Source organism: Pinus tabuliformis, chromosome J (genome assembly GCF_031772625.1).
Source record: "Pinus tabuliformis cultivar Carrire ecotype Pingquan chromosome J, CPIR1, whole genome shotgun sequence".
NCBI lineage: Eukaryota > Viridiplantae > Streptophyta > Pinopsida > Pinales > Pinaceae > Pinus > Pinus tabuliformis.
Window position 1 is genome coordinate 175458270 of NC_142295.1, and position 72089 is coordinate 175530358.

Below are 72089 nucleotides of genomic sequence, written 5' to 3' on the forward strand. Positions count from 1 at the left end.
TGAGATGAGATACACTGCAATACATCCTTGACCATGCTTGTTATGGTACTCTGTTCATGACACTCTTTGTAAGAGATTTTTTCATCACATAAATAACACATGCAACTGCTTCTGCCTAATACTCATTAGACAAGTTTCTGCTTTTCAACATGCTTCTTACCATGTTCATAATTGTCCTGCTCTTTCTCTCTGCTACACCATTCTAATTCGGTGTGTACCTGGTTGTAAATTTTCTTTAGATCCCATGTTGTTTGCAATAATCATGGAATGCCTTTGAGTCATATTATCCACCATGATCTGACCTCAACACCTTGATCTGTCAATCACTTTGGTTCTCTAGTAAGGCTTTGAATTCTTTGAACTTTGCAAAAGTTTTAGACTTCTCCTTCAAGAAGTAAACCCAAGTCTTTCTACTATAGTCATCAGTGAAAGTGAGGAAGTAACAACTTCCATCAATCGACTATCTCCTCATAGGTCCACACAAGTCTGTATGCACTAGCTCAAGAGGTTTCTTTGCTCTATATGCAACTCCCTTTGGAAAACTTTCATGATGTTGCTTGCGCAAGATGCAACACTCACAAGTACTAGCAGGCTCTTTGATGGGAGGTAATCCTCTGACCATCTGTTTCTGTTGCAACAATCTTAAACTAGAAGTGTGCAAGTGTCCAAATCGAAATTTCCATAACCATTAATCATCAGAATATGAAACTATAAAAGAACTCACCTGACCACTGTAATTCAAAATTAGAGGAAAGAGACTGTTCCTCATCATCTGCACCTTTCCTATCAGTTGCTTTCTTGGGGGCTTGTCATATATAACACATTCTTGACCTTAAAAGATAACTATGTATCCTTTCGATGTCAACTGACCAACACTTAACAAATTATGTTTGAGACTAGGAACATAATATACCTCTGAGATTGTCTTCGGCTCCCCCTGCTTGGTCAAAATGTTGACCACTCCTTTTCCATCTACTTCCATAGTCTTGTCAGTCCCCAACTTCACCTTTGTTTTCACAGATTGATCAAAATTTGCAGCCAAATCCTTGTTTCCTATCATGTGATTACTGCAACCACTGTCTAATAGCCACACACTAGCAGAAGGTTCATACATGGTATGGCAAGCTAGGAACATGGAGTTAGTACTCTCTGTAATGACATTAGCTTTATAGTTCCCTTGATCAACTATCTTCTTCCTGTAATCACGAGCATAGTGACAAAATTTATTGCAATAATAACATCTCACCTTTGATTTGTCAACTCTTTGACTATTGTTGAATCTTCTGTAGTTGCTTCCACTTGCATGTTCATGCTCTTCTCAACCATCTCTTTGACCACCATATCTTCCAATTCGTCCTCTGCCTCTTGATCTACTTCTGTCTCGTCCTCTGTCTCTTGAAATAGAAACCTGACTTTTGAAAGCGTTCTCTAAAGTGGAATCCTTATTTATGTCTATCCTTGCCTCATATGATAGAAGTGATCCCATCAGCTCATCAACTATCAATGATGCCAAATCCTTGGCTTCTTCTATGGTTGCTACCACAACATCAAATCTAGTAGACAAAGATCGAAAGACCTTCTCAACCACTCTTTGATCTTTTATATCTTCACCATAAATGTTTAACTGATTTACGATAGTTATGACCCGATTCATGAAAGAATTGATGTCCTCTATGTGTATTCTGCAACTTAACAATATTGAATTTGGCCATACCTTTCTAGTTTGTCGCCAAAGTATTCCATGCTACTTTTGTTGAAGACATGATCATAATCTTATGGAACACTACTCTGTCCACTCCCTGTTGAATAAGCTACAATGCATGTGCATTCTTATTTGTGTCTTTCTTCCATTGTTCCCTCTCTGTATTACTGAGAGCTTGTTCTTCTTCTTCGTCATTAGGTTCTGAAAACCCAAACTTGACATAATCCCAAACATCATGTGCCTGCAACGTGGTCGAAATCTTAATGGCTCACACATCATAATCTTTCCCTGTAAACGGTGGGAACCAGGGCTGGAAATTTGAGAAAGCCATCTTTCTCTAAAAAAAATTCTCTTAAAAAAAACCTTAAGTTTCTCCTTTAATAAGCTTTGCAAAACTCCTTTTTATAAAAAATTACCCCTTTTAATAAAACACCTTATGTTTTTCATCTTAAAAAAAAACTTTCTATAAAGTCCTTTCCCAAGTTTTGTTTTCTTATTAAAAAATAACTTTAAAAAAAAATCCTTTTCAACATATAAACCATCTATGGGAAGCTTTTCACCATATAAACCAACCTCGTACCTTTAAAAAAAATACGCTCTTTTCGTTGACTTTGAATGCTTTTGAACACACTAAGTGTCTATCGTGATCTGGGCATGCGTCTATCATGATGAGGGCATGCGACTAAGGAATTTCCCAATGACAAACTCTAGTGTTAGTCTTTTAACGCAACGAACAATAAGTTTAACCTGTGTTTCTGAAACTGCGTAAGTTTGAGACTGTTAACACAAATTTCTGTTGAGCCTTTGTGCATTAATCATGAGTCTCTCCTCTCACACAGATTGTCGCTGATCTGTTTTCCTTCGCTCTAATACCAATTTGTATGAAAGGTGGAGGAGACAAAGCATGAATTCACACAAAACACGAGTTGCTGCTCTTCTATTGATCACACAAAACATGATGATTACAATGAACCCAGTGAAGGGTATTTAAACCTTTTCCAACTAGCTAATTGCCTAAAATATCTTGACATGCAACCACATGCAATCACACACTCAAAGTCATCTATCACTTAACTCGACTTGACTCAACACTCAAACACTCAACCGCTCAATCACTCAGTTGACTGACTCTCTATATTTAGCTAACTCCTCATGTAGGAGTAATTATCTTATTCTAACAATTATCCTTGATCATATATTTGTGAAGTTCATGAAATTTATGAGGTGTGCGTGACCTTCTAAAAAGCCTCATGTAATTTAAAAAATATAAGGGGGCATGTAATTCCTTAAAAGAGTTTTGTATTGTATTTTAAAAAGAACTCATTCATAGTTATCTTGTAAATAAAGTGGTGTTATTTATATCAATAATTTTTAAAGAAGGGTTTGTAAATGTTTTTGTAAAATCTTTGTTGTTGTAGAGAAATTGTAAGCTCATATATTTGTAGAAACTGAGCAACAGAGAAGGCAATACAAAAACATTTTTATTGCAGGGAGATGTTATGTCAAAAAAGGAAGCTTGGGATATCTTTGAAAGGAGTTTTGGTGTAAGGGGGAGTAATTCAGTTGAAGATGTAAAGTTTGTTGAATCCCATTGTGCTCAACCACAAGTGTATGATTTCTGTGAAGAAGAAGCCAAGAAGGAACACATAGATGCTCATGAATCCCACTATGTACAGTTGTAAGTGGATGCAAATTTGGTGATTCCATCAACAGAGTTTGTTGATCACGGTTGGTGAATCTAGCAACAGAGTTTGCTGATGAAAATTTGGTGAATCCAACCAAAAAGCTTGCTAATGACAATTTGTTGAATCTAACAATAGAGCTTGTTGATGACAATAAAGCTGCGATTAGAGCAACCAATGTTGTGGTCAATCCAACAATTCAATTTTTTGATGTTAAATTTGATGAAGACTTGTTATCTCATGATGTATGGTTGAAGATGATGTAGCAAAAACATGATATTGACATGATGTTATTCCATGAGAAAATCCCACTTGAATCTGAAAACCAAGTGCAAGACAACCTGCCTGCATAAGCACATGTTAAGAAATAAGTTTGAAGAGATAGATATAGAGACAGAGAAGGAAACAAAGATAGAGGAGAAACCAAAGAAGGAAGACCATAAGGAGAAAACAAAGACAGAAGCAAAGGAAAAGAAGGAAGCACAAAAGGAGAAAGCTCTCATTGTAGAGTAGAAGGAACAAAACCAATATGTTTTTGCATATGTTTTTACACTTACCATTGATTTTCAATGTGCAGGTAAATAGGATGATTATGAAGAAGAGTTAAATTTTTTTGAAACATGGCTTGTAACACCATGTCTTGATGGAGTCCGTGTAGAGTTTGCACCAATGAACCTTGAAGACAACTTTGATGATGAAAATATTAATGAAATTTTTAGGTATTGGAGTCCTGAAGAGATGAAATTGTATTATGGACTTATGTTGCAACAAAAGATGGATGATGAAAAGAACACTATAAAAGATGACATGTGGTAGCACTCCACATGCAAACCAATTTTTGAAGTCCAAGATATACCTGGAACAATGGAAGACCTGCACTAGCAAATGAAGAAACTAAGGCTTGAAGGATACAACAAAAAGAAAAAGTTTAAACAATTTAGAGGCTATAGAATTTGGAAGAAAAGAAAAAGAAAAGGAAGTCCAAATGATCTCAATTTTTTTGCCTAGCTGAGACATAGACTAGCAAGCATTTTAGTTTAAATTTTTTATGTGGTTGTAATTAATGGGGAGTGTTCAAGAATCTAATTCCAACCATCTTCTATGTGTCAAAACCATCCATTCAAGTTTCCTAATTTAGTTTTAGTTAGTCAAGTTTAGTTCAGTCTCATTGCAGTCATTTATTACTGATGTCTCAAATGTATTCTATTTAACTATTTTCATTATTGAGAAGAGCAATCCTTTGCTACAGTGTTCAATTTTTGTCATACAAGGGGGGTGGTATTCTATTTTTAAATAATTAATATATGTTCTTGTTATAATGAATAATATTAAATATATTGCATTGTGCTTAAGTTTCTATTTGTAAAAAAATATATGCTATTGAATAATGTGGTTATATATATATATATATATATATATATATATATATATGGGGTGCATTTAATTAATTTTGTTAAAAAAGGCGAAATAAACACATACCAATGATAGCTTATTGATATATGTAATGTAAATCAATCAGATTTATTAATGTAATTGTGATAGTTATAGAATTTTAATTTGGAATATATCAATTTTTTTTTTATAAATTTCTGGTAAAAATTTGAAAAACTCCCAACAAAAATTGTGAAGATCAATTTTATAATGATGCCACATTCCAGGTATCTAGCCAATATAGATTAAAATCAAAGTCAAAAGTAAAACAAACAGTTAACTCTACTTCAATCTGTAATCAAATGAATGCAGGTCGTCGATACTTTAAATAAAGTTAAATATTTTCCGCACCACTGGCTTTTCCACAATTTCGCACGTATATTTGGAGAATTATATGAACGCAAGTTTATTCTACTTCGTGCCTCTCTCATACGCATTACTGGTGAACAAGATTGGAATTCAAAACAAAAATTTTGAATATTTTCACATCTAGAGTGCCCATTCTGACTATTTTAACAAAGAACGTTTAGATTCTGAAGAATTTTTAGTTTCTTCAAATTCCATCCCCGCTCACCTGCACAACAAACATATATTAATCATTGCGGGATTGTTAATGTTAATATTATTCACAACGATGGGATAGAGCCCAATATATACGTTGACTTTGAACAGTAAAGTGTCAATTTTGAGTATTCGTCGGCAGTATCCTATTGGTCCACGGAAGGTCCGGGCTCTAATAATGATTCCAATTGAATGTGAACGGTATTCACCGACCTTATCCCTGCAATCAAAATAATGTCTCTGTATACGATGAAAAAAAAATTTATCTCCGCGTTTTAGTGTCCTAAATAATGAAAACATGATTTCCATCAAAGTTACAAGGGTTCGGATCCAGCAATTTTTTATGGATCCAATTATTTTTCGATGGTGCTCAATCTACTTCCTTATAAAAAAAAACAAATTAATGGAAAGCAACAATATTCATAGCTATAGCGATCACATCAAAACAACAAAAGTGCAGTATGGGCGGTGTCCTCAGAAACATATCTTATATTATCCTCTACTTTATCATTATCATCAATAATAAAAAAATTGAAAACAAATTAATGGAAAGCAACAATATTCATAGCTATAGCGATCACATCAAAACAACAAAAGTGCAGTATGGGCGGTGTCCTCAGAAACATATCTTATATTATCCTCTACTTTATCATTATCATCAATAATAAAAAATTGAGCTATGGAACTTTCAAGAGTAGGCGAGGCTGGTATTGCTGGGGACATGAGGATAGATTGAACAATGAAGTCAGGTGTGATGGTAGTAGGGAACACTGGGGCGTGAAGGATGAAGGGGAACGACGACTGGTGTTCCACACTACTAACCGGATGAAATCAATATTCGAATACAAATTTTATCGGGTCTAGTAATGGTGGTTCTTGATTTCGGTGGGATGGAGTACAACCACACGGGTGGGCAAATCGGTTCCAAACAACTGCTTAAAGAATGAGTTTTAGCCCTCAGAGCAGAGCTCCCATAAAAAACGAGCGTTACAAAGATGACTATGATGGTAAGCACTGCACCGGAACTGAGAATTCGCCGAATTTGAGAAAAATAACATAGAATTAGTTCAATCAGAGGATCTAGGTAGGCTCTTAGAATTGGGCTATTTAAATTTCGGGAAAACTTTGTGTAGACTTTCTAGGGGGAGCAGGAAAGGCTAATCTTGGCTCAATCTGTAGATCTTGAAGAAAACTCTTGGGTAGCTATGGATGGGAGTAATTCTATGTTGGGGAGGTCCAAACCTAACGAGAATTATCATATTTACAAGCTCCTCGAGCCTCCGCAATCCGAAAGTATTTCTGATCATTGCGAGAGAATGGAAGCGTTTAATGAAGAGGATATATGGGGTGGTGTTGATGATGCCGAGACCAAGCAGATTGGCTTACAGGAGGAGGGTTGTATTATAGTTACAGGATGCCGATCTAAGGGGATTAAGGAGGGGAATAGTAGTTCTGGCACTAATTCATCGAAAATTTCTAGGAAGGGTTCATGCCATGAGGAGAAAAATAAGGGGAGAACAACGTATCAGTCTTCTGCTCCTGTGAATATCCCTGACTGGTCTCAGATAGCATGGAAGGAGAAGAGGACAAGTCTTGGAATAGTTGATAAACATAACAGTGATGATGATGAAGCTGGTAGTGATTTTGAGAGGATCCCGCCTCATCAAGTCATTGCCAAGCAGCTTGCCCAGAGAGAAACAACTTCCTCGGTGTGTGAAGGTGTTGGGAGGACTCTCAAAGGCAGATATCTCAGCCAGGTACGAAATGCAGTTTGGAGGAGGACTGGTTTTATTGAATGAAATTCATTATCAAAGAAACTTTTCTATGTATTCCAATTTCCTAAATATCCCTTGAATTACATATTCATGGGTGTTAGCCTTATGGATCAGTCTATAATTGAAATCATAAGGGTTTCATTGTACGCCATGCTTTTTGATCTTTTGGTTCTTAATATCTGAAAATCGAAGTGTGATAACAATATTTATAACATAGGTTGTAGAAACAATAGCCAACTTTGTACATATTAACTGCTTTCTTTTATCCTATTATCTTGCAATTAATTTCCAGAAAGGTCTGAATGGATTTTAAAACAAAATTTCTGAGTAGATCTTAAAACAAACACACGAAAAGAATATTGATCTTAAAACAAACACACGAAAAGAATATTCTAGATCAGAGATGATGAAAGGCTGATGTATTCAGTACGTGAAATACACAAAGTAGTAGTTGAAAACCACTGATGGGGCTATGCTCGAACGATATACCAGAGTGAGCATGTCAGAGCTAGTTCTCGACCCTTTTTGTCTAGCTTTGTCGTGAAAATTGCTATAGGGACATGTCTCCCGAGATTGATGACTACTATACCTGTTAAATATATATAAATTTATATTATTTATTGCATGAGGATAAAATAATATTTAATGGAGATTTATTATGTATAAAGAGTAGTGTAAGAGCTTCAATTTTGTCCATAAAATAATTAAAATTTTGGGCCATTTTGATAAAAAATGGTTGAAATGTTTTGGAAATCCAACTTATAGCTGTCAATGTTTAAGAGTTTGGGTGGCTGTGGGGTTGTTGAAGGTTAATCAAAAAAGTGATTCAAACATTCAATTGTCAATTTTTTTAAACTTTTCTAAAGACATTTTTTTCAAAAATGATATTCAATGAAGACTGGTTATATATAAATTGTCTATTGGATGAGAATAAAATGATTTTTAACAGAGACTTACTATATCTAAAGAGTAGTCTAATGAAGCCACAATTTCACCTGTAAAATCATGGATATTCTTGTAAAATTTTGCTAAAATCCCGCTGAATTTTTGGAAATCCAACTTATAGCTGTAAAGCTTTTGGATTTTGGGTGCCTGAAGTGTTGTTGATGGTGCTCAATCCATTTCCACCATCAAAAAATCTATTCAAATAGTCCAGCAGTGATTTTTTTTGAAAATTTTATAGGTGCATTCAGATGGTCCCTCACAAATTGTTGCATTGTCTATTGGATGAGAAAACAATGATATTAATTGAAGACTTACTACATATAAATTGTGTATTACATGAGAAAAAAATAATATTCAATGGAGACTTTCTATATATAAAGAGTAGCCTAAAAGACCACAATTTGGCCTGGAAAATAATGGAAATTCTAGCAAGATTTTGACAAAATCCAATTTTTTCTTTTTTTTGAAATCTAGCTTACAATGATCAAGCTTCATGATTTTGAGTGTCCCAAGGGTTTTTAATGGTTCTGAATCTATTTCCACAGTAAACAAAATCATTCAAACACTCTATCAGTCAAATTTATTGAAAATTTTCTAGAAATTTGCCCTATGAGTGAAATTGTAACCACTTTAAACAACTCCATATATATAATGTTTGTGCTTAATATTTACTGCCATTACAATGTTTGTGCGAACAGGATGCAATAGAATGTGTGAATATTCAAGTGGTCATAAGAAGGCTAGTGTCAGTAATTGGTGAGGTTTGCATTGATAAGAAGTTTCCATACCATCAGTCAAATTTCTTGAAATTTTTCTAACTGCCACGAAATTTGCCCTATGAGTGAAATTGTAGCCACGGTAAACAAGTCCATATATATAATGTTTGTGCGAACTGGATGCCATAGAATGTGTGAATATTCAAGTGGTCGGATTCTTGCAAATAAGAACGCTAGTGTCAGTAATTGATGAGGTTTCCATTGATAAGCAGTTTCCATATCCATCTGTAACCTCCAAGTAAAATTATCTGTCACATTTCTATTGTCCAGTACGTCGTTGTTCCTATTCTCTAGCAGTTACCTGCGTTCATGCTGTAACACGTACCTCCACTCCTCGGCCATTTCAGTTTCCAACCATGAAAAGATAATTTGAGTTTGGAAGTATGAACCTCCATGAGAGAAGTAAAATGAAGTTTCAAATATGAAGCGAGCAGGAACAGGTTTCTGCCATCGGAACTGAGGGCGCTCTTCGTCGAAAAGTTAGTCCTTGCCTTCCATATTTTTTATTCTACTATTTTGTTTGGAGATACTTACCATGTTTATCGCTGTCATATGAAACAGTATATAGAAGTAAACGTACATAAAATGTCAAATAACATTATAAAAAACAACAATATGATTAGACAAATGAACTATAGCGAGTGCAATCTCCTCTTCATCCATGGATGATTCGAAACTATAGTCGATTAATCTATAATATTTGTTATGAGACGAAATCATATCAAATCAGGCGTTGTATTGGTATCCTTATAAACCAAGCCAAAGAAGAAAATCGTTTCGAAAAAAATGTTCTTTTAAATTGTGATAAATAAATTCTAAAAGTGTCAACTATTGAAAATTTCACATTACCTCTTTTATAATGTAAGGTATAAATTTTATGGTTGAATGAGTGAATTACATCTTATACAACTAAGTTATGATTATTCAGGCCATGGTCTATCACTTAGTAACCAAAATAATGGCTAAGAGAAATATTTTTGTCCATAAATTAATATAACATAGGTAATATTAGTGATGTTTTTTAAACATAAAGACAAGAGACCATTGAAAATAGAGAAATGCACCATGAAGAGATACGAAGATCTAAAACTATAAACATGAGAGCAATCACGTAGTGGTTGAAACGTCTATGGGAGTGGTTGGATTGCCAAGACAGCCAAGTCATTTTCCTTTAGTAAGTAGTGCTTCAATTTTAGTAGGCATAATGACCATTATCATGGTGCTCCTCCTTTTCTTTATGACCCATCTCATGACATAATACCTCTTTAGCTCCATTCCATTCCAAGAGGAGCTTACCCATAAGAGTTTTCATATGCCAGTAGATCTCTACTAAGTATATGGATAACATTTTCTTCCCCTGGTTATATTTCCAATTAGGTAGCCAATGAGTTACATATTCATGTATTCCAAAATCATAATGGCCCTCCCTTTCAACCATAGCTTCCAAAGAGGCTTGGCAATTTTCCAACTCTATACGGTTTTGTGTTGTGCCATGATATCTTTGACCAATTCCTTCAACTCTCTGATAAGCTTGAAAATTCCCTTCTCCTTGTGAGGAAGACTCACATCAACACCTTGCCCACTAGCATGGATATTGACATGGAAGGAAAAAGGAGATGATGATTATAGGGAAGGTCAACAAAAAGCTTAGGGTGTTTGCAAAGAAAAACAAGTAGTGAGAACCTATGTCGTAACCTTCGAGTAGATATGACTTAAGGGGACCAAAAGGAATAGGGTAAGACATAAAAAGGTACCTAGTTAGAATACACCATTCTGATGAACAAGATGATTTCTTGACTAATAACAACAATTTAACAACTCTAATATAACGATTCTCTCTCCCTCTCTCTCTCTCTCTCTCCATATATATGTTTATGTGTGTTTGCGTGTGTAGACACAAACACACACACACATGGAATTGTAGCTTAATCCAATTAAAAATGTTGATCATCCAATAACTTGATGACAAAGTTGAAAATCGATTTTGTGAGTGAACCAGTTAATCAATCTAATCCAATTAGAACCAAACTGCATAAATTATTGCGAAAAAAATATATCAACACAATGTAGTTAGCATGTACCCAAATACCATAGACAAGACCATGTGTTACCAAATCATACAACTCATAAAATAAGAATGGTAAACCTATTAATGATAATATGAAATTTACTCTATAACCATGTCTATTTTACCCTAACTACCCTAACATTGCCCCTTGACTTGGGGAGAATAGCTTAGTCCAAATATTTATATCCAGGTCCATATAAAAATGTTTCCGTTCACAAGAATATAAAGCAACCAATCATTGTATCAGCCACCTTTCTAGGACACTTTTTCGCATACATGGTTCATCAACCATTTCACATAATTATATTTCAAATCTCACATGAAGCCAGAATACAAGAACCCCTACCACCCTTGTATCTATTTATGTGGTCCATTTCACAACTTGATCATACAAAACTCTTACAACATGTATGTCTGAATAATACGCCTTATAGAAAACTAAGCTCAAGTTACGATACAAATATACCTACTACTCTTGTACCTAATCTAAAGGTTCATTCTATAATTTGATCCTCCATCCTTTCTATCCATGAGAGGATGACATCATGTGCTACCACATTGCAACATGTATACCTAAATAATAGGTCTTACAACAAACTTGTAAAATACAACTTGTTGATGGCTAGGTTTTACAAGTTAAACCAAAAACTCAATGATGTTCATGAAATTTTGTAGCTTTTCATAACATGATGACCCCTTCATTAGGCCTTAGCACGGTTGAACTCATCTATGCTCTCTTATCCGTACAAGTACATGAGCTATCTATTGTTATATTTCTAACAAGTGTCAATCCATAATTTGTATATACTCCTTAACCTCCACCAACCATCTACTATTCTCTTCTCACATTGGAAACCACTCTCACTTTCCAAATCCATGTGATTTATCAATGACACATCTTTCAAATACAATCTTAAACAAATCCATCATAGGAGCCACTTAACAACTTTTTTTATTTCTTAGTTTCCCAGCAACAAAACTTCATTAGGTTCTAAATCTTTGGATCCAAGGTTCATTGACACACCATTGTTCATTGTTCCTCCAATGCATGTTTTGGTATCCTTTCTTCGACCTTGGCCACCATGATCACAATAGTTCCCTCAACATGGGCATTAGTCATCACTACTGTCATTTTCATCCATCTTATTTAGATGACATTTCGTCAACAAACATCTGTGTTTTAGATCTACATGTTCAAGTATCAATTGAGTCTCAATCATCTCCATATCCACAAGCACTCGGTTGTTGACAGTTTAATACAGTTGTGATAAAAGAAGGAATATATAAAAATAATAACAAAAACACATGGGCACCATAAATTTTCCTAGAAATCATTTTGGAAAAACCAACTACTAATAGTAGATCTATTATTCTTTCGCCCAAAGATATTTTATAGTCTAGTTATCATTCCCTTAAATAAGTTACCGTACATGAAAATGTCATGAGTTACAAAAATTTAGAACTTGTAAGCTACCAATGGTAAACCTATTAACAACAGTATCAGATTCACTTTATGACGGAGTCAAATTTAAGACAACTACCCTTACAAAATAAAATTGTAAACTACATTTAATAAAATTTATAATAATGTATAAGAATTTTTCGGAAGAAATCACATTGAAGATTTTGGTGGACGTGTTTCAAACCAATGAGTGTGGTTCATCTTCAGGACAAGATTTAATCCTGCATATTATTTAGTTTTTTTTATGAGCTCAAACAAATCTCTAACATCTCTTTCATATATGAATTATTTTTTTTTATACATGTTTTTCTCTTTAATTAATGTACAATAATAATTATATAATATAATTATGAATTTTTAAAAATGAATTTATAACGATGTAAATTTGCTTCTACCATTTTGGATGGTAGAAACACCTTTTCTAAACAAAGATATACAAAACGCTTCGTTTATTGGGTATTGCTTCACTATACCTGAAATTTAATGTGCCTCGTGGATGTTAATATTTGGCCTGTGTAGACGTGCAAGAACCACGCTGCAAACGATACTGCGGAAAAATAAACTTATCAAACTACATCAAATCAAATATTGCACGTTATTGCTTGAAGCTTTCCCTCTCGATTGAAACATCCCAGAAGCGAAATTGATCATTATTTCCCAAAAATATTGTCATAGATAAAAAAAGCTTTAAAGACAATTCCCCAAACTAATTCCCCAAATATATTGTCATAGATAAAAGGCTTGCAACATGACCTCCCAATGAATTTGTTTGGAACATCGTGCTAATCTGTGAACAGTTCCATGATTTATATCCCTTCCTTGCTTTAGATAGGATTCCTGTCTCCATTGAAATTACTAAGTATTACCTACAAACGGTGCAGCACTAGATAGTGCATTGTTAATTCCTTGCAATTCACTTAAATGAAGGGATCTAATGAGGAGAGGAGAGTTGTATGAGGATAGTAAATTTATTTTAAATTTGAGTGGGTTTATTAAAATGGAAGGTTGAGGAGAGTTGTATGAGGATAGTAAATTTATTTTAAATTTGAGTGGGTTTATTAAAATGGAAGGTTGAAATTTTTTAAGAAAAAATGTATCATTTAATTGTAATTGAAAAAACAAAATATAAAAATCAACTTAATACATTTATAAATATATGGTTAGATAAATTGCTAAATAAAACTTACAAACAATAACACTAATGTCTTTTATTTTACTTATATAAGAAAATATAAATATATTTTAATGAAAATTGTAAAAAACAAAAATTAATTAAAATTTTAAGAATATTGGATATAAGTATATAGCCTCAGCTTACTTCTAGGCCCTCATATATTACTACCATGTTCACACCTGGATAGATAGCATAGACCAGCAACAATGTAAAGGAGATGAAATAGATTGCTCTTGTACTAAAATCTATATTAGGGAAATAAGATACTACTTAAAAAAAAAAAGATGAAAACAACATAGAAAAGAGCAGAGAGTTGATGATAAGTATTTGAATATTTGCTGAACTCTCCTCAAAAACAAAGTATTATGGCTAGAGAATGTCGAGATCAACTAAGGAGAAAAACATTACGAGAGTAGGCCACTTAAGGAAGCTCTTGACCTAATAAAACATTACCAGAATCTTTATAGGAATCGTGGTATTGAAATAAGTGGTAATTGAGTCTTTTTGATTCCGAAAATAGTTCCATATCCTTTTATTCGACTCTCCTACCTTGTGGTTATTTTTAATTTTCTCCATGGTTCTTTTAATTTTTTATTCTCTTTCTTTAATCCTAAAAATAATTCCACATCCTTTTAGATTTGACATTTAAATTTGACTTTCTCACCTTCCCACCTCAAATTATTTTAAATTTGACTCCCACACCCTCACACCCTCACACCTTATAGTTATTTTACGTTTCTCTCTACCATAGCTTTTTTTTTTTTTTTTTTCCCGAAGAAATAGAATATTTTCTCCCTACCATAGCTCTTCTATCTTTCATTCCCTTTTCCTTTTGATATTTTCTTGGTGTGTAATTGTATTATAAATATAGGCCTTCATGTATAATATGCTAAGTAAATGTATTACCATGTTATACTATAGTAGTTGTATAGTATATTCTTATACTGTTTTACCGATTTCTTATTTTATGACATTTTTTAAGTTAAAATAATAATAATAATTATTAATTTATATGTATTACACGTATCATGATCATATTAATATCTATGGTTTAAATGATTTATAACAATTATAATTAATTGCACATTTATAAATATATTATATTAACTCTTAACATCATTATTAAATTATTACTATTCTATTTTTTAGGTTTTCCACCCTTCTTATTGGTTACTTTTTTGTTATCTTTAAGGTTTTTTTATCACCTAACTAGATTTTGTTTATTGGTTTAGTTTTTTCCTTTTTCCTTTGTATATTTATGGGTTCTTTCAACTTTTTTTTTCTTTCAATTATTATCTCAAAATTGATTTTTCTTTCACATTAAAAACATATACAAATTTCAAATAACACTAAATTATTTAAATTATTTTTATACAAATTAAATTTTATGAATATTTTTATATGAATATTCTAGATTTATATCTCAGATCTACCTATTTCAACTTATGTAGAGTAATATTATGTTTTAATAAATAAATAGACAAAATTTATTTTAAGGGAATATTCTTCATCTTATACATCATCACACAAATAATAATGAAAATATGAAAATAAATTTTCAGTTTCAAACCAATAAATAATAGATTAAATTTACATATACCACTTGTGTTACAGATTAAGGCATTAGGCCATTGGAATTGAATTGTTTTGTTTGGTTTGGTTTCCAATAGCTTTTGTTTTGTTTTGTTCCTAGCCTTCTAACCACAATCCATACCATTGAAAACCGTCCACGACTGCTCTTCTAGTTCTCCAAGTGAGGCCATTCATGTTAAGATCAACATTAGCACGAGCCATGTCCAATATTCAACCATGACCTAAAACTGTTATGAGGGTTATCAGGATTTTTTTACTGTTAATTAAATGTTGAGAGACTTTTTTTTAATGTGGTCCTGGTATTGGAACTTGAAACAAATTCTCTCAAAGTCTGACACATATAGTATTGGATAAGATGCACTATCTCCATGAAAAATTATGAGATACCTTACACTTATACCCAATTGTTCCTCTTGTAAGACACTAGCATATATGCATATAGTTAACATCAATATTGTTTTAATTGTTGATTGTGCATAAAGTACTTGCATCTTGATAACCATGTTTCTATTCTTGTTACATGTATTTGAATCCCTGTAAGGATATGGTAAAGTAGTATAGCGTATTGTCGTTGCACTTGTATGCTTTCCAAAAACCTATTTATCTTATGATTTATCTTTCGTTAAAAGATGGATAAGGTCATTTGAAGTTGGATTCCTATCCTTAGGTTCGAACATTGAAGAATTTGTGAATTTTATGAGTCAAATGTGTGATAATAAATATAAAAAAAAATTAAATGTAGGATGCAAATCATGTAGTTTTTGAGTTTATCTCTTTGAAGGAATTCAAAGTCAAGAATGGTGATATTGTTGCTAATGTACTATACTTTATAGGAAGAATGACATACCTATGGAGAAGTGATGCAGAGCATCATTGTAATAGTTGATTAAAAGTGAGATTGTTAGCTTTGAAGTATAATGTTGGAGAATCTAATTCCAACCACCCACTAGGTGTCAAAATCGTCCATCCAAGTCTCCTAGTTCAGTTTCAGTTAGTCTGGTTTAGTTCAATCTCATTGCAATCATTTATTATTAATGTCTCCAATGTATTTTATTTAACTATTTTCAATATTGAGAAGAGAAATCCTCTGCTCCACAATGTTCAAGTTTTGTCATGGTATCAGAGCTAGTTTGCATAAGACTCCCATAAAGCAACAATGTGAATGAAGTGAAAGCAATGGGGAGAAGAGGTGAGTCTACATAATACTCTTTGAGAGAGAAGCAGAAGTTTGAAGAAGCCTCCTGTGAAGCAGCAGAGAGAAATCCAATTCTAAAAATCTAAATTGTGGAAAAGCGAACAAATTAAAAAATAGATAAATCAAGTGACCAACATAGTTGATCACTCTGCTTAAGTGCATTGGTTGACAAAAAGTTATGAGAGTGAAATTTGGCGACCCAATGTATCATCAACGTGTTGAAGGATGCATTGACTGTGCCAAAAAAAATAAAGTCAAATGATCTCACCGTGCAAAAAAGATGAGGGAAGATTGGGATACCCTTGAAATGATATTTGGTGTAAGGGGGGATTAATTTAGTTGAAGATTATAATTATGTTGAATCCCACTATGCTTAGACACAAGTGGATGATGTTTGTGAAGAAAAAGCAGAGAAGGAACACATAGATGCTCGTGAATCCCACTAGGCATAGTTGTAAGTGGATGAAAATTTGGTGATTCCAACAAAAGAGCTTGTTGATCATGATTTGTTCATCACGATTTGGTGAATCGAGCAATACAGTTTGTTGATGACAATTTGATGAATCCAACAATAGAGCTTGCTAATGACAATTTGGTGAACCCAACAACAGACCTTGTTGATGACAATGAAGCTACCGTTGGAGCATCCAATGTTGTGGTCAATCCAATAATTCAATTTGCTGATGTTAAATTTGATGAAGACTTGTTATCTCATTACGTATGGTTGCATATGATGTAACAAAAACATGATATCAAAATGATGTTATTCCATGCGAAAATCCCACTTGAATCTGAAAACCAAATGCAAGACAACCTGTGTGCAAAATTGTAGGGTAGTAAGGAAGTTTGAAGAGACAAATATAGAGACAAAGAAAGAAATAAAAATAGAGTAAAAGCCAAAGGAGGAAGCCCATAATGAGAAAACAAAGACAAAAACAAAGGCAAAGAAGGAAATGAAACAGGAGAAAGCTCTCATTGCAGACAGAAGGAACAAAACCAATATGGTTTTGCAGATGTTTTTACACTTAGCATTGATTTCCAATGTGCAGGTAAACAAGATGATTATGACGAAGGGTTAAATTTTCTTGAAACATTACTTGCAACACCATGTCTTGACAAAGTCTGTTTAGAGTTTGTAGCAATGAACCTTGAAGGCAACTTTGATGATGAAAATATTAATGAAATTTTCAGGTATTAGAGTCTCGAAGAGATGAAATTGTATTATAGATTTATGTTGCAGCGAAAGATGGATGATGAAAAGAACACTACAGAAGATGACATGTGGTAGCACTCCACATGTAAGCCGATTTTTGAAGAATTCCAAGACATGCTTAGACAACCTCGAACAATGGAGAACATGCACTAGCAAATGAAAAGAAAAAGTTTAAGCAATTTAGTGGCTATAGAATGTGGAAGAAAAGAAAAAGAAAAGGAGGTCCAAATGATCTGAATTTTTTTCCCTAGCTGAGACATAGACTAGAATCTTAGTTTAATTTTTTTATGTGGTTGTAATTAAGGGTGAGTGTTGAAGAATCTAATTCCAACCATTTTCTAGGTGTCAAAACCATCCATCCAAATTTCCTAATTCAATTTCAGTTAGTCACGTTTAGTTCAGTCTCACTCGAGTCATTTGTTAATAATGTCTCGAATGTAATCTATTTAACTATTTTCAATATTGAGAAAAACAATTATGTGCTCCACAATTTTCAATTTTTGCCATACAAAAAGGTGGTATTCTCTTTTTAAATAATTAATATATGTTCCTATAATCAATAATATTAAATATATTACATTGTTGTTAAGTTTCTGTTCGTAAAAAAAGTATATGCTGCATAAATTATTATTGGTGTGGTTATATATGTTGCAGTTAATTAAGTTAATTAATTATGTTAAGAAACAAGCAGAATAATCACATAGCAATGGTAGCTTATTGGTATATGTCGTGTATCAATCACATTTAACAATTTTATAATGATGGCAGATTCCATATATCTAACCAATATAGATTAAACTGAAAGTCAAAAGTAAGACAAATAGTTAACTGTACTTGAATTTATTCTACTTCGTGCCTCTCTCATACGCATTACTGGTAAACAAGATTGGAATTCAAAACAAAAATTTTGAATATTTTCACATCTAGAGTGCCCATTCTAACCATTTTAACAAAGAATGTTTAGATTTTGAAGAATTTTTAGTTTCTTCAAATTCCATCCCTGGTCACCTGCACAACAAACATACATTAATCATTGCGGGATTGTTAAGGTCGATATTATTGAATATTCACAACGATGGGATAGGGCCTAATATGTACGTTGACTTTGAACAGTAAAGTGTCAATTTTGAGTATTCGTCGGCAATATTCTATTGGTCCACGGAAGGTCCGGGCGCTAAAAGTGATTCCAATTGAATGTGAACGGTATTCACCGACCTTATGCCTGCAATCAAAACAATGTCTGTGTGTACGATGAAAAAAAAATTCCTGTACACGTTTTAGTCTCCAAAATAATGAAAACATGATTTCCATCAAAGTTACCAGGCTTCCGATGAAGTAATTTTTTAGGGATCTAATTATTTTTTGATGGTGATAAATCTAATTCATTATAAAAAACCAAATTAATGGAAAGCAACAATATTCATAGGTATAGCGATCACATCAAAACAACAAAAGTGCAGTATGGCCGGTGTCCTCGGAAACACATCTTATATTATCCTCTACTTTATCATTGTCATCAATAATAAAAAACTTGAGCTATGGAACTTTCAAGAGTACGGGATGCTGGTATTGCCGGGGGCATGAGGGTAGATTGAACAATGAAGTGAGTTGTGGTGGTAGTAGGGAGCATTGGGGTGTGAAGGGTGGACGGGAACGACGACTGATGTTCCTCACTACTAACCGGATACAATCGATATTCGAATTCCGCTCCTCCAGGAATACAAATTTTATCGGGTTTAGATTGAACAATGTATAGGGTAGATTGAACAATGAAGTGAGTTGTGGTGGTAGTAGGGAGCATTGGGGTGTGAAGGGTGGACGGGAACGACGACTGATGTTCCTCACTACTAACCGGATACAATCGATATTCGAATTCCGCTCCTCCAGGAATACAAATTTTATCGGGTTTAGATTGAACAATGTATTAGAAACTTGAAGACTCATAGAGTGAGTTTGATATTTCATTACTAAACATAATTATCTATAGATACATATGAAGGAAAGTCAATAATGACTTCGGCCGATCTTCGCAGTGTTGAAATGATGTGCTGACGTGTGAACAGTGGGCGGCACCGTTTGTGCAGTCGTGATTAATGTTCTAACATTTTCTCTTAATCACGACGACTTTAAATTTAACTTTCATGCTCGTCTAAACCTTAGCTAGGCTTACAACAAAACATTACATTTTTGCCTTCTTATTAAAGGGTCCATGCTTGTTCCTTTTCCTTTGCTGGTGCAGTTTCATCTTTCCCTTTATTGTCATAAGATAGTGATTGAGTTTCTCTTTTCTTGATTGCAGGGTAACATTCTTTGTATTCAACGCAGCTTTAAGTTCTTGGGACTTATACTTGTCCTTAATGTTTGCAATTTTTTCAAGTTTTGTTGCTTCTTTCTGATTTTCAATATCTACACACTCAAAATCAATGTTAGATTCATTAAAAAAACCATATTGATTTTTGGCATCGTGCTCTTTGTAAAGAGCTTTGCTTCCTTCATTTTTCTTTGCTGACATAGTTGATTGATTCATGTCTTCAACCTCTTTCGTCAATTCTGTTGCTGCAAACATGTTGTACTACATTTGATTTGTGTATGGAGGTAGGCAACTCTTTTCTCCAAACAACAACTCATCAATAAAATGCTCTTCATGCATCATATTGAACCACTCTTCATGGGATACATAATTGTCATCAAATTTGACTTCATAAATCTCTGCATCACAGGGAGTTTCCTTAATATCACATACTACTCTATTGTCAGCTAAAGACATACTTTCAGCCTTAATCCCAACTATGATGCTTTCAATACAATCACCTTTAGCAACAACACCTTCATTAACTTCAGCTTTCTCACTACCCTCTGTACTGTATTTCATTTCAAGAATATCCCCAAATATTTTTGCATCACATATTTCACCAAATTCATACAAAAGACTAGACAAAATATTTTCATCTAAAGCTGATATGATGAGAAGCAATGCCACTGCACCTCTACTTTTATCAGTGGCATTTATGGAAATTCCTTGAACAAATTGCCATAAATTTACTGAACCAAACAATCCCTCCATTTTTATTGCCCAAAGTTTAAATTTTGAGAAAATTTGCAAAAGCAACATTAATCGTTCCAGTGTTGCATCGGTGTCTTCAAAGTCTTCTATTGGATTCAGATCTACTTTTGGTTGAACCATTTCATATTCTTCTACAACTATTGCCATTTCATTCTTTCTCCTCACCTATTTCAATTCTCTCCGACACTGTCTCCTCTTTTGACCATGCTTCTGAATATTCTATGATAATCCTTCATAGGCTAGCTGACAACTCACTGGCAAGTCGATTGCAGTGACTTCTAAAGCTCCATTACCTTCTCCAGGCAGCTCCTCATCACTCCAGCACTTAACACAATCTTCTCACACATAGTCCTTCAACAACAATAGTTGTTCACGGCATCTACAGCTCTCGGTGCCCCTCTACGCTCTTCCTCGGCCCTCCAGGCTCCTCCACGCTACGGTCTTTCAACACTCACATATTTGATCCACACAGACAGCAAATCCACACTTAGCCCACTAGCAATGCAACGTCCTCCAAACGCTTGTCGACGAGCAGCGGATTTTGCAGGCCGCTTCTCCTCACAGCCTTTGCTTGCTGCTTCTCAAGGCGGCTCCTCCTCGCCACTGCTCCTCCACTTACTAAATTTGCGGTGGCTGGTTCAAAACAGTCCTTTAAACACAACTCGGTGCAAACACATCTCAGAAGCTTCACTCAGCAGATTTCTGCTAAATCCTAGCAGCCACACCGTCATACCACATCTTTTTCTCGCACAGTTTCTAGCTGAATTTGGGGTTACCCACATACAAGAAACCGAGTATGAACAACGCCCCTCACGGCTCCAACGCTTAATCAGTTGTTTCTTTGCAGCACACTTGCCCACCGCTCTCGCTGCATCCAACAACAAACCGCTCCATAGGCAGATTCACTAACAGTGGTGCTTCTGCGGCTCTCAGGCTGTCAACGCACAACACCCTCTTCAAACAGTTCTCACGGCTTCATTGTCTACAATTATAACCTGTTGGATATTTTTTAAATGGGAAATACCAAAACCAGACATTCTAACACCACAGAGCCAATGCTCTGTTTCCATTGTTCCAGGACCTTTGTGCACAGGGAAGCTTTTAAAACAAATCTACTCATAATAGAGTATTACACAGCCATAAAAATATTTCTATTGATTAAAATACAAAGCCTGATACAAACTTCATCCTCTTTCACTCAGAGGGATTTTCAAAGAAAACTTACATTCAGCAAAAACTCTGTTTTCACCTGAGAAATTACTGTGCTGAGTTTACTGCAGTAAAACCCCTTTTACATTCACTGGTGTAAAAACCTTCTTTTACATGCTGCTGTAAAAAAAAAACTTACAGAGTTACAAAAACTCGCTCCACCATTATCTTTATGCACTGCTGTGCTAAACCACACATGGTTTTTCCCTACACCAAAAATTACATCATCTGGTTCTATCTTTTTACACACTGCTGTGCGTTATCATTCACATTTTTTAATTTTATGTGCAATTCACTCATATATAAAATGAGCACACACAAGAACGTATATCAAAAACATTAAAGATAGGGCGATGACTTGCCCATACCATTCATTAAATTTGCCCATACTCCCGCTGAAATAAAATTAAAAACTTCACCAGAACTTACCAACCCACAGTAAATTGCATTTACTGTTTTACTGACATTTACTGGCGGTAAAGGAACTTTTACTTCACGTCAAATTTATTTGCTGCTGACCTGTACTTTAACCATTGACTTTATTTGCATCGCATCGCAACTTTTCTCATGTCAAAGACCCCGACTCTATGACATTGCCGATAGCGATGTGCCGATGCGATATCGGTGATCGCTCATCGGCGATGTTTTACATTGCTGCCACTGCCTGCCTCCGATGCTCCAACCTGCCGATATGCCGATTTGCCGATATGCGATATCGGCGATCGCTCGTCGGAAGCACAAAAGCTTCTTTATGATTCCTTCACTTCGACTTTGCCGATGCGATATCGGCAATCGCTTATCGCAAACACAAAGGCTCCTTTATAATTCCTTCACTTCATTTTGCCGATGCGATATCGGCGATCGCAGTTGAAATTATATTTTCAACACTCCCCTTTAATTTCAACTGTCGGGCATTCAATCATACCCAAACACTTCCTCACATAGAGGGATTCACCAACTGTTGTTACAAGAATATCTTCCTCACATAGAGGGGTTCACCAATCTTCCTCGAATAGAGGGATTCACCAACTGCTTCTGCTGCAGTTCATAAACAAACAAAGTTGTCTTCCTCTTAATAGAGGGATTCACCTGAAACTGTGCTTAAGAGCACCTTCCTCATGTCAGAGGGATCTACCAAACTATGCTAGAGAGCATCTTCCTCTGAACAGAGGGATTCACCAATGTAACTGTGCTTAAGAGCACCTTCCTCATTACAGAGGGATTCACTAATGACAATGTGCTTAAAAGCACCTTCCTCTTCAATAGAGGGTTTCACCAAATGACTGCTTCAAATGCAGTTCCAAAACAAACAACCATTGCACTGCTGTGTGTGCAAACTCATTACAATGTTCTTTTATGCTGCTGTATATTCTCTGCTGCGCTGTTATGCCATCTTCTTTACTGTGTCTACCTCACACTGCTGTGTCTAGACTTGTTGTTGTGTTGCTGCACTTCTCTTACATTTCTTTGCAAACTCTGCATTGTTGTGCATTCTTCAAAGACAAAATACTCTGTCTTTTCTGGAACAATTACACTGTCCCAATTTACGAATTTACACAGCTGTGTGTAAACATTTTTTACACTCACTGCTTTCATTTTTTCAACAAAACTTTATGCTGCTGCATTTTCTTATTTGCATTGCTGTGTGCTTCTCCTTCTTGCCATCATGCTGTTGTCCATTACATCTCATTCCTTCAACAAAACTTTAATGTTGCTGCATCTTTCTTTTATATTCACTGCTGTCCATACCCATAACCATAGACTGTCATCCCTGGGTTTTTATTTGCTGCTGCGTTGCCTCTGCAATTTGCACAGTTGCTGCCTTTTGTTTCAACATACTGCTGTGTGCCCGTACTCTTGGCACTTCATTCTCCACAAAAAATAACACAGGCTGCTACCTTTTCTTATGCACCCTTGCTTCACACAATCTTAGTCTTCAATTTTTTTTTTTACACAATGCACTACTGTGCAATTCCTTTGGCTTTCTGCTGCCACACACATTCTTATACATCCAGTGTGCATTAAAAATCTGCTGTCCCTGTTTTTCTTTACGCATTTCTTTGCATGCTGCATTGCATATGAAGAAAAACATTACAATTTTTTTTACTGCTGTGTGAGAAATTTCATTGCATTCTCAGCCACTGGGCATTTACGCTCTGCTGCGTTTTGCCTTCTCATTTTCTTCTCACTGCTTTGCATTTTCATCCCCACTACAAAACATTTCATCTGTTGTGCATTAAACTCAATCTGCTGTGAGTGTATTCTCTCATACTACATAAAAGGAAACTACCTTCCATTGCTATGCATTTCAATGCATGTGCACCACAAAAAAAATTTCAAACTGCTGTTCATTCTAATCCATGTGCTCCATAAACAAATTTCAAACTGCTGTTTTATGTTCTGTCTTCCCACTGCTGTGAGGGTCTCCATGCTTTGCATTTTTCTCTTATCTCGCTGCTGCTCTTTATATTTCAGCGCTGCCTTCTTTTCTTCTTTATGCATTTCTGTGCATATTGCATAAAAACAAAGCAAAAACATTGCTGATTTCATCACTGCTGCATATTACCTTCTAGAGGAATTAACAAAAATTTCATTTGCAACTGCTGCGCTGCAATACATCCTCCATAAACAAATGACTGTTAATACAGTTCAGCAAACAAAAATTACAAGCTCCCCTTTAATGTATACTTGTCTTCTTTTGGCAAGTTTTCTCAAAACAAACTTAGATCAGCTGCGTTGCTTAAGGGGCTTTCACACTGTATTTCTTTTCTTCTCCATACTTGTGTAACCTTCTTCTTTTGCATGGGTCTAGCTTGCATAGGAGCCCATGTTAAGTTACATTCACGTGCCATATGCCCAATGTTATGACACTTGAAACATTCAACATTCTTCATGAATAAAGATTCATGATTTCTTCTTGTGAAATTATTTCTTGAAGATTGTCGGAGACCACAACATCTATCTCCATGAAATGCTCTACAATCTTTTGCCATATGACCAAAGTTTGAACATGAATAACAATAACCATAAAATGAACTTTGGTACCTGGGAGATGGAGGTTTCCTTGATGCACTTCTGAAGCCTTGCTGCCTTGAGATCCTTTGTTGATGACCATTGCCTCTTGCCTCTTTGCCATCAGCTACATTTCCTCTTGAAGCTGGTTTTCTGCTTGGAGCATGATTCCTTCTATTGCAGCCTTCATTTTTCTCCTTGCCTTTGCTGGAACTAGGAGCATCACCATCTCTTTCTGGCTTCTTCACATCTCCTTTGCTTAAAGCATCCTCATCCTTGTTTGAGGATTCAGCTACATATCCAAGTCCTGATTTATCAGATGGAGATCTATGATAGCTGAGCATGTCATCCAGAGCTTGAGAGCTCTTCATGATCTTGTTCATCCCTTCAACCTTCTTCCTGAGGAGGACAATCTCTTCTCCTAACTTTTCACATTCATTACTTTTCTTTGCTAGTTGTCCCTCAGTTTCTTCCTTGCTACGAGTAGCTTCAGCTGCTACTACTTTGAAGGAGATAATCTCTGTCTTCATTTTGGAGATTTCTTCATCTTTTGCTTGACTGCTCTTCATTTTCTTTTCAGCTCCTTGTGCCTGCTTCTTGGCTTCTTGTAGTTCGGACTTAAGGGAGGAGACCTCTACCTTGTACTGTCCAATCTCTTCTACAAGCTTATTCACTCTCTTGTGCCTTTGTTCAAGTTGACTTGTCAAGGCATCTGCCTGCTTCTTTGCTTCATTCAGCTGATTTGTCATGGATATGACTTCTTCATGATGTTTCCTCTTGCATTCTTCAAGTTCCTTCTTGAGCTTGGTAACCTCTTCATCCCTTTCTTTTACTTGAAGTTTAATGAGGTCAAGCTTTTCATTCTCAGCTTCTATGATGAGTTCTTCTTGACTCATTGTCATGGTCAGTGCTCCCTTTGCATGAAGGTCATGCAGTCTGTCCCATATATCTTTTGCTGATGTATATTTTCCTAGATTCCTCTTCACAGAGTCAGGGAGTCCATCCAAGATTAGTTTTACTGCTTGTGCATCATACTCCATGGATTCTTTATCCATCTTGCTGTCATCAATCACTGACTCCCAGACTTCAATCCCCTCAGACATTAGGAAAGCCCTCATCATTATTTCCCATACATCAAAGTTTCCATCAAGCTTTGGGGTTTCAAATAAAATGTATTCTAATGGATTGCCTTCTAGTTTAGTAGAGGGGGGAGACACATTTTTAGCAGGCTTGGAGGCTTTCTTCTTTGACCTTGCCATTCTTATCTGGGCTTCAAATACTTGACTGTGTTTTTTAAATCACTGACTGTTCCTTCAATAATAACTCAAAAAACTTGAGAAATACCTGAATCCCTTTGGCTGAAACTTCACACTGCTGGAGAAGCTTTCTGTGCTGCAACCACACCTTCCTTCAGCTTCTTTGAGTCTTCAAAGAGCATGAACCTGCTCTGTCACCATCAAAGAGCCTGGACTAGCTCTGATACCACTGTTGGATATTTTTTAAATGGGAAATACCAAAACCAGACATTCTAACACCACAGAGCCAATGCTCTGTTTCCACTGTTCCAGGACCTTTGTGCACAGGGAAGCTTTTAAAACAAATCTACTCATAATAGAGTATTACACAGCCATAAAAATATTTCTATTGATTAAAATACAAAGCTTGATACAAACTTCATCCTCTTTCACTCAGAGGGATTTTCAAAGAAAACTTACATTCAGCAAAAACTCTGTTTTCACCTGAGAAATTACTGTGCTGAGTTTACTGCAGTAAAACCCCTTTTACATTCACTGGTGTAAAAACCTTCTTTTACATGCTGCTGTAAAAACAAAACTTACAGAGTTACAAAAACTCGCTCCACCATTATCTTTATGCACTGCTGTGCAAAACCACACATGGTTTTTCCCTACACCAAAAATTACATCATCTGGTTCTATCTTTTTACACACTGCTGTGCGTTATCATTCACATTTTTTAATTTCATGTGCAATTCACTCATATACAAAATGAGCACACACAAGAAACATATATCAAAAACATTAAAGATAGGGCGATGACTTGCCCATACCATTCTTTAAATTTGCCCATACTCCCGCTGAAATAAAATTAAAAACTTCACCAAAACTTACCAACCCACAGTAAATTGCATTTACTGTTTTACTGACATTTACTGGCGGTAAAGGAACTTTTACTTCACGTCAAATTTATTTGCTGCAGACTTGTACTTTAACCATTGACTTTATTTGCATCGCATCGCAACTTTACTCATGTCAAAGACGCCGACCCTATGACATTGCCGATAGCGATGTGCCGATGCGATATCGGCGATCGCTCATCGGCGATGTTTTACATTGCTGCCACTGCCTGCCTCCGATGCTCCAACCTGCCGATATGCCGATTTGCCGATATGCGATATCGGCGATCGCTCGTCGGAAGCACAAAAGCTTCTTTATGATTCCTTCACTTCGACTTTGCCGATGCGATATCGGCAATCGCTTATCGCAAACACAAAGGCTCCTTTATAATTCCTTCACTTCATTTTGCCGATGCGATATCGGCGATCGCAGTTGAAATTATATTTTCAACATAACCAGACTACAGGCAGTTTTACTGTTTTCACTCATCACGACTGCAACCTCTACACCAAGGAGCCCTCCAGCCTTTAATCCACCGAGCTTAGTGGAATCTGATACCATGACCGAAAACAAGCATCTTCTACACAACAAGCAGCTTCACGTTCAGTCAACAGAGAACACACTTTACTCTCACAGAACACAACTTTCATGCACAACAGAAGCCACACGGCTTCGCCTCACCTCACAGCTCACTTGATGAAGAATCATAGAATGAGCTTGATATTTCATTACTAAACATAATTATTTATAGATGCATATGAAGGAGGTCCCTCCGCCGATCTCCGCTGTCTTGAAATGATGCGCTGACGTGTGAACAGTGGGCGGCGCCGTTTGTGCAGTCATGATTAATGTTCTAACACAATGAAATCAGTTGTGGTGCAGTCATGATTAATGTTCTAACACAATGAAATCAGTTGTGGTGGTAGTAGGGAACATAGGGGCGTACAGGATGGAGGGGAACGACGACTGATGTTCCACACTACTAACCGGATGAAATCAATATTCGAATGCAAATTTTATCAGGTCTAATGGTGGTTCTTGATTTCAGTGGGATCGAGTACAACCAGACGGGTGGGCAAATCGGTTCCAAACAACTGCTTAACGAATAAGTTTTGCCCTCAGCGCAGAGCTCCCATAAAAATCGAGTCTTACAAAGAGGACTATGATGGTAAGCACTGCACCGGAACTGAGAATTAGCCGAATTTGAGAAAAATAACCTAGAATTAGTTCAATCAGAGGATCTAGGTAGGCTCTTAGAGTTGGGCTATTTAAATTTCGGGAAAACTTTGTGTAGAATTTCTAGGTGGAGCAGGAAAGCCTAAAATTGGCTCAATCTGTGTAGCTTGATAGAGAATTTTATGAGTAGGATCTTGAAGAAATCTCTTGGGTAGCTATGGATCGGAGTAATTCTATGTTGGGGAGGTCGAAACCGAACGAGAATTATCATACTTACAAGCTCCTCGGGCCGCCGCAATCCGAGAGTATTTCTGATCATTGGGAGAGAATGGAAGCGTTTAATGAAGAGGATATATGGGGTGGTGTTGATGATGCCGAGACCAAGCAGATTGGCTCACAGGAGAAGGGTTGTATTATAGTTACAGGATGCCGATCTAAGGGGATTAAGGAGGAGAATAGTAGTTGTGGCACTAATTCAGCGAAGATTCCTAGGAAGGGTTCATGTGACGACGAGAAAAATAAGGGGAGAACAACGTATCAGTCTTCTGCTCCTGTGAATATCCCTGACTGGTCTCACATAGCATGGAAGGAAAAGAAAAATGAGAATTACAAGAGTACAAGAATTACAATAGTTGATAAACATAACAGTGATGATGATGAAGATGGTAGTGATTTTGAGAGGATCCCACCTCATGAAGTCATTGCCAAGCAGCTTTCACAGAGACAAACCACTTCCTTGGTGTATGAAGGTGTTGGCAGGACTCTCAAAGGCAGAGATCTCAGTCAGGTACGAAATGCATTTTGGAGGAGGACTGGTTTTATTGAATGAAATTCATTCTCAAAGAAACATTTCTATGTATTCCAATGTCCTAAATATCCCTTGAATTACATACTCATGGGTGTTAGCCTTATGGATGAGTGTTTAATTGAAATCATATGTGTTTCATTGTACGCCATGCTTTGCGATCGTTTACTTCTTAATGTCTGAAAATCGAAGTGTGATAATCATATTGATAACATAAGTTGTAGAGACAATGGCCAACCTTGTACATATTAACTGCTTTCTTTTATCCTATGATCTTGCAGTTAACTTCCAGAAAGGTCTGAATGGATATTAAAATAAAATTTCTGAGTAGATCTTAAACCAAGCACAAGAAAATAATAATCTAGATCACAGATGATGAAAGGCTGATGTATTCAGTACGTGAAATACAGAAAGTAGTAGTTGAAAACCGCTGATGGGGCTATGCTCGAACGATATACCAGAGTGAGCATGCCAGAGCTAGTTCTCGACCATCTTTGTCTAGCTTTTTCGTGAAAATTGTCATAGGGACATGTCTCCTGAGATTGATGACTACTATACCCGTCTATTGCAGGAGAATAAAATGACATTCAATGAATACTTTTTATATATAAATTTCGTGAAAATTGCCATAGGGAACATGTCTCCTGAGATTGATGACTACTATACTATAACCGTCTATTGCAGGAGAATAAAATGATATTCAATGAATACTTTTTATATATAAATTTATATTATTTATGGCATGAGGATAAAATAATATTTAATGGAAATTTATTATGTATAAAGAGCAGTGTAAAAGCTTCAATTTTGTCCATAAATAATGAAAATTTTGGGGCTATTTTGATAACAGATGGCTGAAATGTTTTGCAAATCCAATTTATAGCCGTCCATGTTTAAAATTTTGGGTGGCTTTGGGGTCGTTGAAGGTTAATCAAAAAAGTACTTTTTTAATGACCTTCTTTTAAAAATGATATTCAGTGAAGACTTGCTATATATAAATTGTTTATTGGATGAGAATAAAATGATTTTTAATAGAGACTTACTATATTTAAAGAGTAGTTTACTGAGGCCACGATTTCACTTGTAAAATCGTGGAAATTCAGGTAAAATTTTGCTAAAATTTGGCTGAATTTTTGGAAATCCAACTTATAGCTGTAATGCTTTTGGATTTTGGGTGCTCGAAGGGTTTTTTATGGTGCTCAATCCATTTTCCACCATCAAAAAATCTATTCAAAAACTCCAACAGTGAATTTTTTTGAAAATTTTCTAGGTGCATTCGGATGGTCCCTCACAAATTGTGCATTGTCTATTGCATGAGAAAACAATGATATTAATTCAAGACTTACTACATATAAATTGTCTATTACATGAGAATAAAATAATATTCAGCGGAGACTTTCTATATAAAAAGAGTAGTCTAAGAGACCACAATTTGGCCTAGAAAATAATCGAAATTCTACCAAGATTTTGACAAAATTCAAGTTCTTTTTTGAAATCTAACTTACAATGCTCAAGCTTCATGATTTTGAGTGTCCAAAGATTTTTAATGGTACTGAATCTATTTCCACGATAAACAAAATCATTCAAGCACTCTATCAGTCAAATTTCTTGAAAATTTTCTAACTACCTAGAAATTTTCACTGGGAATGAAATTGTAACCACCTTAAACAACTCCATATATAATGTTTGTGCTTAATATTTACTGCCATTACAATGTTTGTGCGAAGTGTGAATATTCAAGTGGTGGTAAGAAGGCTAGTGTCAGTAATTGGCGAGGTTGGCGAGGTTTGCATTGATAAGAAGTTTCCATACCATCAGTCAAATTTCTTGAAAATTTTCTAACTGCCTCGAAATTTGCCCAATGAGTGAAATTGTGGCCACGATAAACAAATCCATATATATAATGCTTGTGCGAACAGGATGCCATAGAATGTGTGAATATTCAAGTGGTCGGATCCTTGCAAATAAGAAGGGTAGTGTCGGTAATTGATGAGGTTTGCATTGATAAGCAGTTTCCATGATCTGTCACATTTCTATTGTCCAGTATGTCGTTGTTCCTATTCGCTAGTAGTTAGCTGCGTTCATGCTCTAACACGTACCTCCACTGCCTGGCCATTTCAGTTTACAACCATGAAAACATAATTTGAGTTTGCAAGTATGAACCTCCATGAGAGAAGTAAAAGGAATTTTCAAATATGAAACGAAACAATGTCAAAGTTTTTTTGTGGGTAGAAGGTAGGAGACGGGCCAAATAGCGAGCAGGAACAGGTTGTTGCCATCGGTACTGAGGGTGCTCTTCGTCGAAAAGTTAGTCCTTGCCTTCCATATTTTTTATTCTACTATTTTGTTTGGAGATACTTACCATGTTTATCGCTTTCATATGAAACAGTATATAGAAGTAAACGTATATAAGATGTCAAATAACATTATAAAAATCAAAATGAACTATAGCTAGTGCAGTCTACTCTTCATCCATGGATGATTCGAAACTATAGTCGATTAATCTATAATATTTGTTATGAGACGAAATCATATCAAAGCAGGCGTTGTATTGGTATCCCTAGAAACCAAGCCAAAGAAGAAAATCGTTTCGAAAAAAATGTTCTTTTAAATTGTGATAAATAAATTCTAAAAGTGTCAGCTTTGGAAAAATTCACATTACCTTTTTTATAATGTAAGGTATAAATTTTATGTTTGAATGAGTGAATTACATCTTATACAACTGAGTTATGATTATTGAGGCCATGGTTTGGCCATGGTCTATCACTTGGTAACCAAAATAATGGCTAAAGAGAAATATTTTTGTCCATAAATTAATATAAAATAGACAATATTAGTGATGTTTTTTAAACATAAAGACGAGACATAATTGAAAACAGAGAAATGCACCATGAAGAGATACGAAGATCTAAAACTATAACCATGAGAGCAATCACGTAGTGGTTGAGACGTAGTGGTTGAGACGTCTATGGTAGTGGTTGGATTGCCAAGACAGCCCAGTCATTTTCCTTTAGTAAGTAGTGCTTCAATTTTAGTAGGCCTAATGACCATTATCATGGTGCTCCTCCTTTTGTTTATGACCTATCTCATGACATAATACCTCTTTATCTCCATTCCATTCCAAGAGGACCTTGCCCATAAGAGTTTTCATATGCCAGTAGATCTCTACTAAGCATATGGATAACATTTTCCTCCCTTGGTTATATCTCTGATCAAGTAGCCAGTGAGTTACGTATTCATGTAATCCAAAATCATAATGGCCCTCCCTTTCAACCATAGCTTCCGAAGACGCTTGGAAATTTTCCAACTCTATACGGTTTTGTGTTGTGCCATGATATCTTTGACCAATTTCTTCAACTCTCTGATAAGCACGAAAATTCCCTTCTCCTTGCGAGGAAGACTCACATCAACACCTTGCCCACTATCATGGATAGTGACATGGAAGGAAAAAGGAGATGATGATTATAGGGAAGGTCGACAAAAAGCTTAGGGTGTTTGCAAAGAAAAACAAGTAGTGAGAACCCATGTCATAACCTTCGAGTAGATATGACTTAAGGGGACCAAAAGGAATAGGGTAGGACATAAAAATGGACCTAATTAGAATACACCATTCTAATGAACAAGATGATTTTTTGACTAATAACAACAGTTTAACAACACTAATATAATGAGTCTCTCTCTCTCTCTCTCTCTCTCTCTCTCTCCATATATATGTTTCTGTGTGTTTGTGTGTGTAGACACAAACACACACACACATGGAACTGTAGCTTAATCCAATTAAAAATGTTGATCATCCAATAACTTGATGACAAAGTTGAAAATCGATTTTGTGAGTGAACCATTTAATCAATCTAATCTGATTAGAACTAAACTACATAAATTATTGCGAAAAAATATATATCAACACAATGCAATTAGCATGTACCCAAATACCATAGACAAGACCATGGGTTACCAAATCATACGACTCATAAAATAACAATGGTAAACCTATTAATGATAATATCAAATTTACTCTATAACCATGTCTATTTTACCCTAACATTCCCCCTTGACTTGGGGAGAATAGCTTAGTCCAAATATTTATGTCAAGGTCCATATAAAAATGTTTCCATCCACAAGAATATATAAGCAACCAATCATTGTATATGCCACCTTTCTAGGACACTTTTTCGCATACATGGTTCATCAACCATTTCACATAATTATATTTCAAATCTCACATGAAGCCAGAATACAAGAACACCTGCCACCCTTGTATCTATTTAGGTGGTCCATTTCACAACTTGATCATACAAAACTCTTACAACATGTATGTCTAAATAATGGGCCTTATAGAAAACTAACCTCAAGTTACCATACAAATATACCTACTACTCTTGTACCTAATCTAAAGGTTCATTCCATAATTTGATCCTCCATCCTCTCTATCCATGAGAGGATGACATCATGTGCTACCACATTGCAACATGTATACCTAAATAATAGGTCTTATGTCAAACTTGTAAAATACAACTTGTTGATGGCTAGGTTTTACAAGTTAAATCAAAAACTCAATGTTGTTCATGAAATTTTGTAGCTCTTCATAACATGATGACCCCTTTATTAGGCCATAGCACGGTTGAACTCATCTATGATCTCTTATCCATAAAACTACATGACCTATCTATTGTTATATTTTTAACAAGTGTCAATCCATAATTTGTATATACTCCTTAACCTCCACCAACCATCTACTATTCTCTTCTCACATTGGAAACCATTTTCACTTTCAAAATCCATGTGATCTATCAATGACACATCTTTCAAATACAATCTTAAACAAATCCATCATAGGAGCCACTTAACAACTTTTTTTATTTCTTAGTTTCCTAGCAACAACATTTCATTAGGTTCTAAATCTTTGGATCCAAGGTTCTTTCACACACCATTGCTCATTGTTCCTCCAATGAATGTTTTGGTATCCTTTCTTCAACCTTGGCCACCATGATCTACAATAGTTCCCTCAACATGGGCATTAGTCATCACTATTGTCATTTTCATCTCATCCCATTTAGATCACATTTCATCAACAAACATCTGTGTTTTAGATCTAGATGTTCAAGTATCAATTGAGTCTCAATCATCTCCATATCCACAAGCACTCGGTTGTTGATAGTTTAATACAATTGTGATAAAAGAAGGAATATATAAAAATAATAACAACAACACATGGGCACCATAAATTTTCCTAGAAATCATTTTGGAAAAACCAACTACTAATAGTAGATCTATTATTCTTTCGCCCAAAGATATTTTATAATTGAGTTATCATTCCCTTAAATAAGTTACCGTACATGAAAATGTCATGATTTACAATAATTTAGAACTTGTAAGCTACCAATGGTAAACCTATTAATAACAGTATCAAATTCACTTTATGACCGAGTCAATTTTAAGACAACTACCCTTACAAAATAAAATTGTAAACTACCTTTAATAAAATTTATAATAATGTATAAGAATTTTTCGGAACAAATCACATTCAAGATTTTGGTCTACGCGTTTCGAACCAACGAGTGTGGTTCATCTTCAGAGCAAAATTTAATCCCGCACATTATTTAGTTTTTAATTATGAGCTTAAACAAATCTCTAACATCTCTTTCATATATGAATTATTTTCTTTTATACATGTTTCTCTTTAATTAATGTACAATAATAATTATTTAATATAATTATGAATTTTTAGAAATGAATTTATAACGATGTAAATTTGCTTCTACCATTTTGGATTGTAGAAACACCTTTTCTAAACAAAGATATATAAAACGCTTCGTTTATTGGTATTGCTTCACTATACCTGAAATTTAATGTGCCTCGTGGATGTTAATATTTGCCCTGTGTAGACGTGCAAGAACCACACTGCAAACGATACGGAGGAAAAATAAACTTATCAAACTACATCAAATCAAATATTGCACGTTATTGCTTAAAGCTTTCCCTCTCAATTGAAACAACCAAGAAGCGAAATTGATCATTATTTCCCCAAAAATAGACAATTCCCCAAACGAATTTCCCAAATATATTGTCATAGATAAAAGGCTTGCAACATGACCTCCTAATGAATTTATTTGGAACATCGTGCTAATCTGTGAACAGTTCCATGATTTATATCCCGTCCTTGCTTTAGATAGGATTCCTGTCTCCATTGAAATTACTAAATATTACCTACAAACGGTGCAGCACTAGATAGTGCATTGTTAATTCCTTGCAATTCACTTAAATGAAGGGATCTAATGAGGAGAGGAGAGTTGTATAAGGAAAGTAAATTTTATTTTAAATTTGAGTGGGTTTATTAAAATTGAAGGTTGAAATTTCTTAAGAAAAAAACTGTATCATCTCATTGTAATTGAAAAAATAAAATATAAAAATAAACTTAATACATTTATAAATATATGCTTTAAAACTTAGAAACAATAACGCTAATGTCTTTTATTTTACTTATATAAGAAAATATAAATATATTTTAATGAAAATCGTAAAAAACAAAAATTAATTAAAATTTTAGGAATATTGGATATAAATATATAGCCTCAGCTTACTTCTAGGCCCTCATATATTACTACCATGTTCACACCTGCATAGATAGCATAGACCAACAACAACGTAAAGGAGACGAAATAGATTGCTCTTGTACTAAAATATATATTAGGAAAATAAGATACTACTTCCAAAAAAGATGAAAACAACATAGAAAAGAGCAGAGAGTTGATGATAAGCATTTGAGCATTCGCTGAACTCTCCTCCAAAAACAAAGTATTACATCTGGCTAGAGAATGTCGAGATCAACTAAGGAAAATAACAATATGAGAGAGTAGGCCACTTAAGGAAGCTCTTGACCTAATAAAACATTACCAGGATCTTAATAGGCAATATGAGAGTAGGCCACTTAAGGAATCTCTTGACCTAATAAAACATTACCAAAATCTTAATAGGAATCATGGTATTGAAATAAGTGGTAATTGACTCCTTTTGATCCCAAAAATAGTTCCACATCCTTTTAGATTCGACTCTCCCACCTTGTGATTATTGTTAATTTTCTCCTTTGATCCCAAAAATAATTCCACATCCTTTTAGATTTGACATTTAAATTTGACTCTCCCACCGTGTAATTATTTTAAATTGCACTCCCACACCCTCCCACCTTGTAGTTATTTTACGTTTTCTCCTTAACATAGCTCTTCTATCTTTTATTCTCTTTCCCTTTTCCTTTTCATATTTTCTTGGTTTGTAATTGTACAATAAATATAAATATAGGACTTCATGTATAATATGCTAATTAAATATATTACCATGTTATACTATAGTAGTTGTATAGTATATTATTATATTGTTTTACCGATTTCTTATTTTATGATTTTTTTAGTTAAAATAATAATAATAATTATTAATTTATATGTATTACACGTATCATGATCATATTAATATCCATGGTTTAAATGATTTATAATAACATATATAATTGCTAATAATCTATTGTACTTATATTATTATTACGTTAAAGACTAATCTCTTATTATTATTAAAATCTTAATTTCTTATTATTATTAAAGGAATTTAATTATAATTATAATTATTTTGACAATATAATATAATATAATTACAATTATAATTATATTAATAATATAATATAATTATAATTAATTGCACATTTATACATATATTATCCTACTTTTTAATATCATTATTAAATTATTACTATTCTAATTTTTAGGTTTTCCAACCTTCTTCTTGCTTACTTTTAAGGGTTTTTTATCACCTAACTAGATTTTCTTTATTGGTTTAGTTTTTTCCTTTTTCCTTTTTCTTTTGTATAATTATGGGTTCTTTCAACTTTTTTTTCTTTCCGTTATTATCTCGAAATTGATTTTTCTTTCATATTAAAAACATATACAATTTTAAAATAACACTAAATAATTTAAATTATTTATATACAAATTAAATTTTATGAATATTTTTATTTAAATATTCTATATTTATATCTGAGATGTACCTATTTCAGCTTATGTATAAGTCTGGAGGAATATTATCTCTTAATAAATAAATAGACAAAATTTTATTTTAAGAGAATATTCTTCGTCTTATACACCATCACACAAATAATTTGGAAAATATGAAAATAAATTTTCAGTTTCAAACAAATAAATAGTACATTAAATTTAGATATACCACTTGTGTTACAGATTAAGGCATTATGCCATTGGAATTGAATTGTTTGGTTTGGTTTGGTTTCCAATAGCTTTTGTTTTATTTTGTTCCTAGCCTTCTAACCACAATCCATACCATTGAAAGCCGTCCACGACTGCTCTTCTAGTTCTCCAAGTGAGGCCATTCATGTTAAGATCAACATTGGCACGAGCCATGTCCAATATTCAACCATGAACTAAAATTGTTATGAGGGTTATCAGGATTTTTTACTCTTACTTAAGGTTATAATTAAATGTTGAGAGACTTTTTTTAATGTGGTCCCGGTTTTAGAACTTGAAACCAATTCTCTCAAAGTCTGACACATATAGTATTGGATAAGATGCACTATCTCCATGAAAAATTATGAGATTCCTTACACTTATACCCCATTGTTAAGACACTGGCATATATGGATATAGTTAACATCAATATCGTTTTAATTGTTGATTGTCCATAAAGTACTTGTATCTTGATAACCACGTTTCTATTCTTGTTACATGTATTTGAATCCCTGTAAGGATATGGTGAAGTTGTATAGTGTATTGTCGTTGCACTTGTACGCTTTCCAAAAACCTATTTATCTTATGATTTGTCTTTCGTTAAAAGATGGATGAGGTCATTTGAAGTTGGATTCCTATCCTTACGTTCGAACCTTGAAAAATTTGTGAATTTTATGAGTCAAATGTGTGATAATAAATATAAAAAAAAATTAAATGTAGGATGCAAAGCATGTAGTTTTTGAGTTTATCTCTTTGAAGGAATTCAAAGTCAAGAATGGTGATATGGTTGCTTATGTAATGTATTTTATAGGAAGAATGACATACCTATGGAGAAGTGATGCAGAGCGTCATTGTAATAGTTGATTAAAAGCGAGATTGTGATGGCCCAGCCCTGGTGACGTGGACACAGCCACGTGACTCACTTCAGTCCCACGTGGTCACTTGTGCGCGGACAAATATCTACCCCCAATCCGAGGCGCATTTACAACACTTATCTGCCGGTTCTTGGGTATGGTCACCGGCTCGTCCAGTTGGAATGGCTTCCCGCCTATGTTAAACCCTAAAGGGTTATCCTCGGCTCATTTTCACTCTGTCTTTCTACTGTTACACTCTCCGCGTTGCTGTGGCGATGCTCACTGTGCGTTAACCCAACGAACCCTTTGCTCCGTCACTGGTTACAGTTCTGTTTGAGATGCGAATCCTTCACCTTCGCTGCTGTCTTCAATGGTTTTGTTCGGAAGTCTGTGGTAAGTGGTTTATATTTTCATGGATTCTGTGAAGAAGTCCTTTTGGTTTTCAACTTCTGAGCTTTAGTTCTGTGCAGGTGTTTGCAACCACGAGACTGCCACTCTTCCGAACTCTACCTGGCCTCGAGGTAAGCTCTCGTGCTATGTTTTACCCTTCTCTGTCACCTGTTGTCGACACTTACAGGTTTTTGTGCATTTCAGCTTGTGGAACTGGTCTCTGTCTCAGCAATCTCCGTCGACCCTTGGGTAAGTTCGCAATTCCTTTCCACTCGCACCTTGCTGCCCTTTCCTTCTCTTAATTTGATGTTTGTTCTGATTGGTAAACGCACTAAATCAAATTGTTGTTCTGTGCAGGTTGGCTAGGAGACCTGCTCACGAGGGTTTCAAGCTTGCAGTCTTCGATTTTCTCCAACCCTGGTACCCTTTGTAACCGGGTAGGGTTTACTCCTGCTCCAGCATTTCTATAGTTTGTTCAATGTGGAATTAGCTGTAGTTTTCTGTTGCTTAAGTTCTGTAGGGTTAGCCGTGCCCTTTGCTGGCGTTTACAGTCTCTGGGTTTCGTCCCTTTGTGTCATTATATGACCTCCATGCAACAAGGTTTTGGAACTTGTTTTGTTACGGCGGTGCCGGTTTAATATATGGCTCTGTGTATTTGTCGAACTGTTTGTATATAAAGACTTATGAAATGCTCTATTAATGGAATCAGTGTGGTTTGAACTGTTACCTCTTCTTTAATAGCTGTTGTATTTGATTTGTGAACGGCCGTGTTGCTCCTTGTATTTGCTTGCGGGTTCTGTTCTGTTACGGCCGCAACCTGGGCTTGCTTTGATGCCTGTGTCGTTCTTTATTCTTGTAATACTCTGCATGCATATATTGTTAAATATGACCACCTTACGCTGCCTTGCCTGCGTGTTAGTTCTGATAACATAGACTATGGTTTTGACTCGATGCCTGTAACGCTCCAGAATTCCTAGTTACAGCATGATAACTTCGTTCTATCTCAATTCATTTCTAAAACAACAAATGCTCAGTAATGCTTATACGTACAATATGGAAAAACATAATTAACAGTGGATTATCTCAGAAAAGAAACCAATGTTTCGGTTACAGAGGGTTTGGAATATTGTCTTGCTGTTTCTTCTTATTTCATTCTGAGGTGAACCAAAAAAGTTCATGTTACATCCGTCCTTTTCATTTTTAAACTACATGGAATATAACTGTCTATAAACTAAATTCTGTAACTGTCATTTGCTTCTTTAAACAAAACGTTAACTAAACAGTTTTTGGTTTCCTAAGTTAACAACTAGTAACTTAACTTGTTCTGAAAATAAAAAAAAGAAATGAACAATAATTAACAAAAGACAACAACCAGTTTCTTTCCTTGATGACCTGTCCAACCACTCTTGGAGTCGTGTCCTGTTTCACCATGAGTCAGTCATCGATCTTCTGTCTCCTCGGAGCTGGATGCTCCTGCATCAGGCTCCCGGGGTGGCAAAAAGTCATGGCTCCGTTCCATGAGGTCGTCAACAGAATAGCCTGCTTTAGTTATCTGCGCTGCGTTGAGCCAAGAACTGTCCTCTATTGGACGGTTCCGCCACTTGACCAAATATCGCAGATACTCTTTCCTGCGTGTGCGTCTAGCTACCTGTGTATCCAGAATTCCTTCGATCTCAAGGGGTGGTGCCTTTGGTAATTGTCTTGTCCAAGAATCTTCCTCATAGCTGTCTTTCTGTGGCACTGTAGTTGCTGTATCATTCTCTGAGTTGGCGACATAGGGAAACAGATCTGCCACGTTAAAAATGGGAGAAATTCCAATCTCAGGTGGCAACTGTATTTCGTAAGCGTTCGCAGAAAATTTGCGGATGATTTTGCAGGGGCCGATCTTCTTGAATTTTAGCTTGTTGTACTCCCGCTTCGGGAACCTCTCCTTACGTAAATACGCAAGGACTTCATCCCCAACGTTAAACTGAACTTCCCGACGCTTTGTGTCAGCTCGCTGCTTGTATTTCTGACTGCTGTCCTGCAATTTCAGCTTGACTTGTTCGTGTAAATTGCTCATTGCTTGAGCGAATTCTTCCCCATCAGCGCTCCGTTTCTCGAGTTTCCCCAAATCCCGTAATTCATGCACTCCTCGCGGATGCATGCCGTACAAAATCTGGAACGGACTGTAACCGGTGCTGCGGTTAGGTGAATCGTTGTACGCGAACTCTGCTTGAGCAAGTACACGGTCCCATGTCCGGGAATTTCCTCCTGTCAAACTGCGAAGTAAGTTCCCTAGGCTTCTGTTTACGACTTCCGTCTGACCATCAGTCTGCGGATGATAAGCAGAGCTGAACTGCAATTGAGTATTTAACTTTTTCCACAGAGTTCTCCAAAAGTGACCAGTAAACTTTACATCCCGATCAGAGATGATGGATTTCGGGAGTCCATGTAACCGAACGACTTCAGTAAAGAATAGGTGTGCTATATAGGTAGCGTCGCTGGTTTTCCTGCAAGGTACAAAATGTGCCATTTTTGAGAATCGGTCAACTACAACCATGACTGAATCGAAGCCCCGCTGTGTCTTTGGTAAACCCAAAACGAAATCCATGCTCACTGAATCCCATGGTCGACTCGGAATCGGCAATGGCGAGTAAAGACCAGTGTTTTGACTATGACCCTTTGCTAGTTGACAAACTCTGCATCTGCTCACGTACCTCTGCACATCTCGCTGCAGTTTCGGCCAAAAATAAAAGTGCTGTACTTGAGCAACCGTCTTGTCGATACCAAAGTGTCCAGCCAGTCCTCCACTGTGCTTCTCCTGTATTATATTTTCCCGCATAGAACAGTTGGGTATACACAGTTGTCCTCCTTTAAACAGCAGTCCTTCCTGCAGATTATAGTCTAGCCACATGCTATCATTCCTTAACAAAGGGTTTTGACAGGCTTCATATGCCTCCCCAAATTCGGTATCAGTTTGATACAACTCCTTCAAATGCTCAAAACCCAAAACTTGCATTGTGCTTTCCTGTAAAAGCAATGTTCTTCTACTCAGTGCATCTGCCACCTTATTCGCTTGGCCACTAATGTGCTTTAATACGAATGTAAAATTCTGCAGATACTCCACCCAAGCTGCATGTTTGTGGTTCAATTTGTGCTGTTGCATAATATACTGTAAGGCAGAATTATCTGTAAACAGAACAAACTCATCTCCCAGTAGATAATGCCGCCAATGCTTCAACGCTTGTATGATTGCATAAAATTCTTTGTCGTAGGTTGAGTACTTCTGCCTGCTCTCATTTAGCTTTTCACTGAAGAAAGCGACCGGTCTGTCCTCCTGACTAAGGACTGCTCCAATGGCTGTCCCACTGGCATCACAACGAACTTGAAAAAGTTTGTTGAAATCTGGCAGTCTCAATATAGGTCTTTCAGTAATCTTTTTCTTCAAAGTTTGAAAACTACTTTCTGCCGCTTCAGTCCAGCGAAAAGGCTGATTTGCCTTCTTGATCGTGTCCAACATAGGTGCGCAAATCTCGCTGAAATTTCTGATAAATTTCCTGTAAAAACTGGCTAGTCCATGGAAACTCCGGACTTCAAATAAACTCTTCGGTGAAGGCCAGCTAACTATAGCTGCCACCTTTTCCGGATCCATTTTTAATTCATTTTCTGCAATAACAAACCCCAAATACACTAGTTCTCGCTGAAAAAAGGTACACTTTTTCAGATTAATCAGCAGCTTGTTTTGCTGCAGCTTCCTCAACACACTCTGCAAATGCCTGAAATGCTCCTCTTTAGTCCTGCTAAAAATCAAAATATCATCCAGATAAACTATCACGAATTTCCCATTAAACTCCTTCAATACCTCATTCATCAAACGCATGAATGTGCTGGGAGCGTTACTCAATCCAAATGGCATCACCAGCCACTCATATAAGCCTTCGTTTGTCTTGAAAGCTGTCTTCCACTCGTCGCCTTCTCGTATTCGAATCTGGTGATATCCACTCTTCAGGTCAATTTTTGAGAAATAGGCTGCCCCACTCAAACAATCCATCATATCGTCCATCCTTGGTAAGGGAAACCTGTACCTGACAGTAATTTTGTTTATGGCTCTGGAGTCTGTGCACATTCGCCATTCTCCTCCCTTCTTTGGAGCCAAAACAGTCGGTACTGCACAAGGGCTCATACTCTCTCGAATCAACCCTTTATCAAGTAGCTCCTGAACTTGCTTCCTAATTTCCTCATGATCCTTGGGACTCATGCGGTAAGCAGCCTTATTTGGTAAGCTTGCTCCTGGTATAAAGTCGATACAATGACTAATACCCCTCCTTGGTGGTAACTCATTGGGAAGATCATCCACCACAATGTCCCCAAATTCTTGCAGTAACTGCTGAACTTCCTCAGGCAAATATGATAGCTGTGTGTGTAATACTACTGCCTTTGGTCTCCTTATGACAGCAAAATTGATTTCGTTGTCCGCAATCTGTTTCACGAACTCCTTTCCTCCCAACAGCAATGCCTTCACTCCACTAGCTTCTGCTGTATTTTCCTCCTTGATGGGTACAAGCGTGTGCTTGATCCCATCTTTAACAAACTTGTAGCAATTCTTTTTCCCGTCATGAACTGCACCTCTATCGAACTGCCAAGGTCGTCCCAACAGTAAGTGACAGACATCCATTGGCATGACATCACAAAGGATCTTATCCTTGTACTTACCAATCTGAAATTCTACTTCACACTGTTCGTCGACTAACAGCTGATGTCCTTTCTGCAGCCATGACACTTTGTAGGGTGTAGGGTGCTTTAATTTCTTCAATCCCAACTTTTCTACCATCTCCACCACCACAAGATTGTCCGTACTCCCACTATCAATAATCAATTTGCAGCACTTGCCCCGCGACTTGCAGACAGTGCGGAACAAAGCTTTACGTTGGTCTAGTTCTGCAATCTCCTTTGCTGGTTTCAACAACACTTTGTTCAACACCAAAGCTTCACCTGTCTCTGGTGCATTTTCTGCTTCCTGAGGTGTTGTCTCAGCATCCTCTGTCTGAACAACATAAGTTCCTCTTCCGCCTGCTGGTTCAGCTTTAGGACATTCATAAGACTTGTGCCCCCATTTGTGGCAGCGATAGCACTGGACAGCTCCCCTGCCCCGACCATTTCCTCGCCCTCGCTGAGGTGGTCGTCCTCCTCTCGTGCTATTGTCTTTTTCTGTCGCTCCAGCAGATTTAGAACTGCTGCTTTCTTCACTTGGACCTGTACCTCGGCCCCTTCCAAACACTTTACCCTTTCCCCTGCCAGTTCCACCTCCTCTCCTGGCATTCTGCTTCCGGTTAATCTTTTCTTCTGCCTTCAGTGCAAACTGATAGGCTTCTTCCATTGTCCGGGGTGAAAGGATACCAATTTCATCTAAGATTTCCCCCCTTAAGCCATTCACAAATCTGGCTGTTTTCTCCGGGGTGTCCTCCACATATCCTGCTCGCAAATTTAACTTATAGAACTCTTCTGTAAATTCTTTCACAGTCATTCCCCTCTGCTTCAAGTTCTGTACCTGCCTGTACAGCATAATCTGATAATCCTGTGGTAAGAATTTCTCTTTCAGTTTGGCCTCCATTCTAGACCATTTCTTTATAGGCTGTTTGTTAAGCCTCCTCCGTTCCGCCTGAACGCTATCCCACCACAAGGACGCATGCCCCTTCAACTTGGTGGCGGCGAACTTCACCTGCTTATCTTCGTTGGTTTCCTCAAATTCGAAATATTTGTTGACTTCACTTAGCCAATCCAACAACACGTCTGCGGACAGACTTCCGTCATAAGTTGACAGCTCATGTTTTGGCTTATGACTTGACAGCAAAACCGACTTCAACAGTCTGAATTCTGGTGTCACCCCCTCTAATTCTTCCTCTGGTTCAACTTCTTCTTCATCACTGTCATCTGCTGGGTTTCTTCTTCCCCCAGCTTCCACCACTGCCAATCTTTCACGCAAAACTCGAATCTCCTCTCGAAGTCCATCATCTACTACCCTCCGGACTACTCTTCCCCTTCCTCTTCCTCTTCCTCTTCCTCTTCCTCTTCCTTCACCTTCACCTTCTACCTGTTCCATTGGTTCTAACTCAAGAAACTAGCTCTGATACCACTTATGATGGCCCAGCCCTGGTGACGTGGACACAGCCACGTGACTCACTTCAGTCCCACGTGGTCACTTGTGCGCGGACAAATATCTACCCCCGATCCGAGGCGCATTTATAACACTTATCTGTCGGTTCTTGGGTATGGTCACCGGCTCGTCCAGTTGGAATGACTTCCCGCCTATGTTAAACCCTAAAGGGTTATCCTCGGCTCATTTTCACTCTGTCTTTCTACTGTTACACTCTCCGCGTTGCTGTGGCGATGCTCACTGTGCGTTAACCCAACGAACCCTTTGCTCCGTCACTGGTTACAGTTCTGTTTGAGATGCGAATCCTTCACCTTCACTGCTGTCTTCAATGGTTTTGTTCGGAAGTCTGTGGTAAGTGGTTTATATCTTCATGGATTCTGTGAAGAAGTCCTTTTGGTTTTCAACTTCTGAGCTTTAGTTCTGTGCAGGTGTTTGCAACCACGAGACTGCCACTCTTCCGAACTCTACCTGGCCTCGAGGTAAGCTCTCGTGCTATGTTTTACCCTTCTCTGTAACCTGTTGTCGACACTTACAGGTTTTTGTGCATTTCAGCTTGTGGAACTGGTCTTTGTCTCAGCAATCTCCGTCGACCCTTGGGTAAGTTCGCAATTCCTTTCCACTCGCACCTTGCTGCCTTTCCTTCTCTTAATTTGATGTTTGTTCTGGTTGGTAAACGCACTAAATCAAATTGTTGTTCTGTGCAGGTTGGCTAGGAGACCTGCTCACGAGGGTTTCAAGCTTGCAGTCTTCGATTTTCTCCAACCCTGGTACCCTTTGTAACCGGGTAGGGTTTACTCCTGCTCCAGCATTTCTATAGTTTGTTCAACGTGGAATTAGCTGTAGTTTTTTGTTGCTTAAGTTCTGTAGGGTTAGCCGTGCCCTTTGCTGGCATTTACAGTCTCTGGGTTTTGTCCCTTTGCGTCATTATATGACCTCCATGCAACAAGGTTTTGGAACTTGTATTGTTACGGCGGTGCCGGGTTTAATATATGGTTCTGTGTTATTTGTCGAACTGTTTGTACGTAAAGACTTATGAAATGCTCTATTAATAGAAACAGTGTGGTTTCAACTGTTACCACTTCTTTAATAGCTGTTGCATTTGATTTGTGAACGGTCGTGTTGCTCCTTGTATTTGGCTTGCGGGTTCTGTTCTGTTACGGCCGCAACCTGGGCTCGCTTTAATGCCTGTGTCGTTCTTTATTCTTGTAATACTCTGCATGCATATATTGTTAAATATGACCACCTTACGCTGCCTTGCTTGCGTGTTAGTTCTGATAACATAGACTATGGTTTTGACTCGATGCCTGTAACGCTCCAGAATTCCTAGTTACAGCATGATAACTTCGTTCTATCTCAATTCATTTCTAAAACAACAAATGCTCAGTAATGCTTATACGTACAATATGGAAAAAAATAATTAACAGTGGATTATCTCAGAAAAGAAACCAATGTTTCTGTTACAGAGGGTTTGGAATATTGTCTTGCTGTTTCTTCTTATTTCGTTCTGAGGTGAACCAAAAAAGTTCCTGTTACATCCGTCCTTTTCATTTTTAAACTACTTGGAATATAACTGTCTACAAACTAAATTCTGTAACTGTCATTTGCTTCTTTAAACAAAAAGTTAACTAAACAGTTTTTGGTTTCCTAAGTTAACAACCAGTAACTTAACTTGTTCTGAAAATAAAAAAAAGAAATGAACAATAATTAACAAAAGACAACAACCAGTTTCTTTCCTTGATGACCTGTCCAACCACTCTTAGAGTCGTGTCCTGTTTCACCATGAGTCAGTCATCGATCTTCTGTCTCCTCGGAGCTGGATGCTCCTGCATCAGATTGTTAGCTTTGAAGTATAATGTTGGAGAATCTAATTCCAACCATCTGCTAGGTGTCAAAATCGTCCATCCAAGTCTCCTAGTTCAGTTTCAGTTAGTCTGGTTTAGTTCAGTCTCATTGCAATAATTTATTATTAACGTCTCCAATGTATTCTATTTAACTATTTTCAATATTGAGAAGAGAAATCCTCTGCTCCACAGTGTTCAATTTTTGTCATGGTATCAGAGCTAGTTTGCATAAGACTCCCATAGAGCAGCAATGTGAACGAAGTGAACGCAGTGGGGAGAGAAGGTGAGTCTGCATAATACTCTTTGAGAGAGAAGCAGAGGTTTGAAGAAGCCTCCTGTGAAGCAGTAGAGAGAAAGCCAATTCTAAAAATCTAAATCGTGGAAAAGCGATCAAATTAAAAAATAGATAAATCAAGTGACCAACGCAGTTGATCACTCTACTTAAGTGCATTGGTTGACAAAAAGTTACGAGAGTGAAATTTGGCGACCCAATGTATCATCACCATGTCGAAGGATGCGTTGATTGTGCCCAAAAAAATGAAATCGAATGATCTCACCATGCAAAAAAGATGAGGGAAGATTGGGATACCCTTGAAATGATGTTTGGTGTAAGGGGGAGTAATTTAGTTGAAGATTACAATTTTGTTGAATCCCATTGTGCTTAGACACAAGTGGATGATTTTTGTGAAGAAGAAGTAGAGAAGGAACACATAGATGCTCGTGAATCCCACTATGCATAGTTGTAAGTGGATGAAAATTTGGTGATCCCAACAACAGAGCTTGTTGATCACGATTTGGTGAATTGAGCAACAGAGTTTGCTGGTGACAATTTGATGAATCCAACAACAGAGCTTGCTAATGACAATTTGGTGAACCCAACAACAGAGCCTGTTGATGACAATGAAGTAGCCATTGGAGCATCCAATGTTGTGGTCAATCCCATAATTCAATTTGCTGATGTTAAATTTGATGAAGACTTGTTTTCTCATTATGTATGGTTGCATATGATGTAACAAAAACATGATATCAACATGATGTTATTCCATGCGAAAATCCCACTTGAATCTGAAAACCAAGTGCAAGACAACCCGTGTGCAAAAGTGCAGGTTAGTAAGGAAGTTTGAAGAGACAAATATAGAGACAAAGAAAGAAATACAGATAGAGGAAAAGCCAAAGAAGGAAGCCCATAACGAGAAAACAAAGACAAAAACAAAGGCAAAGAAGGAAGTGCAACAGGAGAAAGCTCCCATTGCAGACAGAAGGAACAAAACCAATATGGTTTTGCAAATGTTTTTACACTTAGCATTGATTTCCAATGTTCAGGTAAACAGGATGATTATGACGAAGAGTTAAATTTTCTTGAAACATTTCTTGCAACACCATGTCTTCACGGAGTCTGTGTAGAGTTTGTAGCAATGAACCTTGAAGGCAACTTTGATGATGAAAATATTAATGAAATTTTTAGGTATTAGAGTCTTGAAGAGATGAAATTGTCTTATAGACTTATGTTGCAGCAAAAGATGGATGATGAAAAGAACACTACAGAAGATGGCATGTGGTAGCACTCCACATGTAAGCCGATTTTTGAAGAAGTCCAAGACATGCTTAGACAACCTCGAACAATGGAGAACCTGCACTAGAAAATGAAAAGAAAAAGTTTAAACAATTTAGTGGCTATAGAATGTGGAAGAAAGGAAAAAGAAAAGGAGGTCCAAATGATCTGGATTTTTTTCCCTAGTTGAGACATAGACTAGCATCTTAGTTTAATTTTTTTATGTGGTTGTAATTAAGGGTAAGTGTTGAAGAATCTAATTCCAACCATTTGCTAGGTGTCAGAACCATCCTTCCAAGTTTCCCAGTTCAATTTTAGTTAGACAAGTTTAATTTAGTGTCACTGTAGTCATTTGTTACTAATATCTCGAATGTAGTCTATTTAACTATTTTAAATATTGAGAAAAACAATTATGTGCTCCACAATTTTCAATTTTTGCCCTACAAAAAGGTGGTATTCTCTTTTTAAATAATTAATATAGGTTCTTATAATCAATAATATTAAATATATTACATTGTTGTTAAGTTTCTGTTCGTAAAAAAATTATTATTGGTGTGGTTATATATGTTGCAGTTAATTAAGTTAATTAATTATGTTAAGAAACAAGCAGAATAATCACATAGCAATGGTACCTTATTGTTATATGTCGTGTATCAATCACATTTATCAATTTTATAATGATGGCAGATTCCATATATCTAACCAATATCGATTAAACTTAAAGTCAAAAGTAAGACAAACAGTTAACTGTACTTGAAATAAATTCACGTCGTGAATACTTTAGATAAAGTGAAATATTTTCCGGACCACTCGCTTTTCTACAATTTCGCACGTCTATTTGGAGAATTATATGAACGCAAGTTTATTCTACTTCGTGCCTCTCTCATCCGCATTACTGGTAAACAAGATTGGAATTGAAAACAAAAATTTTGAATATTTTCACATCTAGAGTGCTCATTCTGACAATTTTAAGAAAGAATGTTTATATTTTCAAGAATTATTAGTTTCTTCAAATTCCATCCCTGCTCACCTGCACAACAAACATACATTAATCATTGCGGGATTGTTAATGTTAATATTATTCACAACGATGGGATAGAGCCTAATATGTACGTTGACTTTGAACAGTAAAGTGTCAATTGTGAGTATTCGTCGGCAGTATCCTATTGGTCCACGGAAGGTAAGGTCCGGGCGCTAAAAGTGATTCCAATTGAATGTGAAAGGTATTCACCGACCTTATCCCTGCAATCAAAATAATGTCTGTGTAGTAGTGTACGATGAAAAACAAATTCCTGCCCACGTTTTAGTCTCCAAAATAATGAAAACATTATTTCCTTCAAAGTTACCAGGCTTCGGATAAGTAATTTTTTATGGATCCAATTATTTTTTGATGGTGCTAAATCTAATTCTTTATTAAAAAAACCAAATTAATGGAAAGCAAAAATATTCATAGGTATAGCGATCACATCAAAACAACAAAAGTGCGGTATGGCCGGTGTCCTCGGAAACATATCTTATATTATCCTCTACTTTATCATTATCATCAATAATAAAAAACTTGAGCTATGGAACATACTCTACTTGATCATTATCATCAATAATAAAAAACTTGAGCTATGGAACTTTCAAGAGTAGATTGAACAATGAAATCAGTTGTGGTAGTAGGGAACAAAGGGGCCTGAAGGATGAAGGGGAACGACGACTGATGTTCCACACAACTAACCGGATGAAATCAATATTCGAATACAAGTTTTATCGGGTCTAGTAATGGTGGTTCTTGATTTCGGTGGGATGGAGTACAACCACACGGTTGCGCAAATCGGTTCCAAACAACTGCTTAACGAATGAGTTTTGGCCCTCAGCGCAGAGCTCCCATAAAAAACGAGCCTTACAAAGAGGACTATGATGGTAAGCACTGCACCGGAACTGAGAATTAACCGAATTTGAGAAAAATAACCTAGAATTAGTTGAATCAGAGGATCTAGGTAGGCTCTTAGAGTTGGGCTATTTAAATTTCGGGAAAACTTTGTGTAGAATTTCTAGGTGAAGCAGGAAAGCCTAAAATTGGCTCAATCTGTGTAGCCTGATAGAGAATTTTATGAGTAGGATCTTCCTACTTGAAGAAAGCTCTTGGGTAGCTATGGATGGGAGTAATTGTATGTTGGGGAGGTCGAAACCGAAAGAGAATTATCATATTTACAAGCTCCTCGGGCCTCCGCAATCCGAAAGTACTTCTGATCATTGGGAGAGAATGGAAGCGTTTAATGAAGAGGATATATGGGGTGGTGTCGATGATGCCGAGACCAAGCATATTGGCTTACAGGAGAAAGGTTGTATTATAGTTACAGGATGCCGATCTAAAGGGATTAAGGAGGAGAATAGTAGTTATGGCACTAATTCAGCAAAGATTCCTAGGAAGGGTTCATGTCACGAGGAGAAAAATAAGGGGAGAACAACGTATCAGTCTTCTGCTCCTGTGAATATCCCTGACTGGTCTTAGATAGCATGGAAGGAAAAGAGGAATGAGAATTACAAGAGGACAAGAATTGCAATAGTTGATAAACATAACAGTGATGACGATGAAGATGGTAGTGATTTTGAGTGGATCCCACCTCATGAAGTCATTGCCAAGCAGCTTTCCCAGAGACAAACAACTTCCTCGGTGTATGAAGGTGTTGGGAGGACTCTCAAAGGCAGAGATCTCAGCCAGGTACGAAATGCAGTTTGGAGGAGGACTGGTTTTATTGAATGAAATTCATTCTCAAAGAAACTTTTCTATGTATTCCAATGTCCTAAATATCCCTTGAATTACATATTCATTGGTGTTAGCCTTATGGATGAGTCTGTAATTGAAATCATATGTGTTTCATTGTACGCCATGCTTTGCGATCGTTTACTTCTTAATATTTGAAAATCGAAGTGTGATAATCATATTGATAACATAAGTTGTAGAGACAATGGCCAGCTTTGTACATATTAACTGCTTTCTTTTATCCTATGATCTTGCAGTTAACTTCCAAAAAGGTCTGAATGGATTTCAAAACAAAATTTCTGAGTAGATCTTAAAACAAACACACGAAAATAATAATCTAGATCACAGAAGATGAAAGGCTGATGTATTCAGTACGTGAAATACAGAAAGTAGTAGTTGAAAACCACTGATGGGGCTATGCTCGAACGATATACCAGAGTGTGCATGCCAGAGCTAGTTCTCGACCCTTTTTGTCTAGCTTTGTCCTGAAAATTGCCATAGGGACATGTCTCCTGAGATTGATGACTACTATACCTTGTCAGGAGAATAAAATGATATTCGATGAATACCTTTTATATATAAATATATATAGATAAATTTTTATATATAAATCTATATTATGTAAATCTAAATAATATTCAATGGAGACTTTCTATATATATAAAGAGTAGTCTAACAGACCACATTGGCCTGGAAAATAATGAAAATTCTAGCAAGATTTTGACAAAATCCAACTATTTTTTTTGAAATCTAGGTTACAATTCTCAAACTTCATGATTTTGAGTGTCACAAGGGTTTTTTATCATACTGAATCTATTTCCTTGATAAACAAAATCATTCAAACACTCCATGAGTTAAATTTCTTGAAAATTTTCTAACTGCCTAAAAATTTGCCCTATGGGCAAAATTGTGGACACCTTAAACAACTCCATAATGCTTAATATTTACTGCAAATAAGAAGGCTAGTGTCAGTAATTGGTGAGGTTGGAATTGATAAGTTTCCATACCATCAGTCAAATTTCCTGAAAATTTTTAACTGCCTAGAAATTTTCCCTGTGAGTGAAATTGTGGCCACGGTAAACAACTCCATATATAATATGTTTGTGCTTAATATTTACTACCATTATGATGTTTGTGCGAACAGGATGCCATAGAATGTGTGAATATTCAAGTGGTCGGATCCTTGCAAATAAGAATGCTAGTATCAGTAATTGATGAGGTTTGCATTGATAAGCAGTTTCCATATCCATCCGTAGTGTAACGCCCTACAGTCGTGCACGGGCGCGCGCTCCTCCGATTCACGAAATTGACTAAGTGTTGGTGCGAGCGATCCATGAAACGCCGAGGAGCATATGTAATAATGCGCGCGTAGTAATGGAGGGCGCTAGCCTACTTATAAGGCAGCTCGCCTTATGTCTTAAAGCCGACTAAGGGCAAGTCATACGTTGGGTAAGACAACGGTTGATAGAGCGAATGGTGGCGAATGGTTAAGTTTTTAGCGTCGGCCAAGAGACTACGCACAAGTTAGGATGCGTATAAGCATGGCGACCTGCGGTTCATTTGGAGCATCATCTCACATCGCTCTCACATCGCACAAAGGGTAGTGCGCACTTGGACAAAGGCGCAGGTTCACTGCAGTTCAGTGGATGAGCCCGTCGAGCCGGGCAAAGGACGAGTCGAGGATCGAGTTGAAGTTTCGATGGTGCACACGGGTGCCCACTCTTGTATCGCACTTGGTTGGGGTTGTGGCGTGGGCGAGGTCGTGCACGGGTGCGCCCGCCTGCCCAACGCCGAGTTCGTGCGGTCTTGTGTATTATATCTTGTTGTGTGTTGGCGGTGGGTTCGTGCACGGGTGCGCCCGCCCGCCCAACGACACGAGAGGTGTATGTTATATATTATAACTTGTATTCTGGTGGAGTCTTGACAGACCGTCGTGCGCTCTTGCACGGGCGGGCGCCCTCTTGTTTATGGAATGCCGGTCGAGCGCGGCTCCCGGTCACGTAAACTTTGCAAATATAATAAAATATTGATTATTATTATATTGTCGAGTTGATTTTATTATTGTATATTGTTAATGGTTTCCGCACATTAATAATATGAATTCATGATGGTTATGAATTGTTAAGGCGTAGTTCGTAAAGTTTATTAACGATGGAACATCTTAATAACTTAGGCGGTGCTGCACCCGCTCAATTAAACGAAAAAATAATTGGGGGCGTGACAATTGGTATCAGAGCAGCTAATCCGGGTGTTGAAGCTGTTGTACGAAGTGAAATGGTGAAGCCCGATAGAGCAGGGTTGCTCATGACAGGTGAAGCTGATAAGGTTATGGAGAAATCATGGATGAACAGTCTGGGTTTCGTGGACTTGATGGTTCATGGCAAGACCATTCAAGCTCTGGTGGACACGGGTGCCACACATAACTTTATGACGACACGGATGGAAAAAGAGGCTGGGCTGACGATCACCCCATCGAATATGGAGGTCAAGGCAGTGAACTCTAGAGCTAAGGTGGCAGGTTTGGTACATGATGTACCTGTGCAGATAAAAGACTGGAAGAGTCAGTTGGACTTCACGGTGATGGAGATGAATGACTTTGATATGATACTCGGACAAGATTTCTTGAAGGGCAACAAGGCTATTGTTGTCCCCTTCTGTGATGAGGTGGTGCTGGTTGGACAGTCACAAACTTGGACTTTGCCCACTCATAGGCAAAGAAGGGAAGTCAAGGTGCAGCATGTTTCGGCACTGAGTTTGGAGAAGGCTATGAAGGATTCAAATATGGAGACATATGCGGTGATGTTCAAGGATGTTGAAGGTGATGGAGTGGGGACGCATGTTCCAGCTGAAATATCTGATGTGCTTACCAAGTATGCGGATTTGATGCCTGATGAGCTTCCGAAGAAAATTCCACCAAGGCGTGCAGTGGACCATAGCATTGAGCTTGAGCCAGGAAAGCAACCCCCGGCTAAAGCACCTTATCGATTGTCAGGGCCTCAATTAGAGGAATTGAAACGCCAGTTAAAGGAGTTAACTGAGGCAGGTTTCATTAGACCTTCAAGGTCCCCTTATGGAGCTCCGGTATTGTTCCAGCGGAAGAAGGATTCGAATGAGCTACGGATGTGCTGTGATTACCATGCATTGAACAAGCAGAAGGTAAGGAACAGGTATCCTTTGCCATTGGCTGCTGATTGCTTTGACAAGCTTGCGAAAGCCCGAGTGTTTTCAAAGCTGGACTTGAGGCATGGGTATTATCAGGTGCGGATAGCTGAAGGAGACGACAAGAAGACCGCGATAGTAACAAGGTATGGTAGCTTTGAGTTCCTTGTTATGCCATTCGGTTTGTGCATTGCTCCTGCTATGTTTTGCACTTTGATGAACGATGTTCTACGACCATACTTGGATTCGTTTGTTTTAGTATACTTGGACGATATAGTGGTGTTCAATGACAACATGGAGGATCATAAGAAACACTTGGCGATGGTATTTGAGGCACTGAGGACAAATCAGTTGTTCTTGAAGAAGTCTAAGTGTGTGTTCGCTCAGACCGAGATTCCGTTCCTTGGGCATATTGTTGGTCAAGGGTACATACGGATGGAGCCGAGCAGAGTGAAGGCGATTGAGGACTGGGTTGAACCAAAGAATGTCCATGAGATGAGGGTGTTTTTGGGCATGACCAACTACCAATGGAAGTTTGTAAAGGGGTACTCCAAGGTGACATCGGCACTGGCAGACTTATTGAAGAAAGACAAGAGGTGGAGTTGGACGAACAAATGTCAAGAGGCATTTGATGACTTGAAGAAGAGGATGGTTATAGCACCGATACTGAAGTTGCCTGACTTCGAGAGACCGTTTGAGGTACACACTGATGCTTCAGATTTTGCCATAGGAGGAGTTCTTATGCAGGATGGGCATCCAGTGGCGTATGAGAGTCGGAAGTTGCAGGATAGAGAACAGAGGTATCCGGTCCATGAGAAGGAGATGACTGCCATCATCCATTGTCTTCATGTGTGGAGGCATTACCTGATTGGGAAGCCGTTTGTTGTCAAGACTGAAAACGTTGCAGCAAGTTATTTTGCATCACAACCGAAGCTTTCTGCGAAGCAAGCTCGTTGGCAGGACTTCTTGGCAGAATTTGACATGACTATCGAGTATAGACCGGGTAGACACAATGCGGTAGCAGATGCCCTTAGCAGGAAGGGACAACTTGCAACATTGGAGGAGGAAGAAGACCGGGAAGCAAGGAGTAGGAGTCGAGTTCAGATGTCAGAAGAGATGCAGAATAAGATCAAGGGAAGTGTTGAAACCGATACTTTGGCGCAGAATATAGTGAAGCAGATAAAGGAAGGGAAGACACGAAAGTTCTTTCTACGAGACGGGTTCTTGTTCTTTGGAAACCGACTCTATGTTCCAAAGTCATCCGAACTCAGGAGGTACCTTTTGATGGAATGCCACGATTCTCCGTGGGCTGGCCACCCAGGGCAGCATCATTCTTTGGCATTGTTGGAGAGAGGATTCTTTTGGGAGAAGATGAGAGAGGATGTAGAGGAGTATGTACATACGTGCATCATTTGTCAACAGGACAAATCAGATACTCAGAGACAAGGAGGACTGTTGCAGCCTTTACCGATTCCAGAGAGGCCATGGATGAGTGTCTCAATGGACTTCATCACTCAGTTACCACAGGTTCAGGGTTATAATGGGATTATTGTCGTGGTTGATCGTTTTTCCAAGTATGTTGTCTTTGTTCCTACAAAGATACCTTGTGGAGCCGAGCGGACAGTGGAGTTGTTCTTTAAGAACATAGTGAAGTATTGGGGGATGCCATTGAGTATTGTGTCTGATAGAGATCCGCGTTTTACAGGGAAATTTTGGACCACATTGTTCAAGTTGGTCGGGACAGAGTCGTTGATGAGTTCGAGTTACCATCCGCAGACAGATGGGCAGACTGAGAGGATCAACGCATTGATGGAGGACTACTTGCGACATTATGTGACGGTTGATCAGAAGAATTGGCCCGAACTCTTGGATATTGCTCAGTTTAGCTACAATATTCAAAAGAGTTCTGCGACGAGGTATAGTCCATTTGAGTTGGTGAATGGACAGATGCCGGTTGCACCGCATACCGTAGTGACGAGAGGCTTCTTGAGAAGTCCTCATGTGAGGAGGTTCATGAAGGCCTGGGAGGAGACCTTGGAGTTAGCACGGTTACGCTTGCACGATGCTGCAAGGAGGATGAAAAAGTATGTTGATCGTGGAAGACGGGAGGCACACTTCGGTGTGGGGGATATGGTGTTTCTCAGGATTACCGGGGAGCAGTTTCAGCTAGCCAAGGGGACGACGAGCAAACTGACACGGAAGTATGAGGGACCATTCCGAGTGAAGAAGAGAGTGGCGGAAGTTGCTTACGAGCTGGAGCTTCCACGCCATATGAACATGAAACACCCGGTTTTTCATGTGAACCAGTTGAAGAGATGTAGACTTGATTCAGACCATCCAGAGAGGGTTGAACCGACGAGAGGACCAGCCGGGATTGTGGACAGACCAGGACTAGAGTTGGAGAAGATTTCGAGTCTCAAAACTACAGGAGTTGGTTGCCACATGCGATGGGAATTTCTTTGCAGATGGAAGGATGCACCAGAGGAGGATAGCTGGGAGACAGAGGATTCACATTGGAGATGGAAGGACAAGATTGCGAAGTACGACAGGAAGTTGAGAAGAAGAGCAGGAATTGTCGGGACGACAATGACTTCTGGTGGGGGAGGATGTAACGCCCTGCGGTCGTGCACGGGCGCGCGCTCCTCCGATTCACGAAATTGACTAAGAGTTGGTGCGAGCGATCCATGAAACGCCGAGGAGCATATGTAATAATGCGCGCGTAGTAATGGAGGGTGCTCGCCTACTTATAAGGCAGCTCACCTTATGTCTTAAAGCCGACCAAGGAGCAAGTCATACGTTGGGTAAGCCGACGGTTGATGGAGCGAATGGTGGTGAATGGTTAAGTTTGTAGCGTCGGCCAGGAGACTAAGCACAAGTTAGGATGCGTATAAGCATGGCGACCTGCGGTTCATTTGGAGCATCATCTCACATCGCTCTCACATCGCACAAAGGGTAGTGCGCACTTGGAGAAAGGCGCAGGTTTACCGCAGTTCGGTGGATGAGCCCGCCGAGCCGGGCGAAGGACGAGTCGAGGGTCGAGTTGAAGTTTCGGTGGTGCGCACGGGCGCCCACTCTTGTATCGCACTTGGTTTGGGTTGTGGCGTGGGCGAGGTCGTGCACGGGTGCGCCCGCCCGCCCAACGCCGAGTTCGTGCGGTCTTGTGTTATATCTTGTTGTGTGTTGGCGGTGGGTTCGTGCACGGGTGCGCCCACCCACCCAACGACACGAGAGGTGTATGTTATATATTATAACTTGTATTGTGGTGGAGTCTTGGCAAACCGCCATGCGCTCTTGCACGGGCGGGCGCCCTCCCGTTTATGGAACGCCGGTCGAGCGCGGCTCCCGGTCATGTAAACTTTGCAAATATAATAAAAAATTGATTATTATTATATTGTCGAGTTGATTTTATTATTGTATATTGTTAATGGTTTCCGCAAATTAATAATATGAATTCATGATGGTTATGAATTGTTAATGCGTAGTTCGTAAAGTTTATTAACGATGGAACATCTTAATAACTTAGGCGGTGCCGCACCTGCTCAATTAAACGAAAAAAGAATTAGGGGCGTGACACGTAGCCTCCAAGTAAAATGATCTGTCACATTTCTATTGTCCAGTACGTCGTTGTTCCAATTCTCTGATAGTTAGCTGCGTTCATGCTATGACACGTACCTCCACTCCCTCGCCATTTCAGTTTCCAACCATGAAAATATAATTTGAGTTTGCAAGTATGAACCTCCATGAGAGAAGTAAAATGAAGTTCCAAATATGAAACGAAACAATGTCAAATATAGGAGAGTGGCCAAATATAAAGAAAATAGCGAGCAGTAACAGGTTGTTTCCATCGGTACTGACGGCGCTCTTCGTCGAAAAGTCAGTGCTTCGCTTCCATATTTTTTTTTCTACTATTTTGTTTGGAGATACTTACCATGTTTATCGCTGTCATATGAAACAGTATATAGAGGTAAACGTATATAAGATGTCAAATAACGTTATAAAAATAAAAAATATGATTAGACAAATGAACTATAGCAAGTGCGGTCTCGTCTTTATCCATGGATGATTCGAAACTATAGTCGATTAATCTATAATATTTGTTATGAGACGAAATCATATCAAAGCAGGCTTTGTATTGGTATCCTTAGAAACTAAGCCCAAGAAGAAAATCGTTTCGAAAAAAATGTTTTTTTAAATTGTGATAAATAAATTCTAAAAGTGTCAGCTTTGGAAAAATTCACATTACCTTTTTTATAATAAAATTTTATTTGGTTATATATAATATCTTTATATTTTTTTCTTATAATATTTTTATTATTATTCTAATGTAAGGTATATAAACCTTTAAAATTTATGCTTGAATGAGTGAATTACACCATATACAACTAAGTTACGATTATTCAGGCCATGGTTTAGCCATGGTCTATCCCTTGGTAACTAAAATAATGGTTAAAAGGAAATATTTTTGGTTTAGCCATGTTCTATCACTTGGTAACTAAAATAATGGCTAAAAAGAAATATTTTTGTCCATAAATTAATAAAAAATAGGCAATATTAGTGATTTGTATAAACATAAAGATAGGAAAAATAATTGAAAACACATAAATGCACCCTGAAGAGATACAAAGATCTAAAACTATAATCATGAAAGAAATCACATAGTGGTTGAGACGTCTATGGGAGTGGTTGGATTGCCAAGAGAGGTAAGTCATTTTCCTTTGGTAAGTAGTGCTTCAATTTTAGTAGGCCTAATGACCATATAATGGTGCACCTCCTTTTGTTTATGACCCATCTCGTGACATAATACTTTTTTAGCTCCATTCCATTCCAAGAGGACCTTACTTATAATAGTTTTCATATGCCATTAGATCTCTACTAAGCATATGGATAACATTTTCCTCCTTTGGCTATATCTCTACTCAGGTATCCAATCAGTTACATGTTCAAGTATTCCAAAATCACAATGGCCCTCCATTTCAACCATAGCTTTCGAAGAGGCCTGGCAACATTCCAACTCTATACGGTTTTGTGTCGTGCCATGATATCTTTGACCAATTTCTTCAACTCTTTGATAAGCACGAAAATTCCCTTCTCCTTGCGAGGAAGACTCACACCAACACCTTGCCCACTAGCATGGATAATGACATGGAAGGAAAAAGGAGATGATGATTATAGGGAAGGTCGACGAAAAGCTTAGGGTGTTTGCGAAGAAAAACAAGTAGTGAGAACCCATGTTGTAACCTTCGAGTAGATATGACTTAAGGGGACCAAAAGGAATAGGGTAAGACATAAAAAGGGACCTAGTTAGAATACACCATTCTAATGAACAAGATGATTTCTTGACTAATAGAAACAATTTAAGAACACTAATATAATGATTCTCTCTCTCTCTATATATATATATATGTTTCTATGTGTGTGTGTCTAGACACAAACACACACACACACATGGAATTGTAGCTTAATCCAATTAAAAATGTATATCATCCAATAACTTGATGACAAAGTTGAAAATTGATTTTGTGAGTGAACCATTTAATCAATCTAATTCGATTAGAACTAAACTACATAAATTATTGCAAAAAATATATATCAACACAATGCAATTAGCATGTACCCAAATACCATAGACAAGACCATGGGATACCAAATCATACAACTCATAAAATACCAATGGTAAACCTATTAATGATAATATCAAATTTACTCTATAACCATTTTGATTTTACCCTAACTACCGTAACATTCCCCCTTGGCATGGGGAGAATAGCTTAGTCCAAATATTTATGTTGAGGTCCATATAAAAATGTTTCCATCCACAAGAATATATAAGTAACCATTCATTGTATCTACCACCTTTCTAGGACACTTTTTCGCATACATGGTTCATCAACCATTTCACATAATTATATTTCACATATCACGTGAAGCCAGAATACAAGAACACCTACCACCCTTGTATCTATTTAGGTGGTCCATTTCACAACTTGATCATACAAAACTCTTACAACATTTATGTCTCAATAATAGGCCTTATAGAAAACTAACCTCAAGTTACCATAGAAGTATACCTACTACCCTTGTACCTAATCTAAAGTTTCATTCCATAATTTGATCCTCCATCCTCTCTATAAATGAGAGGATTACATCATGTGCTACGACATTACAACATGTATACCTAAATAATAGGTCTTACGACAAACTTGTAAAATACAACTTCCTGATAGCTAGGTTTTACAAGTTAAACCAAAAACTCAATGGTCTTCATGAGATTTTGTAGCTCTTCATAACAAGATGACCCCTTCATTAGGCCTTAGCGCGGTTGAACTCATTTATGCTCTCTTATCCATACAACTAAATGACCTATCTATTATTATATTTCTAACAAGTGTCAATCCATAACTTGTATATACTCCTTAACCTCCACCAACCATCTACTATTCTCTTCTCACATTGGAAACCATTTTCACTTTCCAAATCCATATGATCTATCGATGACACAACTTCCAAATATAATCTTAAACAAATCCATCATAGGAGCCACTTAACAACGTTTTTTATTTCTTAGTTTCCTAACAACAACATTTCATTAGGTTCTAAGTCTTCAGATCCAAGGTTCATTCTCTCACCATTGCTCATTGCTCCTCCAATGCATGTTTTGGTATCCTTTCTTCAACCTTGGCCACCATGATCTACACTAGTTCCCTGAACGTGGGCATTAGCCATCGCTACTGTCATTTTCATCTCATCCCATTTAGATCACATTTCATCAACAAATATCTGTGATTTAGATCTAGATGTTCAAGTATCAATTGAGTCTCAATCATCTCCATATCCACAAGCACTACGTTGTTGATAGTTTAATACAATTGTGATAAATGATGGAATATATAAAAATAATAAGAGCAACACATGGACACCATAAATTTACCTAGAAATCATTTTGGAAAAACCAACTACTAATAGTAGATCTATTATTCTTTCACCGAAAGATATTTTATAATCTAGTTATCATGCCCATAAATAAGTTACCGTACATGAAAATGTCACGAGTTACAAAAATTTACAACTTGTAAGCTATCAATGCTAAACCTATTAATAAGAGTATGAAATTCACATTATGACTTAGTCAAATTTCAAACAACTACCCTTACAAAATAAAATTGTAAGCTACATTTAATAAAATTTATAATTTAATCCTGCACATTATTTAGTTTTTAATTATGAGCTTAAACAAATCTCTAACATCTCGTTCATATATGAATTATTTTATTGTTAGCGTCAATCTCACATTAAAAACAATTCTAAGTCCAAATAATTAAATTAATTAAAATCATGAAAGTTGCGATTTAATCCTAATTTTTTAGATTGAGTTTGTTCCTCATTGTTAGGAGTTAGACTTAGTTGGTTGAGAGATTCTCTCCAACTAGTTAGGCTCCTAGATTAGTGTGTTGTTGAGATATTTTCTCAACCATAGTGTCTAAGATAGACATACTATCTTGAGACCAACTTCCTCATGTATTTATTTGTACTATTATCATTCTTTGTACATTGGATTGATTAATAATGAGAATGAGAATGTGAGGAATGTTGTAAGGCTCAGGCCTTTTCCGCCATGTATAATTTGTCTATATCTCTAATATTTAATTTATGAGTGTGAGTATTTTATTATTAATTTACTTCATTTCTTTTATACATATTTCTCTTTAGTTAATGTGAATAATAATTATCTAATATAATTATGACTTCTTTAAAATGAATTTATAACGATGTAAATTTGCTTCTACCATTTTGGATTGTAGAAACACATTTTCTGAACAAAGATATATAAAACGCTTCGTTTATTGATATTGCTTCACTATACCTGAAATTTAATTTGCCTTGTGGATGCTAATATCTGGCCTATGTGGACGTGCAAGAATCGCACTGCTAACGATACTCAGGAAAAATAAACTTATCAAACTACATCAAATCAAATATTGCACGTTATTGATTGAAGCTTTCCCTCTCGATTGAAACAACCAAGAAACGAAATTGATCATTATTTCCCCAAAAATATTGTCATAGATAAAAAAGCTTTAAAGACAGTTCCCCAAACGAATTTCCCAAATATATTGTCATAGATAAAAGGCTTGTAACATTACCTCCTAATGAATTTACTAGGAACATCGTGCTAATCTGTGAACAGTTCCATGATTTATATCCCGTCCTTGCTTTAGATAGGATTCCTGTCTCCATTGAAATTACTAAATATTACCTACAAACGGTGTAGCACTAGATAGTGCATTGTTAATTACTTGCAATTCACTTAAATGAAGGGATCTAATGAGGAGAGGTGAGGACAGTTGAGTTGTATAAGGAAAGTAAATTTTATTTTAAATTTGAGTGGATTTATTAAAATTGAAGGTTGAAATTTTTCAAGGAAAAATGTATCATCTAGAAAAAAGAAAATATAAAAATGTAACTTAATATATTTATAAACACATGCTTCGATAAATCACTGAATACAACTTACAAACAATGACGCTAATGTATTTTATGTTACTTATATAATAAAATATAAATATATTTTAATGAAAATAGTAAAACACAAAAATTAATTAAAATGTTAGGAATATTGGATATAAGGACATAGCCTCAGCTTACTTCTAGGCCCTCATATATTACTACCATGTTCACATCCGCATAGGCATAGATAGCATAGACCAACAACAACGTAAAGGAGATGAGATACATGGCTCTTGTGCTAAAATCTATATTAGGAAAATAGGTACCACTTACAAAATAGATGAAAACAACAAGAAAAGAGCAGAGAGTTGATAATAAGCATTTGAGCATTTGTTGAACTCTCCTCCAAATACCAAGTATCATGTATTTCTAGAGAATGTCAAGATCAACTAAGGAGAAGAACATGATGAGAGTAGGTCACTTAAGGAAGCTCTTGACCTAATAAAACATTTGATATTGAAATATGTGATAATTGACTCCTTTTGATCCCAAAAATAGTTCCACATCCTTTTAGATTTGACTAGGATCAAAATATTTCCACATCCTTTTAGATTTGACTCTCTCACCTTGTGCCTATTTTTAATTTTCCCCTTACCATGAGTTCCTCTAATTTTTTATTCTCTTTCCTTAATCCAAAAAAAATCCACAACTTTTTAGCTTTGACTCTCCCACCTTATAATTATTTTAAATTTGACTCCCACACCCTCCCACCTTGTAATTATTTTACGTTTTCTACCTACCATCTTTTATTCTCTTTCCCTTTTCCTTTTGATATTTTCTTGGTTTCTAATTATACTTTCTTGATATTTTTCTCCCCTCTTTACTTCTTTCCTTTATCAAAGTAATAAATAAATATAGAACTTCAGGTATAATATGCTAATTAAATATATTGCCATGTTGTACTATAGTAGATGTATAGTAGTTGTATAATATATTCTTATATTGTTTTATATCATTTCTTATTTTATGATTTTTTTAGTTAAAATAATAATTATTATTAGTTTATATGTATTACACGTATATTATTACATTTAAAAATGATTTATATTAGTATATATAATTGATAGTAATCTATTATATTTATTATATTATTATGTTAAAGATCAATTTCTTACTATTATTAAAGGAATTTAATTATAATTATAATTACTTTGATAATATAATATAATAATAATTAATTGCACATTTATACTTATATTATATTATCTTTTAACATTATTACTAAATTATTACTATTCTATTTTTTTAGTTCTTCCATGTTTCCTTTTTGCTATCTTTAAGGTTTTTTTATAACTTAACTAGATTTTGTTTATTGGTTTCGCTTTTCCTTCCTTTTTTTTTCATTTTGTATTTATGTGTTATTTCAACTATTATCTTGAAATTGATTTTTCTTTCACATTAAAAACACATACAACTTTCAAATAACATCAAATTATTTAAATTATTTATATACAAATTAAAATTTTATGAATATTTTTATTTGAATATTCTATATTTATATCATAGGTGTACTTATTTCAGATATAGGCTTTGAGAAATAGTATCTTTTAATAAATAAATAGATAAAATTTTATTTAAAATATTGTTCTTCATCTTATACATCATCACACAAATAATATGGAAAATATGAAAATAATTTTTTAGTTTCAAACCAATAAATAATAGATTAAATTTAAATATACCACTTGTTAAGTGGATTGAGGCATTAGGCTATTGGAGTTGAATTGTATTGTTTGGTTTGGTTTCCAATAGGTTTTGTTTTGTTTTGTTCCTAGCCTTCTAACCACAATCCATACCATTGAAAGTCATCCACTACTGCTCTTCTAGTTCTCCATGTGAGGCCATTCATGTTAAGATGAACATTTGCATGAGCCATGTCCAGTATTCAACCATGAACTAAAACTGTTATGAGGGTTATCAAGATTTGTTACTGTTACTTAAGGTTATAATTAAATTTTGAGAGCCTTTTTTAAATGTGGTCCTAGTTTTGGAACTTGAAACGAATTCTCTCAAATTCTGACACATATAGTATTGGATAAAATGCACTATATCCATGAAAAATTATGAGATACCTTACACTTATACCCAATTGTTCCTCTTGTAAGACACTGGCATATATGCATATAGTTAACATCAATATTGTTTTAATTGTTGGTTGTCCATAAAGTATTTGTATCTTGATAACCACGTTTCTATTCTTGTTACATGTATTTGAATCTCTGTAAGGATATGGTAAAGTAGTATAGCGTATTGTCGTTGCACTTGTATGCTTTCCAAAAACCTATTTATCTTATGATTTATCTTTCATTAAAACATGGATAACGTCATTTGAATTTGGATTCCTATCCTTAGATTCAAACCTAGAAAAACTTGTGAATTTTATGAGTCAAATGTGTGATAATAAATATAAAAACAAATTAAATGTAGGATGCAAATCATGTAGTTTTTGGGCTTATCTCTTTGAAGGAATTCAATGTCAAGAATGGTGATATGGTCGCTTATGTACCGTACTCTGATATGGTCGCTTATGTACCATACTCTATAGGAAGAATGACATACTTATGGAGAAGTGATGCAGAGGATCATTGTAATAGTTTGTTAAAAGCGAGATTGTTAGCTTTGAAGTATAATGTTGGAGAATCTAATTCCAACCACCAGCTAGGTGTCAAAAACATCCATCCAAGTCTCCTAGTTCAGTGTTAGTTAGTCTGGTTTAGTTCAGTCTCATTGCAATCATTTATTACTAATGCCTCCAATGTATTCTATTTAACTATTTTCAATATTGAGAAAAAATCCTCTGCTCCCCAATGTTCAATTTTTGTCATGGTATCAGAGCTAGTTTGCATAAGGCTTCGAGAGAGAAGTAATGTAAGTGAAGTAAAAGTAGTGGGGAGAAGAGGCAAGTTTTCATAATACTCTTTGAGAGAGAAGAAAAAGTTTGAAGAAGCCTCCTGCGAAGAAGTAGAGAGAAAGTCAATTCTAAAAATCTAAATCGTGGAAAAGTGAACAAATTAAAAAAATAAATAAATCAAGTGACCAACGCAGTGGATCACTCTGCTTAAGTGCGTCGGACGACAAAAAGTTATGAGAATGAAATTTGGGGACCCAATGTATCATCACCGTGCTGAAGGATGTGCCGACTATGCCAAAAAAAAAGAAGTCAAATGATCTCACCATGCAAAAATGATGAGGGAAGATTAGGATACCCTTGAAATGAGTTTTGGTGTAAGGGGCAGTAATTTAGTTGAAGATGAAAATTTTGTTGAATCCCACTGTGCTTAGACACAAGTGGATGATGTTTGTGAAGAAGAAGCAGAGAAGGAACACATAGATGCTCGTGAATCCCACTATGAATAGTTGTAAGTGGATGAAAATTTGGTGATTCCATCAAGAGAGCTTGTTGATCATGATTTGGTGAATCGAGCAATAGAGTTTGCTGATGACAATTTGGTGAATTCAGCAACAGAGCTTGCTAATGACAATTTGGTGAACCCAACAATAGAGCTTGTTGATGACAATGAAGGTGCCATTGGAGAATCCAATGTTGTGGTCAATCCAGCAATTCAATTTGATGATGTTAAATTTGATGAAGACCTGTTATCTCATTATGTATGGTTGCGTATGATGTAAAAAAAACATGATATCAACATGATATTCCATGCAAAAATCCCACTTGAATCTGAAAATCAAGTGCAAGACAACCCGTGTGCAAAAGTGCAGGTTAGTAAGGAAGTTTGAAGAGGAAAATATAGAGACAAAGAAAGAAATACAGATAGAGGAAAAGCCAAACAAGGAAGCCCATAAAGAGAAAACAAAGACAAAAACAAAGGCAGAGAAGGAAGCGCAACAGGAGAAAGCTCCCATTGCAGATAGTAGGAACAAAACCAATATGTTTTTGCAGATGTTTCTACACTTAGCATTGATTTCCAATGTGCAAATAAATAGGATGATTATGATGGAGTTAAATTTTCTTGAAACATGGGTTGCAACAACATGTCCTGATGGAGTCTGTGTAGAGTTTGTAGCAATGAAACTTGAAGACAATATTGATGATGAAAATATTAATGAAATTTTCAGGTATTAGAGTCGTAAAGAGATGAAATTGTATTATGGACTTATGTTGCAGCAAAAGATGGATGATGAAAAGAACACTACAAAAGATGACATGTGGTAGTACTCCACATGTAAGCCGATTTTTGAAGAAGTCCAAGACATGCTTAGACAACCTCGAACGATGGAAAACCTGCACAAGCAAATGAAAAAACTAAGACTTGAAGGATACAACAAAAAGAAAAAGTTTAAACAATTTAGAGACTATAGAATCTAGAAGAAAAGAAAAAGAAAAGGAGGTCCAAATGATCTCAATTTTTTTCCCTAGATGAGACATAGACTAGCAAACATCTTAGCTTAATTTTATTATGTGGTTGTAATTAAGGGGAAGTGTTGAAAAACCTAATTCCAACCATTTGTTAGGTGTCAAAACCATCTATCCAAGTTTCCTAATTCAATTTCAGTTAGTCAAGCTTAATTCAGTCTCACTGCAGTCATTTATTACTAATGTCTCGAATGTAGTCTATTTAAGTATTTTCAATATTGAGAAAAGCAATTTTGTGCTCCACAATTTTCAATTTTTGTCATACAAAAAAGTGGTATTCTCTTTTTAAATAATTAATATATGTTCTTGTAATGAATAATATTAAATATATTACATTGTTTTTAAGTTTCTGTTCGTAAAAAAAGTATACGCTGCATGAGTGATTATTGGTGTGGTTATATACGTTGCGGTTAATTAAGTTAATTAATTATGTTAAGAAATAAGCGGAATAATCACATAGCAATGGTAGCTTATTGTTATATGTCGTGTATCAATCACATTTATCAATTTTATGATGAAAGCAGTTTCCATATATCTAACCAATATAGATTAAACTGATTCCATATATCTAACAATATAGATTAAATTGGTTAGATTAAACTGAAGTCCAAAGTAAGACAAACAGTTAACTGTACTTACTTGAAATAAATTCAGTTCGTGAGTACTTTAGATAAAGTTGAATATCTTCCGGACCACTCGCTTTTCTACAATATCGCACATATTAACGCAAGTTTATGCTACTTCGTGCTTTTCTAATACGCATTACTCGTAAACAAGATTGGAATTCAAAACAAAAATTTTGAATATTTTCAAATCTAGAATGCCCAGTATCCTATTGGTCCACGGAAGGTCCGGGCTCTAATAATGATTCCAATTGAATGTGAACGGTATTCAATGACCTTATCCCTACAATCAAAATAATGTCTCTGTATACCATGGAAAAAAAATTCCCCTTCATGTTTTAGTATCCAGAATAATGAAAACATGAATTCCATCTAAATTAGAGTTACAAGGCTTCGGATCCACTAATTTTTTTTATGGATCCAAAAGAAAAGCAAGAATAATCATAGGTATAGCGATCACATCAAAACAACAAAAGTGCAGGATGGCCGGCGTCCTCAGAAACATATCTTAAATTATCCTCTACTTTATCATTATCATCAATAATAAAAAAATTGAGCTATGGAACTTTCAACAGTAAGGGACGGTGGTATTACCGGGGCCGGGGGCATGAGTGTAGATTGAACAATGAAGTCAGTTGGGGTGGTAGTACGGAACATTGGGCGTGAAGGTGTTGGAAATTTCTGGTAATTTCAAATACAAATTAACTGAATACAGAGACAATGCTTTCTTTTTCTCCACAAGATCTTTAACACAGGGAAGTAAATAAAATTTCTGAGAAAAACAGAGTTTCTTAACCAAAATAAACATGCATTAATTCATAAACTGCATGATACAAATTTCTTTCTTCCTCTCTCAGAGGAATTCACAAAGAACTTTCACAAAAAAATTACTCTGCCTCTTTTACAAATAATTTTACACTGCTGTGTAAAATTTTCATTCACTGCTATGTGAAAAACTTTTACATTTACTGCTGTAAACTGAAAAATCCTTACATTGGTTTACTGCCAAAAAAATCTTTCACATTCACTCCTGTGTGAAATTTTTTATTACATTCAAGCTGTTGAGCTTTCACATTGCATATTCAAAAAAAAATTACATTACTCTTTTTCACTGTTGTGTATTTTTACATTGCTGAGTAAAAATCCTCCATTCGTTTTGTGCTGCTGCACATTACATTTCCCTTTTCAAAATTATCCCCTGTTTTTCTTCTTCGCTGCTATGAGCCCTTTCTCTTTTAATCCCTTGTGCAATACCAAAAGTCAACACCCAACAAAATAAAACGCATACATATCATATGCCATGAAAAAAAAAAAAAAAAACTTATACGCGTTTACTACCCCCATACTTCCGTAATAATTAAAAAAAAATAAAAATTAAAAACGTTTACCAACCATGCTACGAACACATTTAAGTTCATTTATATTTTACCGGCGGTCAAAACAAAAAGTTCAGGCAGGTTGAAAATGATCCTGGTCCGTTGATTTAATCGGACGTATATCGCTTGCTTAAGTCGCACGAACCAAACGAAGTTTACCGGCCGGGAGATTGGTGGTTTTAGAATCGTACAGTGGACGCGTGTCGTTTGGTCAGGATGATCGGAGGCCTTCTGACAAATACAACTTATGCGTGAAGGCGGTGCGGGAAAGATACCGGTGGTTTTGTGGAACAGCGCTGCAATAAATGCGCGCAGGTGAAATTACGGTTTCAACACTCCCCTTTAATTTCAACTGCTGGGTTATCAATCATACCCAGACATTTCCTCAAAAATTCAAAGCTTTTCTGGTCCAATGGCTTTGTCAAAATGTCTGCAACTTGTTTCTGAGTTCTGCAATGTTGTAAAACAATTTCTCCATTGTTCACCAATTCCCTGATGTAATGAAACCTTGTGTCAATGTGTTTCATTCTCTTATGAAACACTGAATTCTTTGATAATGCAATAGCTGAGCTATTCTAAAAAAAAATCATTATTGCTTTTGCCTACTCTTGGCCTAAGCTCCTTAACATCTTTCTCATCCAAACTGCTTGACATGTTGCTGCTGTAGCTGCTACATATTCTGCCTCTGCTCTAGACAATGCTACAATAGGTTGTTTCTTAGAAGCCCATGAAATGGCTCCTGAACCCATGTGAAAAACATAATCGGATGTGCTTTTGTGATCATCTACACTTCCAGCCCAATCACTATTAGTGTATCCAACTAAATCTGAACATTCTGAGACAGTATATAAAATGCCAAACCTTTTAGTACCTTTAACATACCTCAAAATTCTTTTCGCTGCCTGCCAATGTGCTTCTTTTGGCCTCTCCATGAATCTAGAAATTAAACTAATAGCAAACATTATATCCGGCCTAGTTGTAGTTAAATACATAAGGCTACGAACTATACTCTTGTACAAGCTAGGATCAAAATCCTTGTTGCTGTCCTCTTTGCTGAGTTTTAATCCCATTACTGTGGGAGTGATTGTTACCTTGCACTCTTGCATGTTAAATCTGCCCAACACTTCATTTACATATTTTACTTCTGAGATAAAAATTCCATTTTCATTTTGATCTACTTCTATTCCTAAGAAGTATCTCAGCAAACCCATGTCAGTCATTTCAAATTCCTCTTTCATGAATGATTTGAAATTTTCAATGAGATAAACATCATTGCCTGTGAAAATAACATCATCAACATACAACACAACAATTAAAATTTTACCATCATTTTCTTTGATGTAGATAGTGGGTTCTCCCTCACATTTGTCAAATCCATTTTCCAGTAGATAGGAATCTATCCTACTCTACCATGCTCTTGGTGCTTGCTTCAGCTCGTAAAGAACTTTCTTCAATCTGCACACTTTGTGCTCTTGGCCATTTTTCTCATAGCCTAGAGGTTGCTCAATGTAAACCTCTTCCATTGACACTCCATTTAGGAACACTGACATCATGTCCATTTGTTAAACTTTCCACTTGTTTTGTGCTGCTATGGATAGCATTGTTCTCATGCTTTCCATTCTTGCAACTAGAGCAAAAGTTTCCTCATAGTCTCTCCCATACTACTGCTTATACCCTTTGACAACCAATCTTGCCTTGTGCTTTTCTATCTTGCCTTTAGCATTACTCTTGGTTTTATAAACCCATTTGACTCCAACGACTTCTTTACCTTTTGGTAGCTCAACCAAATCCCATGTCTTGTTTCTCTCTATGGCATTAATCTCCTCATCCATAGCTTCTATCCATTTCTTATCTTTAATTGCATCTGTGAAATGAATAGGGTCATCAACATGAAAATACAAGGAAAATGAGGAATTCATTCCTTCATCATAAATATCACTTAAGTTTATGAATTTCTTACCTCTTTCATTTGGTGTGCAAGTGCTTGAAGATGCACTTGAATTTCCTCCTTGTGGTGTGCTTGGGGAAGCACTTTCATTTCTCCTCAAGGGTGTCTCTTGTTGTCCTTGTGTTGGCGCTGCTGTTTGGGGATGTGTTTCAGCCATCTCCTCATCATCTTCATCATGAGACAAACAGTTTTTAACATTCACTGTTTTTTCTATGCTTCCATCCCAAGCTTCCTCCTCAATGAACTGAACATCTCTGCTCACAAAAAACTTCTTGGTGGATGGTTATTACAACCTGTAAGCTTTGGATTCCTCACTGTTTACAATGAAAATGCATTTCTCCCCTTTGCTATCCAACTTCCTCCTTAGCTGATCTGGAATGTGTGCATAAGCCACACATCCAAAAACTTTCATGTGGGTGACTCCTTGCTTTCTCCCACTCCATGCCTCTTCCACCACTTTGTTCATCACTGCTTTTGTAGGACACCTATTCAAAATATATACTGCACAGTGTACAGCTTCAACCCAATAATCATTTAGCAAATGCTTTGCCTTGAACATGCTCGTCGCCATATCCATGATGGTCCTATTCTTTCTTTCAGCAACTCCATTTTGTTGCGGGGTGTACCTAGCTGTAAACTGCTTATGAATTCCATTTTTTCTACAAAACCGTACGAATTCCTTGAAGATATACTCACCTCCTTTGTCAGTTCTTAGAACTTTGATATCCAACCCGCTTTGGTTTTCCACAAGTGCTTTGAAATTACCAAATTTTTCAAATACTTCACTTTTGTTCTTTAGGAAATAGACCCAAGTTTTTCTGGTAAAATCATCAATGAATGTTAGAAAATATTGGCTGCTTGCTAATAATGGGGTTTGCATCGGTCCAAATAAATCTGAGTGAACAATTTTTAAGGGTGCTTTTTCCCTTATTCTTCTCCCTGATGGAAAACTTTCTCCGTGTTGTTTCCCTAATATGCAGCCTTCACAAAGGTTGTCCGCTTTTTCTATCAATGGTAATCCTCTTACCATCCCTTTTCTACTCAACGAGTTAAGACCTCCAAAGTTGAGATGTCAAAATTTCAAGTGCCACAAACAATTTTCATCCTTTGGTACGCTTTGTATAGCCTCTTGGGTAACTGCTACAATTACTTCTTTGTTTTTCAAATCTGCCCTTATTCTGAGAGGGAACATCCTATTCCTTGTCATCCTCACTTCAGCAATACATTGTTTGCTGGGTGCTCTATCCATGATGGTGCATATATCATTCACAAAGAAAGCATTGTAACCCTTTTGAACGAACTTTCCAATACTCAAAAGGTTACATTTCATTCCAGGAACATAATAGACATCTTCTATGGTTTTCTTTTCACCTTT

At 36.5% G+C, this 72089-nt stretch overlaps 2 protein-coding genes and 1 pseudogene across 2 annotated transcripts; all 3 read left to right on the forward strand.

Moving 5' to 3' along the window:
• The first annotated feature begins 6080 nt into the window (after positions 1-6080).
• On the forward strand, positions 6081-7269 carry LOC149226233 (uncharacterized). Its single transcript, XM_089375245.1, has one exon. It carries the CDS (start codon positions 6582-6584, stop codon positions 7173-7175), a length of 594 nt encoding a protein of 197 aa, XP_089231371.1. The 5' UTR covers positions 6081-6581; the 3' UTR covers positions 7176-7269.
• A 21121-nt stretch (positions 7270-28390) lies between these two features.
• LOC149226234 (uncharacterized) lies at positions 28391-29002 on the forward strand. The gene has a single exon (XM_089380141.1). It carries the CDS (start codon positions 28391-28393, stop codon positions 29000-29002), a length of 612 nt encoding a protein of 203 aa, XP_089236267.1.
• Positions 29003-50116: 21114 nt separating this feature from the next.
• On the forward strand, positions 50117-50728 carry LOC149226235 (uncharacterized; annotated as a pseudogene).
• Positions 50729-72089: the final 21361 nt, after the last annotated feature.

Coding starts and splice junctions, on each gene's coding strand:
- LOC149226233 (XM_089375245.1), top strand. CDS start 6,582: ATGGATGGGAGTAATTCTATGTTGGGGAGGTCCAAACCTAACGAGAAT.
- LOC149226234 (XM_089380141.1), top strand. CDS start 28,391: ATGGATCGGAGTAATTCTATGTTGGGGAGGTCGAAACCGAACGAGAAT.